Source organism: Rhipicephalus sanguineus, chromosome 1 (assembly GCF_013339695.2).
Source record: "Rhipicephalus sanguineus isolate Rsan-2018 chromosome 1, BIME_Rsan_1.4, whole genome shotgun sequence".
NCBI classification, from domain to species: Eukaryota; Metazoa; Arthropoda; class Arachnida; order Ixodida; family Ixodidae; genus Rhipicephalus; species Rhipicephalus sanguineus.
In genome coordinates this window covers 103,322,657-103,394,745 of record NC_051176.1, presented here as the reverse complement: position 1 = coordinate 103,394,745, position 72,089 = coordinate 103,322,657, and the positions used below count along the sequence as shown (strand labels likewise).

The 72,089-nt window shown below is 45.9% G+C and overlaps 1 protein-coding gene across 1 annotated transcript; it reads left to right on the top strand.

Moving 5' to 3' along the window:
* The first annotated feature begins 33,974 nt into the window (after positions 1-33,974).
* Positions 33,975-38,571, top strand: LOC119386413 (uncharacterized). The gene is made up of 8 exons (XM_037653724.2): positions 33,975-34,028; positions 34,109-34,159; positions 34,967-35,038; positions 35,155-35,208; positions 35,543-35,617; positions 37,011-37,220; positions 37,525-37,684; positions 38,397-38,571. Exons 2-6 carry the CDS (start codon positions 34,141-34,143, stop codon positions 37,208-37,210), a joined length of 420 nt encoding a protein of 139 aa, XP_037509652.2. The 5' UTR covers positions 33,975-34,028; positions 34,109-34,140; the 3' UTR covers positions 37,211-37,220; positions 37,525-37,684; positions 38,397-38,571.
* Positions 38,572-72,089: the final 33,518 nt, after the last annotated feature.

The window sequence follows — 72,089 nt, the reverse complement described above, 5'->3', positions numbered from 1 at the left end:
CTTTTTGCCTATGGGCATTCCAGTAAAAAGGCGGCGTTTGTCGTCTTCGGGGTACGTGAACATTCAACAAGGAAAACAGCAAACTATCGAACGTGCTGGGCCAGAGTTGTAAACAAGAAAAAACAAAAAAACATGTGCTGCGAACTACAAGTGAGGAGTGCCGTAGGGCCCCCTTCTCCGGACCTAGGTGCCACGATTCGATAAAAATGCAAAAGAACAAAATGACACGTGCGAACGATTTTTTCTGCTTTCATGGAAGCGCCGTAGAGAAAAACAAAAGGAAATAAACGGCGCTTCTACACTGCCAGCTCGTTGCAGCGAATGTCGTCTGCTAGGAAAGCGAGTTCCTCCCGGCGCACGCGCCCGCTCCTAGACTCCAGCCCGGCAGTCACGTGCTCCCCACGTCACTGCTCTCCCATTGGTTGACCTTGGGCAGACGCTCCGCCGCTAGCTAATTTTTCCAACTCCGGGGATCTCCATCGCTGCGATCGCTGCGACCAGCGGTCGCTCTAAAGCCTGTTTTAGGGGCGAAGCACCTTAGGGTCGAGGCTTGTCCGTTGTTCGTGCGCACGGCACAGTACCGTGTAAAATCGAAACATCAGGTATCAGGTTTAACAATACACTAATATCAATCATAATTGCGACGGAACAATATAAAATACTTAGGAGCGGAAACCCTTTACACTAGTCGGCGACTTCAATGTACACATTATGGACCTTAGGACCTGGCTTTGTCGTCGACTCTCACTGTCCGCTGTAAAGTATATCAAAAACCGTTGCTATAGTCGAAACATATATGTGTGTATGTGAATAAAAAAAGGTTTACAATAGACGAAGATCAATCACAATTGTGACGGAACAATATAAAACACCTACAAGCACAAACTCTCTATACTAGTAGGCGACTTCAACGTAGACATTAAGGACCTTAGGACCTAACTTTGTCGTCGACTCTCACTGTCGGCTGTCACGGTATATAGAAAACCATTGCTATAGTCGAAACATATACATGTGTATGTGAATAAAAGAAAGCTTTACAATAAACGAATATCAATCATAATTGTGACGGAACGATATAAAACACCTACAAGCCCGAACCCTTTATACTAGTCGGTGACTTCAAGGTAGACATTATATACCTTAGGACTTAGCTTTGTCGTCGACTTTTTATGTCACTTTATGTCACTCAATTTACATTATATGGGGCAACGCTCGGGTAACGCCACGTTACTCATCCATACGATACCCAAAGCTTCGCCCACTCGTCATGATTCACTTTGTGGAGATGCATGGATTTTTAGGTCTCCCGCGACGGCAGCCGCTCCGATCTTGGACCAAAATCGCTGTCATCCGAAACAGGCTTTAGTCGGATAGCTGCCAAGTGGCTCGGTGAGGAATCCACGGCAAGCGGTTCGGAGAAGCGCCCCAAGATTGTGGATTCCTCCGATACCATGGCATAGCCAGTCGAATGGCCACAGGCTTTCGCCGAACAGAGTTTGGAATTTTACAAAGTGTCATTCAATTTTTTCGTCACACCTAAAACAGAACATGTGCGTGCGTTCCGTACATGGACCACTGACAGAATTTTCTAGGGCGTTCAAGTTTTCGACCTAAAGCCAGTGAAACAAACCTGTACGCACCTACGTGGTTTGCATTCATCAGTATGACCTATCGCTCACGCAGTGATATTACCAGCAAAAAGCGTTACTTTTTGCTAATAATTTCTAACTGCAATTTCAGTGCTAAGGGAAAAAATTGGCCGCGTCTCTGCGTGCTTCGCTGCAAATGTCGTCGAAAGACGATAGAAGAGGCGTTGCGTGAGATATGGACGCCATCTGGCAATACGTCGGGAAACATGAGTGCTGTGTTGCGGGCTGGTAGTCCCGGCGCAGCAGCAGGCGAAGACCGGCTGTGACCAACGCGACCGGCGGGGACGCTAGCCAGCCCGAACACGCGGTTTGGCGCGAAGCGCCGAAGCAGAAGAAACGTCCGCACTCAACGAGTACTCTCCCTACACTCTTTTATTTACACGTCCCCTGGGTAAAACAGGAATGCCAGAGCGGCGCCCCATGGCATTCGTACAGTACAATACTGAACCGAAACCGAAACACAACAATGAGCTCGTGCAGAGGGCACGGAGGAGGGCAAGTTTCAGCGCAGTCGCATTTTCAGCGCAGCTTAAGAAACTAGGGTCTCTAGAATTACGTATCTATGTATTTTCTATTAAAGGAACACACCACCTAATACTTGCCTAGTGATGTTGCGCCTCAGATATGCGTAATGTTTGCTTTTGATCAACAATGTACACAAGTATGAACCTAGTCAGCCGTTCAAGATGGCTGGCCCTTGGGCAAGTGGTTCAACTTTGGCCGGGTGGCTGAATCGAGTGACGTGCCGACAAACAGAAAGACAGACCAAAATTTCTGCGTTTAAGTTCCCCAAGAAAGACTATCGTCTTTAAAAAAGGTAATGCCTGCGATATGCACGGAATTTAGCACTTGTGGAGCGAATATTACGAATCGTGCGAGTCAGCCCTTGATATTTCGTTGATTCACAATACAAAACTGTCGGAGCATGGCCTCCGAGATCGTGTGGTCGAATGTTGGACGTCTGCGTCGAGCTTGCGGCTCTCGATATCGCTTCTGTCGCATGTAACTAGTAGAACAGGGGGCTCTAAAATCTGATTTTGTTTATTCAGAGTTCAAAGACAAGGTGGGCGTCGACGGATGGAAACGCAAAGTGCGGATACGTCGAATGAGCAACGCAAAAATATGGGCAGCTAGGCAATAGTGGTTAGAAGACTGAAGAAACAGCGGTGGCCTTTCCCTCACTTTCCTTTCCCTTTTCTTGCTATACTGTACTGTACAAAACTATACTAAGCTTTGCATTCTCCGCTCACCCTCACTGCCCCTCCCAAGGGTTATTCCATGATAAACGACCCAGCCATTTTAGCGACCACCTCGAATGTATTCGAAAAAATCATGCTGATTTCTTGCATTGACAACAGCGAATTTCTAGAATATTTTGCAAATGGGAAGACAGCCGTCAATTGGGAACTTCAAAAACTATTTTTCTTTAGATTTAAGGTTACGTCATACAAGAGGTCACGTCTGTTGGCAGTACAACCCAGGTACGCAACAACATTTATTACCTTATGATTCGGGGCACTCCACGTTAGTAAAAAGAGGTATTGCGAAACTATTCCTGGAGTCGGCTCTGCTGAACTTTGCAGGCCAGCATTGCAGTGCAGTAAGAGAGGCTACAGGCAGCCGCTTACCCGTGTACGGTCCTTGGTTCAATCTCCCAAAACATTTTGAAGACGAGAGGCATGAAGCCGCAAAGCACCAGCGACGCACGAGTGAGGCGGGGACCTGAAGTTGTACCATACATTCACATATTAAATGCGAAGCATTTCTTAGCGAACCTCAGGCACTTTGGGCGTTTCTATCTATCTATCTATCTATCTATCTATCTATCTATCTATCTATCTATCTATCTATCTATCTATCTATCTATCTATCTAGCCGCCTACGTCTGGGCGCTCTCCTGGTCGTCTCCATAACTTATAATATACCAAAATTGGCATAGCAGGGGATCAGTGTACGACGAACACGATGCACTGGTCATGATATGAATAACGCAAAATACCTGTCGCGTACGTCATGAAACCCTTTCTCTCAGTGACGTGTGGCACATACCAGTATACCAGAGCTCATGTTATGCGGGTTATGTGCCACATGTGATACAGAGTCTCAACCAACACAGTAACCGCGAACGCACACTTTGACACGCAAGGAAAGTGATAATAATAATTAGTGCCGGGGTTCTATGTCCCAAAACCACGATATCATTATGAGAGACGCCGTACCGAAGGGCTCCGGCAATTTTGACCATCTGGTATTTTTTAAAGTGCACCGAGATCGCACAGTACACGTGCATCTAGCATTTTGCCTCCATCGAAATGCAACCACCGAGGCAGGGATCGAACCCGCGACCTTCGGGTCAGCAGCCGAGCACTGCAACCGCTACACCACCGCGGCGGACGCAAGGAAAGTGAGGAAGCTGAAGACAGAACACCGCTGGAAGACGCTCAACTACCATCCACTCGTCCAAGTGGTCCGCAACTTTGACCACGTGGATTACGCCAAAACCGCGGTTAATGCTTCTTACAATAAATCTGCTGCGAGAACCAGGCCTCTCATCATTACCGGTGTCTTCAACATTGATTTATCAAGACCCAACAACGCTTGGTCCTTATACTGCGTGAAAGACGGCTTGAATGCGGACAGGGCATCAAACGATATCTCTGCCACGTCCACGACATCATTTCATCGTAAGAGGCATCCAGGATTTCCACCAGCTGCACTATACCTAGCAATTCACTACATTTATACTCCTCATAGCCGCGATCACGAACGGATCTGATTAGCAAGTCCGGTCCAGCTGCTGGTGCTTACTGATCATGGTGATGATGACCTTGTTCAAGAACTGTCAAGAACACCTTCTACACATACACACGGATTCGTGAAGCGTGCGCGCGTTCTCCATCATAACGGACAAATATAAGCTTTCAAAGCAACGTCGAGCGGCGCCACAGCTCTTACCGCAACTGGGGGCATCCACGGCCGCAACACTGCCGCCCCCGCTTCCGCGCACGCGCAGAGCTCTCGGATTGCATCTGTGGTGCGTCACAATGTAACTGTCGCTGACTAAAAGTGTAGCATCGTTACGCAAATGTCAACAACTGGTTATATAATACATATGCGACTCTTCAACATATCAGTGTGCGTATGCCACTTCTACATTTCTCTAGCGTCATTCCGTAACGTTTCGCTCAATGTGAAATATTACGCCACAGTCCCCATCCCGCACATGCTTCGCATAACATCGATTCCCAGGGTACGTGGGATCTGCCGAATTTTTGTCCCACAAGTTGTGGGCCACAACTAAGAATGTTGCCGGAAAACACGGCGTGTCAGTCGTGCTCTCCGCCCCTCGAAAGTTGGAATGCCTGTGCGTACACGTATGCAAAGAAAAAGAAAGGCATGGGTGCCAAAATGAACATGCCAGGCCATACGTAAAGTGCCCCATCCGCGTTCTGTATGTCATACCACTATCCTGTAGGAAGACCAACATAGGTCAAACTGGGAGATGTATTAACGACCGTGCGCGGGAGCATGAGTTGTCCTTGAAAAATAAAAGTAATGCGCAGTTACCGGTCCATCGTACAGCGCGACTTCGCGAGATTAAGATCCTGGGTAGAAGTTCTGATACCTTGGGAAGAGCGTTGGTGGAAGCCTATCATGCTAGGAACAAGGACACGCAGTGTATTAGCGACACCTCTATACAAGTTGTTGAAGAGCGAGTATTGCTTTTTTTATTCGATGCCTGATCAGTGACGCAGCGGCGGTACGCATGCACTTAAGGGGTCTATACTTTCCGTGTTTTTTTTTTTTTTTCAAAATAAAGTTAGTTCATGTTACGCGCTCGGCCTGTGCACTGTGTTCTTCTCTTCTTTGAACTTTTGCGTTAAAACATGTATCTGTACATGGAGTTTTTTTCTTCTCTGTAATGGAAATGGCACATAAACGCTTCTATGGGGGCGATCGGAGATCTGTTCGTTCCGCTTGTTCGTTCTCCTGGGGAAGAACAAGCGCGCTGATTGGCTGAAGCGGGAGATGCCACTCAAGGCTGGGGGTTGTCGCCATTTCTTTTTTTTTTGCTTGATATTTTCTTTTTTGGTGACGTCATATCGCGTCATAACGAGTAGGGTGATCGGAGATCTCTGTTCTGCGCCGCTCGTTCTGCACCCATTCTGGCGGCGCACGCGATTAGCCGAAGCCGGAAAAAACCACGTCTCTGAGGGGCGTAGCCATTTTTCTTTTTGCTTGATCTTTTATTTTTTGGTGACGTTATACCGCGTCATAACGAGCATGTCGTCTGCTACAAACGAACGGATCGCGAGGCCGTTCGCACGCGTTCTCTCGAGCGAACAAACGGCTTCGCACGGCATGATGCGGCGGTTGCGGCTGCCGCAACAGCTGATTTTCAGAAAATGGCGCTTGCGACGTGTGCTTCTCTTGCAGTTGGAGGTGCGAGTTGCGTTTGAAGCCATGAGCGAGTGCGGCGTCGCTTTCGGTTCTCCAAACGAACAGTGCGAACGAAATGAACGGGCCTGCCACTGGGCTGTGGTCTTACGCGCAGGGACTTCTTAGTTGAAAAGCGCTACCAGCTCTTGCCACGTGTCGTCTCGGTCCTCACTCGTGAACGACGGCCCCAGCGGGCGCGACGGCGTAGCTATCTGTGGGTGCTGTTTTATAAAAGCCAGCAGAAGCTCCGTTTCACGAACCGACACCCGGGAGCCAAGCCAGACATTCCGGTGGGACGACATATTGAAAAACTGCGCCAACCGCTACCTTTCTTTTTTTTCTCGCGTGCGCGACTTAACATAGCAAGCACGTTAGACAAACTAACACCAATAAATATCAGCACTCAAAGCTATTGCTGTTTCAGAAACTGCTTGAGCTTGAAAAGAAAAACCATATCTTTTCGTATAACAACTGTATTTATTAGAAGGCGAGAAACACTTCGTTTTGAAATATTCGGTCCCTTTGCCGAGGACAAACGATGCGCGTCTACTTCCGGAAAGCTCGCCGCTCACCGCTTGACGATTGGCTGTCGTCTTCCTCTCGGCGGAAGAGAGCTGCGGACCGCCCACTTTTGTGACGTAACACCGCCAGAACGAACGCGGAACGAACAGAGATCTCCGATCCCCCCCTATGGCCTAGCAATTCCTATTGATAGTGAAGTCGGAGACCTTTCATGAAGTGACTAGGACCCCGAGTGTAACGCCATTTCAATTCAATCTATGTGTAGCATGTTTTGAGGGCGTATGCCGATATTTTCTTATAGGAGTTCGGTGCAGGGCTTAAAGTCGGGGGTGGCCGGGTGGCCCGGGGGGGGGGGGGGGGGGGGAGGGTCTGTTATCTAGCGGTTCCGTGGCAAACCTCGCGCCCACGTAGGTTGTATTTACCGCTGGGCGCATTCCTGCGAAGACAAAACACGAGCAAGTACAGCACCGGCAGAACACTACTTCGAAAATGTGTTTCTTGCTTAACACAAAAAGTAATTTGATAGAACTTTCTCACTCAGTAGACAACTAATGTTGCTAGTAAATGCGCCATTTAGCATAATTTTACTAGGAACACCTCAATGTTAAATTTACGACTAAACATGGGCAAAAATGAACTTTTTTGCAACTTTATCGCCAGCTGTACACACCATTTCACGCCATGTACGGGAGTTTCGAACAGACGCGTATCTTACGCAGACATCGTGACTGCCACGCCCGGGAAATATATGAAGCGTTCACGATGCATTCCATCGGGCCATCATGTGTAAGCGCACCGTCCATCGCACCAACCAACAAGGAGATTAATTACCTCCGTGATTGATCTTTGCTTTTTCATGCACTAGTCACGGCGCAGGCGTAGGGCTTCCCCTTTCCCTCATCCTTTCTTGTTTATCTATTTCCAAGGAAGCGTATATATGTGTTCGCACGAAATAAACGCTCATGTTGTTAGCCAGCGCAAAATCCTGTCTGTCTTTCTAGTCCCGTGTGCTCGCGCTGTTTCCGACGATGAATAAATGACAGGTCATGCATTGTGTACAGCACAATATACGTTTTATTGGCATGGTATATACCAGATTGTGCATGCATGCGTGCATGGCAAACATGCGATATATGATGCACTAGATGCCATGGCATGAATGATTTCATTTGGCTCAAAGACAAACAAGGCGATGTATGCAGCTTTTTGCTGGCTGCTTCGCATTACATCGATTCCCACAGTGCGTGGGATCTGCCGAATTTTTTTATTAGCTTTGTTACGATCTGTTGCCTACTTAAAATATTCAACCTGTTATGAAAAAGCACTACACGTTTCCCGGTTGCACGGTAATCTGCATGGCGAACTGCTGGAAGTGTGGAAACTACATGACCAGGATTTGGGGACATGTAGCGCCATCTCTCGTAGGTGACAGCGGTGGTCTGCCGTAAATGAATAAAAAATAGGCGAAAAATATAATATCTGACAAAAAAAGCTAGTTACCAAGAAGGACTCCTGTTTCTATACAGCAGAGGCTTGTTCGAACATTCTGGTAAAATGCACTGCTGCATTTCAATTGCGCTGTTCAGGATGTTTTTTGCTGACCTAACTTCTGTCCTTGTTTCCATCCGTGATGTAGGCCTATCAGGAAACAGTTGTCTGTTTCCTTTTTACCTCATCTCGGTGGCATATGCACAGATGTCTTTCCACACATGCCAAAATAAAGAGTATCATTATAAATTACAGTGTCACACTACAAACCGCGTGGCTTGCCAGTGTGTTTAACATTGTACAATGGGGCCCCTCGTGTTTCTAAGGGGCGATGTTCAATTTTCCTGAGAAGCCACACGCTTTGTAGTGCCGTACTGCAATTTTGATAAAATGTTCCAGTGGGTCTCTGCTGCATATAACCGGGAGTTCTTTTTTATAACTACCTTTTTACAGCGAAAGCTGTTATAAGATCATTTCACCGGCCGTTTTTGGCGCCGTAATTGTCCGCCGCCGCCGCCGCCGCCGCTGCCGCCGCCGGTGTCCGTAACCAGTATCGCTCGAAATAAGAAAAAAAAAAACGAAATAAGAAAAAAATTTCAGGATGGAACGAGGTTCGAACCCGGGCCCTCTGCGTGGGACCCCAGCATTCAACCTCTGAGCCATGTCTGCTTGAAACTGCTTCGCAAAAAGGTCCTATACAGGCTTCATGTCGGGAAGGAACCACATTAGCATATGCAATATAGCGTGGTAGAAGAGTAAAATAAGCACCAAGCGTCGCACAACGCGAATTCTGTAACCAGGCGTCACACAATTCGAATTGCGCAACGAGTAGGTTGTTGAATGCTTCCAACCCATTACAAAGGGCTCTGCCATAATTCTTCGTCGTCATCAGGCACAGCATCAACAAAGTGCGCATAATGCCTTACATGCGTTTAGCAGGTACCACGGCTCTCCGTAGAATGACGAAAAATGGCACAGTGCCTGCTGCCCTACTTCTAAAAAATTACAATGATGTAGAGCGTAGTGGGTTCCTCGCAAGTGCACTTGTATCGATTGCCAAGGAAGCCCATAAGCGCATGATCCATTTCCTCGGCGTCTCAGTGAAGTTCTTCGCCCCCCCCCCCCCACCCCGTCTCTCTCCCACGTCAACGTATGTTATACAGCATGGCGGGAGAGGGACATAGCGACCGGGCGTCACCTAATGCAAATTACATAACTGGTGGGCCGTTTAAAGCTTCCAACCCATTACAAAGGCTGAGCCATAATTCTTCATCGTCATCAGTCGTCGCGTCAACAAAGTGCACATAATGCCTTACAGACGTGTAGCTGATGCCTCGTTTCTCCGTAGAATGACGAATAATGGCTCAGTAGGTGCTTCCGGACTTCACAAAAATTGTGATTTATGGCGTAGTGGGTAGCTTTCTAGTGTACTTGTATTGTAGGCCCAAGAGAACTTACAACGTGCTATAGAAACGCCGCTCTTCCAGCTTTCGCTGTGATTGTGCTGCGATTTCAGCGCAGGTCTGGCGTTTTTTCGTCAGATATGATTTTTAGCCAATTCCCCGTTCAGTTATGGCAGGACACCGTTGCTGCCGCCGAGAGATTGCGCCACGTACAGATGTCCCCAAATCCTGGGAATGCCCTCGTTCAACAAGCAAGAGCGATTACTTTTGTGTGCGTGTGCGTGTGTGCACCCCACTACAAAATGAGCGCACACACAATGCTGCGCATCTTGTGAATTACATGTTTTTTCTGCTAATTCACCTTCAGTACAAGTTTAGCGCCCTGTCTTTAGTCCTCGCCTTGTCCGTTGTCCTTTTTTGCACTAATTATGTTTGAAGTCAATTCACACCAACTAGCTCAACTCGCATCTCTAATACTGCTATTAAAGGTAATGATTTATTGCCTGGCGAAAAAAAAAGGAATTTACGATTGACAACCAAGTCTTAGCCTCTACAACTGTGTAACAGCACACGCACGGAACAGACGGACTAAGACAAGCGAAGCGCTGCGGGTATGTTACCTAAGTCAACTACTTATGGGGTAGCCACGTGTGAAAAGGAACTCCGCCGAAGGCTACAGGTGGGCTGGAGCGCATAGAGCAGTCGTTATCAAATCATGATAGGCCAACTGCCGTGGTCTCTAAAGTGAGAAATGTACAATCATTGCATAATTCAAGTTTCAACAGATGGAGCTGTAACATAGAGGCTAACAAGGAAACTCTAGAAGACCACGCAGCGAGCTGTAGGACGGAAAATTGTAGGTGCAACATCAAGAGATCGGGAGACAGTAAAGTGTGTCAGGTTACAATCAGGTATAGCTTGTATTACGTGGTTGATATTAGGCAAATGAAGTGGACCTGCACCCGCCACGAAATGTGTAGGGCAGAACTACCGGTGGCCAGTTAGAGCAACGGGGTCGCATCAAGTTAGATGGAGCGATAAAACTAACAAGTTCGCAGGGTAAAATGGAACCAGCTAGGGCTAAATGGAGATCGCTGGGGAGGAGAGGACCATCGTGCGTGACGACGCCTCGAATGTAAAGCTTGGTGGCGATACACTGCCATCGGCCGCAGCGTACTAGACCCAGATTCTATGTGTTTAGAGCTTCAAGCAATTTCGTGGCGCTTTTCAGTGACTCTGAAAAACGCAGATGGGAGCCCGTGCTGAAGCAAAGGTGCCCAAGGAAAGCACAGCTTCCATCCGGACCAGTGAGGAACCCAAGCTGTCGCCCACAGTGGGCAAGATTGGCCGAAGGTGGGAAGAGTTGGCTTCGCTTCGAGCATATAAGAAAGCCCTCGCTATGCTCGACTCAACACGCTCCTGATAACAAATGCAGCACCAGGGATGTATAAATGAAACAGCCTGCACCTGAATGGTGCGCCTCAGGAAACTTCCCGTATCGTTTACTGTCGGCGTGGTGCATTTGTTTGTTCTGTTCAGCTATCTCTGGCAATCTCTCCTAGAGACGTTTAGAGCGATTTGTAGCAACTACCTGCAAAAAAACATAATGGTGCACAGAATTACACGTTCCATAAAGTGAACATAAGCTCGAAGTACTTGTCTGATACGGACCAGTAGCCGCGCTCAACAGCGCTGTTGCAGCACGCTGCATGAAGGTAAGACGCTTATTATTGTGCCAGTGTCATATACTGGACACTTTCGATAGCGATCGAGTACGACAACCGTTCATTACGTTCTGAAGTGTCCAGCATGGCTGAGATAATGCATAGCATACCCATTACATCAAGCGTACCAAGCCGGCTGGGTCGCGCGAACTGTTCTGGTGCTCTCATGAGCACATTATAGATGCAGAGGGGGGAACAGCGCAAAAACGGGACGAAGAAAAAAAAGTGACCACACAACACAAGCGCTGTGTGGTCACTTTTTCTTCGTCCCGTTTTTGCGCTGTTCCCCCGCTGCATCATGTACCAACTGGCCCCTCAGAACACCCTTCTGCACATTATAGATGCATTAGATGCACCTGACCATCAAGGTAATTCGTTTCCCATCCCAAGTCCATGTCAAAACCGATTATTCATGGACTTGGGTGCGACAATTGCCGTTGACGGCAAGATTGTTTCATGGCCCGCTCACGCTAGCGGCACGGCAGCTCGCTGTTTACCGTTCTGAAGCTGCCGTGCGCAAGCGATTTTCTTCGCGCACGTCAGCCGTTCTTTGCCGTTCGCAGAATAGGTCCGATACCCATTTTCGCGCCGTTCTCCGGCAGCCGGAGAGCGACGTGGCCAATCAGCGGCGGAAGAGCTACATCGAATACCACAGTGAAGTTTTTTTTTTCTCAAGCATGTATGGCCGCATGCTTGAGAAATTGCGAAGATATTTCTTCGCAGGACACGATCTCAGAGCAAAGTTCGTGACTGGAGCCTTGCAAAACGCTTACGACAAGACGGCGATATTGAGCGAATAGTTGCAAGCAAGTAGAAAACCTGCTGATCTCATTTCAACTCTTGATGGCGCATGGCTGGTGCCTATACCTACGAGACAGTGAATGAGGGTGACCTAACGGCGAGGTTTTTCTCACTGTCCGCAGAAGTGAAACAAGGGCTGGTCCTTAATGGTGCTATCTAGATGCCTGCTTACTGGACTAGATAGCGTGGACAATTTTCAATATAGCCGGTACTCCACAGGAGTGCCATAATAGTTGTGGCACTGTCATCGCCATCAGGGCTGCAGCTGAGAACGACGAACATTCCTGGCTCTGACAGCACTCTTTCTTCGCACTTCGTAGCACTATTTCCTCACATATGTACTGTTGTCAATGCGCAATGCGGCAGCAATGATGCATCCACATACAATGAGCTCTAAACACATTCGCTGTCTTTCTGGCGTTTTTGTTGCTAGCACCGCCTGCTCCGTGTACGATATCTGTTGTATAGAACATATTTGCCCACAAAGGAGATAATGAGAGCCATGTGCAGCGTCGCCAGCAGAGCACATGCCATGCACGTCCTCGTGTGACCAGCAAGACACGTAATAGTAGTTCTTTGATGCTTGGCTTTTTAACTATACGTAGGTAGTATACATATATGCAATTGAGTAGTTATGTATATAGTCAGCATTGCTATAAGAACGAAGGAACTAATGCAAATGTTCCGATACTCTTATGGGCATTCAGTGTTGGAGAGTATAACAGGCATCATGACGCGGCTGCGGCCACCTCGCCGTGTATTGAAATTTAGGCGACGCAAGTTGCAGCCCACGCTATGGGGATACAATTGGTTCCAAATAATAATTCTGCCGAGGGGCAATTACGAGGAAGTACAATCGCTTACTTACATAATGAGCCCGCTAGGTAGCATATATCAGCGGCGCGTGTTACAAGTGATCTACTACTTAGTTAATGAAACAGCAAGGAGCGTTGGGTGTTAGAAATAATGAGATAACCTGACGAGAACGCTGAAAGTTTTTGATCATGTGAAATACTTGTTTTTGTATTAGTATACTTGTTTTTGTATCGTGTGTCTTCTTCGCAGGTCCCCGAAGCAAGTATGGAGACACATAACGCTAAGTAAGGCAGACGTTTTCTTGCAATTGATGAACAGAAAAGTGACACATGCTAGTGATCGCACAAATGAACGGGTGTGCATGTTCAGTGCTGATATCACTAATCCTTAGTGCCCTTATAGAAACAAACACGTGCGTCTGAAAAGGTCATCGCCTTTTTAAGGTGAAAGTCCTATATATATCATCAGTCAAAAATTTTCTAGATATGGCAAGACGTGAGGATCCATTTCAAGACCTTGCCGGCGACGTCGGCGGCAACACGAATGATGGAGGAAAAATGAAGTAATAAATGTCGATACGGAATAGTAATACGTAAGTGGCGATAAGTAAAAAATATCGATAAATTACGTGATACTGAAGCAAATGTGTGTTAGTGCCGTCGGCACACCGAAACTCCCTTGATGTCAATGTAACATGACGTCTTCAATGACGTCATCTTGTGAAGTCGCTATGCCATCACTGCATATTCAGCAATTGGAAAGCACCGTCGCCGTCTACTATCAGCACTGTGGCGCACACCAAACAAAAAACTGGCCTTCGTGACAACAGAGTTCCTACGTCACTGACCAACAAAGTCAACGGTATCACATTTCAATTGCGTCTAAGCAACTGCGGCGTCATTGGTGACGATCAAGCCGATAACGCTGTCCAGTCAGCTCTTGGAGACAGTGCACACGAACTGATATACTGTTGTCAGGGTCAGATGGGGCAGGAATAGTTCGCGTGGTGGCACGAGGCATCACGTTGTTCTACGTGGGGAACACACCAAGAATGCATGAACGCAGCGCACCGCTGGGACTCTTCGCTCCGCCTTGGAATCCTGCAAGGATTCCACCGACGCGCTACAGTTCGGCGAAACGATTTAGGAGCACCTTACTGCGGAAATCGACTTCTTTGCTCAGAGACGCTCAGTGATACTCAGGTTAGCTGCCTTGTTCCCGAGCACTTATGACGAGTTAAATTCACCACCCACCCTTGCGAGCATTCGGTAGGTTGAGCAAGACGTTATTTTCTGCACAAAACCAAACTACCGCGATAGTTGCTGTCGTAGGTGAACGTAGTGCATTCCAAATAGCGCGCTGTCGTGAGGACTGCAAATTGAAGAAGTTTGGTGTGTTTTCATTAATAGCCTCTACGTTGAGAAAAAAATTTTTTTTTTCTGTGAAGAACTAACCTTTTGGGTATATCTTGAAGAGGGTGTCTGTATCTGAAAAACGGGTACCCACGCACTGCGGCGAAAGTAAAGAACGCTTACTCGCACATCTATGATATGATGTGAACTTCAGAGAAGTCCATTAAAGCTGCCGGAATGCGTATTTCACATGGTTACGGGTGTTTGAACTGTTTATGCCGAAAACACATTACCGCTTATTTCCGCTGTCACATTCCAGGTAACGACGTAACGAAGAAATAAAACCGCCCTATAATGTTTTTTTTTTCTTTCCACAAGTCAACGTGTGAAAATTTTCATTTGTGCATTTCGAGGGAAATGCGTCGAGAAAATTAGTGATGAAAATTAGGATTTAATTAAAAACCATAAATTGGCAGCTTTCTCTGCAAATAAGAATCACACAAGTGACGAACAGTTCTTAATTTATTTATTTCGAATAACTATATTGAAGTACAGAGATGTCTTAACCATATGCTTAGGCATCCAACTTCAAAATAATCGCTGAAGACATATGCAAAACAAATATGAAAACACGTCGATGGCGATCTGGGACGATGATGAAATATACATTAACCTGTGAAGCATATGACATAATAATGCTTAATTACCACTACAAATGGCAGAAGGATGATTCAAGGATCTAGAGCATGTCATTATGATTAGGAAAGGATACATGGAAGAAAATTATGGACATGAAACAAGAAGTAAATCACACTTATTACTTTTTGTCCCCATCTTCAAACTTCCTTGAAAGCCCATGCAGTGCTTAGTACTTGTTTCCAGTAGCAACTCCTTCCTATACGATGTGGAATTACGTTAATATGTTAATTTGATGCACACTAAAATATGCTGACCAAAATTACGGTTCACTTTGACGCAGAGCAAACCTTGCGAACAGTTGAAACGCTGTGAATCCTCTCTCAGTCTGGTGCAATACAGCGATGCTAATGATACGCTGAAAATATTTTTCGCGTATTTGATGGTTTTCACTTCTATGTTTTTCTCAAAGAGCTAGAATGTTTTAAAATGTATCGTAATAAGCCTGAGGTTCTCTTAAAAAATCAAAATAAAAAAAAAGAACCGAATACCGATGTCTGCATGGAAAGCGGTAGATTAAGATAACCGACACGAAAACCACAAGAATTAACATACGAATGGCGTATTTCCTTATGAAAACTGAAGAATTTTTTTTAAAATAATGTAATTTCCGAGTGAACTCCAAAAGGAAAGGAATTATAATGCATGACTAGGCGTATTGCAGCATGCACACATAATTAACCAGAGTTTAGGAATTATGGAAGAGATGACTCTGGTCCAATTTCGTTTTTGTGTTTCTTGTGCTCCAAAGCCTGCTAAAGGGAGTGATAACGGACTAGACGCGAGATAGTGGCAGGAAAAGCCTGCATACGCTCAAGCGGCTAAAGAGAACGGTTTTTGCGAATGGGCTCAGATTTATCTGCTACGCCAAGCGCTCTCATCGTTTCCGTTTGGTACCGCAGTAAAAAAAACACACAATAATAGATAAGATGTTACAGATAACAAATGATTACAGCACTCTAACAATAAAAGCAACTACGCGGGGCTTTCAGTGGTGTCACTGTCAGAGGTTGCCTCATATGGTTGGCCACTGGACTCTGCTTCGGTCTTGTTAAGGGCGGCGAAGTCTATTTCGAAAGGCCAACGCAGTTTTCCACGGTCTCCGAAGCCGGGACCCGCTCCTTCACCCCGTCGTCTCGCTGCACCGCGGGTCACCCTGGAACCGAATTGCGCTTGCTGGGAATCATCTCGCAAAGATACAGGCCACAACGACGACTCATCAAGCCTCGTAGGAACGGGATACCTCGATGCTTGCCTCGAAGGCGCGGCGAGATTTGGATCCTTCCTCATAGATGCCTGCTCGTCATTGTCGTTTAGTCCAACAAACGGATGCACAGCCTGCGGCTTGTAAGCTGCAGGGCCAGACGGGCCTGTCCAGCCACGAACTTCTTCGACGCGGTCGCCCCTCAGTGATTTGTAGACGGGCGTCGAAGGTCTGATCCAGCCGCGAGGGTTGTAATCTACGTTGCGGTCGCCAATGGACGTCAAACCGGCTGGCGGATTGACGTTGGAGACACCGGGGGTGTGATCGTTAAGGCCCAGTGATGGGAAGCCTGCGGGAGCGCCAGAGACGCCTGAACCGGGCACGTTGAAATAACTGGTAACGATGGCGCGCCCGATTGGGGGTGGTGGTACGTACGTCTGGGCTTGGGATGTCACCACATGGTGAGGGCGATAGTGATGGTGTGCGTGGAACAACTTGGTGGTAGTGAAAGGGTGCTTGAATGCTAGGCCCGTGAAAACGGGTGCCGGAACGTGAGTCTCGATGGTGGCTGGTTTAACGTACGCTGCGATGGGCGCTTGCCACCCGCCGTAAGCGAAAGGTCTTGCGATAGATTTGTGGACGGTGACGATGGCTGGTGCATGGTGGCCATAGTGGATCACCGGCGCGCCGTGGGTGATGATGCGCTGGTGCGCATAGTTGGGTCCCGAGGGCAGTACGTGGGTATGCGCGTAACTGCCGCCGTGAAGCCAGGCCGGTGCGGCGATGGGCTGTAGGCTCAGGACGGGTGCGTGGAAGATGGGCTGATGGCCGCTGCTGCCTTGAACAAGGAGCAAGGCCAGCAGCAGTGATTCCTGAAAGAGAGAGAGAGAAAGATGAACTCTGTTGCAAATTTGGGTGGAAACTTGAACTCGGATAAGATATTGTACAGCAATGTGGCCGTCTGGGCACGTTGGTAGTCCCCATTTTTAAGAACTGTAAAAAATACAAATCAGTTCTGCGGAATCCCGCAAGGGGTTAGGAAAGGGATAATTGGCTGGTTGGCTGGTTTACGTCTCAAAGTCACTCGGGCAATGAGAGACGCCGTAGCGAAGGGCTACGAACAGTTTCGGCCACACAGGTTTCTTCAAAGTGTACTGACGTCGCACAGTACACAAGCCTGTAGCATTTCGCCTCCATCGAACTGCCACCGCCACCGCCGCGATTGAAACCGCGTTTTTCGGGTCAGCAGCCGAGCACCGAGCACCCCGGCGGCCCAAGGAAGATTGGCACCCACCAGATTGTAGCAAAAAGCTACAAGGAAATAGAAGCGCCATCCAAGCTTCTTGGTTGCACAAAAATTCGTCCCAGTCCGGAGACTGAGCTCGGGGTTAATGCCTATCCGGGGTGGTCGATCGATCCATTGCGCTAACAATGGAGGAGCTAACTTTCTGGTAGCTCAATTGGTCGAACGATCAATTGTGAGCATTCCGTATGGATTTTCTTTTAGCTTTCTGCTACGCTCAGGTTTATGCCCATTTTCCCTTTCATATAAGAACGGTAAAAGCGCAAAGAGAACAGGACGAAAAAAAAAGTAAACATAGACACATTCACACAGAGGCCGCTTTCAACATTTATTTTTGCGATCCCGACGCTACTTTTATTTATTTATTTATTTATTTATTTATTTATTTATTTATTTATTTACGGAAAAATGCCTTACAGGCCCGAAGGCACTGAGTAAGGGGGGTTACAGTGAAATCAGATGTAAACTCATAATGAACAAAGCTACAGTGCAGGTTAATAATAAAAGCAACACAATACTTCGTAATAAAATTAACAATGCAATCAGTCATCGTAATTCAATAGTACACGAATAGCATTGCCCGAATAGTACATAATCCGAGCACATCTGTGCGCAAAAGTCCCAAGGCATTAGGCGCAAAAAATTGTATACAAACGAAAGTGGCAAACTCAGAAAAACGAATTTTTTTTCTCTTCCTTTCTTTTTCTTTTTTTTCGTCAGCGTGATAGACGGCAGCGCATTTCACCCATCATATCGAAGCAGAAGAAATCCAGAAGACATTTCCACGCGCTGCCACTTGCTATAGCCTTCTGGGTTAGTGGAATGGGTAGAGCGACCGCCGCGCAGCGCCGTTGGTCCCTGTTCGAATCCCGGACCAGGACAAATTTTCGCCCAACTAAAAAGCTATCTTTCATGAAAAATCCGTATGAATTTTCTCGTACTTTTGTGCTGCGGACTGGTGGGTGGCAATTGTTTCTTTAGACAACTGATCTGCGTGGCAAACTAGCACGCTAAGTCACTAGGTGATACAGCGTGATATGTGACTTTGTGTGCCTACGAAAAAATCCGTAAACAGGGTGTGCGTTCTCGAACCGACGTTTCGACAAGTGGGCTAGTCCTCTTCAAGGCTGGAACTGATTTCAGTTCCAGCCTTGAATAAGACAAGTCCACTTGTCGGAACGTCGGCTCGAGCACATACCTCCTGTTCGCGGATTTTTTCATCGCAAGCTTCGATCTTCCCTTTCCTGCCGTTTTTTCTGGATTTCTGTGCCCATGTGACGCTTACACTGCACGTTAATGTGTGGACGACTTGAAGTACTGCGTGGGAGTGTCGGCATATATAGCATTATGCTTTTTAATCATCCTTTCCTTGTTTCCCTTCATCTCTCTCATACCTCCTTACGGGTACAGGAAAGCCAACCAGGTATATCCTCTTCTAACCTGACCTCATCGACACTAATATTTCTCTCTGTCTCTCTTTGAGCACTACTATAACATTTTGCATCCTCGTTGGTAAATTCATCAAAAAAAAGAAAGCTAACAATGCTTTGCCCACTTAAGGCTGTCATTTTTAAATGGTAAAAAAACACGTGACCTTCGGACACAACATCGACTTGAATTGTACGAATGTTCATTAAATTTTTGCTATGCCCTCGAACTTGTTTAAGACATACGTATAGTAATATTTATGTAGGTATGCCTGATATAAATGTTGGTGTAGTGACATACCTTCAATGATATGCTTTATGGGAAGTGTTCGCAATGTCGTGTCCGTGCTGGCCATTCTAATGGGACACTAGAATGAGTTTCTTCCTTCCCTGCACGTGAGCGGTCTGTACTTGCTGTGATGCTTATGCAAAACAACTTTTGCGTCCACTCTGAGAGCATTCGTGTCATTCGGAGGTAAGACTGTTATGCTTTCAACATGTCATTTGTTGATTAACCAGTGCTTCCAATGGAACCACCAAAGCACCCCATGTCTTACCTCGAATACGGCTGCGTAATAAAGTTTCAGTTCTAAAGACCTCCTAACTTCTGAGAACACTTGTTATTTCTCTTTAGTTGTGCGCACACTTTGTTATGTTGTATTAAAATAGCAAGTTCAAACCAATGTCAAGATGGGAGCCGACAGATGGAAAGGTTGTACGAGCTGATAGGTTGATGCGGATAGGTTGTACGAGCTGGAGAAAGTGCCTCAGACAGGCTGGCCGACATTTCGATAGGAGGACCTATCTTTCTCAAACGAAGGTAGGTCCTCCTATCCATAGGCGTGCGCACGAGGGGGGGGGGGGGGGCGCACGGGGGCCGGCCGCCCCCCCTAATCACCTAAGAGGGGGGCCGCAAAGTCAGCCCCACACATTGACATAATAGGAAGGGGGGCGCTGCGACTCGAGGGGGGGCCGCAATGTCAGCGCAATACATTGACATAATTGGAAGGGGGGGAGCTGCGACGAACCTTCGCCCCCCCCCCCCCCCCCCCCCTGAAGGGGAACCCTGTGCACGCCTATGTTCCTATCGAAACGTCGGCCAGCCTGTCTGAGGCAATTCCTCCTGATCGTACAAGTTTAAACCAGCAATCCTGGGTCGTTTCGTTCCCTAGAATGAACAGTCCCGTTCTTCATCTATAGCAGCGCTTAAACCTAATTCATGGACTGTAACGCAATTCCGCCTTTGTGCTGTGACCTTGATTAGGTTGTTTATGACGCCGCAAGTCATTTTTCTTTATATACTAAAAGGCACACAAGTGAATGCTGGGAGACACAGCTTGTAAAGAAGAAGGAAATCACTGCTACGATAAGACAGTAAAACGGTGTATTATGAAGTAACACTGTGGTATTAAGAAAATTAATAACGCGGCATTACTTCAACGCCAAGAATGTAAGTAGTCCGTCACACTGAGTCGCTAAAAAGCGTTAAGATATCATCGCTATATATCGTAACGCATTTCAGCACCAAATGCTCAATATAGCTAACAATATCAACTGGAAAATTTGCCGAAAGATCGCAAAGAAAAAAAAAAACATTGACGACATCGAACACACGATGTCCAAGGTGCAAGACGTGCCGAGGGTGACATCTTGGGCGCACGATTCTTTTAGATGCTTCTGTACATTTGTGCATGAGGTGACGTTGTGCGCGGTGAATTGAGCCACCCGATTGCTGAGAACCCTTCCGAATTTAGGCAGGGTTTTCGGAACTCGCTAGGTTTCGCGAAAACATTCAATCAGGAGACATAGGAACCAATTTCGTGCACCGTTCTGAAGGAGTGCGAATGTGCGAATAGGCGAGCTCATGAATAGTTATAGTTGTCGGCTGTAACCCTGGGCGCAATGCAGTAGACTACATAAGTAAATGCGAGAGGTGACTTACGGAAAACAGCCGCATACCGGACTTGCGTATCCTGGAAGCTGTCGAAGATACGTCGACAGTGACGAGCTGTCAGCCGAATGTCTTTATATACCGAGTCACTATCCCCGGTACACGCTCACGCGCCAACGGCGTCGTTAGGACGTGCGTCCTAGATATCTCAGAATTTTTTGTCGCTTCCAACGCGGGCTCCTGGCTTTGCTCCGCTCTTTCTTAGACCGTTCGTTCTTTTTCCTTCACTGTTTATTGCTTGAAGACCGGAGAAGTCGATTTGTCGAAAATGCTCGCGCGTCGCATGCCACGGCTATAGCGAAGACACGTAATTCATTCGCGACACAGACCTCGTTTTTTTTTCCCTCTTTCTTTCTTCTGCCTTGCTGAAGTCGACGCGCGTCTCCACACAATGGCGAGAATTGAAGAGGCAGACTTTGAAGGTTAATGACGGCAATCTGCTCGGATGCTTGTATACGGAGTGTAATTGCTCATTTCCACGCAGCGGCATTTATACAGGCGGGGTATAAGAGAATTAGGGTGGCGCTTTTTTTTTTTTTTTTGTAGAGCTGTCTTTTTCTCAGCGAGAACGCCCATCACTGGGGGAAAAATCGCAATTTGTTCCACACGTTTCGACGACTAAAGGTTAATACTTTTCATGAGCATGCTTCAGCGTGCTTGGACAACTTGCGCTTCATATAGTTTTCTACCATTTTGCGACATTAGCTGTTTACAGATTTTTTTAGCACAATCCAGAATTCTCATGCCCTAGAAAAAGAATATGGCCGAATTTCAGGACACTTAGACATCGTGGGACGAAGCACTGTTTGAATCGTCGTAACTCGAGACGCCAACGGGTGTCTATAGCTGCAAGGTAGGGCCTTTGCGTCCGTGGCTAAATCGTTTTGGGTGTGGACAGCGGTCGTGTATGACTATCAATGTAAAAGTGAGCATGGCCTTTGTACACCTGGTGTTGCAAAAGTAAATACCGTTGCTACAGAGTTGGTGAATTCTGCTTTTGTTCGAGTCCTGGGTTGTTCCAACCACGGGTACAGCATACGTGAAATTTGGCGACAAAGTCCGCCAAGCGGCACATGTCTGACCACTGGGGCATAATAAGCAGACCGGGTAAGTCATTTGACATGACAGAAATAGGTACGTGTTCATTCTCCTGGCAGTGAAGCGTCACGTTGAGAAGGGTTACGGAACCTGTTATATGCTCTAAACGGTTCCGCATATATGTGAGGCGAGTCGTGACATAATAATTCATGAGAAACCTTGAATGATTTGGCTTGAGCACGTTCTCTTTGTATGTATACGTATGATGCGATTGCAATGTCCCTTGTGCAGATAACCCCTAAGTTTTTCTTAATTTCAAGAGAGAAAGAGGGAGAAAGGCAAAGTAAACGCAGGTTGGTTAACCAGATTTTGCGTGGTTTGCTACCCTACTCGGTGGGAGGATGAAAGGGAAGAAAATAATAGAGAAAGAAGAAGGAAACAGAACAACTTATACGCTCGCGCACACAGCAGTGTTCACCGCGCATACTCACAAGGTCACAATCTGGAAACTATTTCAGAGTCCAGTTCGTGTGCGATTCTCTTAAAGTATAAAACCATGATGTTAATCAAAGTTTGCAAGAACTAGATCCATGGTATCCATAGCTTGCAGTGCGCTTTGAACTGATGGGGTTGCCATTCTGTTGAGGAGTGTGTGCATCGTGCTATCACTGACCTCATCACATCAAGGGCGTGTAGGTCTTCGTCGCGGAGATCATCAGTGGAAATTGTAGCATTTTGCGGTAAATCTCGCACCGGCTCTCTATTAGCGCGCGATAGTGGGAATCACGGCCACGGGACATCCACCACCGCCGCTTTCATCGCCTCGATCACACCTTTTCGGGTCTCCGAATGTAACGCGTCGGCTGGTGGTGGTGACGGCAGTGGGGGTTGCTGTCGTCAAAGAGATGTCGCACGGTTCGTTGGAGTAGGAGATCGGCGTGATGCTCCAGATTGGGCAGCAGTATTCCAGACCCCGAAGACTGACCGACTATTTGAACCAATCTTGAGGTGATGGGGACTCCAGCAACAGCAGTGGTCGCGATCAATCACGACCGCTAGGATCAGTCACCACGATTCTAGGAGCTTTCTTTTCCCCCACCTTTGTTCTCGAGCCAGCGTCATCGCATTGTTGAAGTCGAAGGTATGCCCTGTTGTCCAGCAGTATTCGACGAGCTATGTCTTGGAACGCGTGGCATGTGTGGCTTTAGCGACGTCCCCTTTTGTGTTCTTTGAGCCTCGTTGATCGTTCCCTGCCTGTTTCGCCGATGTAAGTAGCGTCACAATCCCCGCATTGTACTTTGTAAATGACACCGCTTTGATCGTTCGCAGGTCTGCGGTCTTTGGGCTTAGTGAACACGTGTCCCAAGGTGTAATGAGGCTTAAAAACGGCTTTTATGCCCAGCGGACGCAAGGCTGCCCGAACGGATTCTGATGTACCGTGTACGTAAGGAATAGATATAATGGACGTCGTCTTTTCTCGTGGCGCACTCCTCGTTCTTTTTCGCATGCGCTTCTGGGTGTCATTAATAAACGTCCTGGTATAATGCCGTTGCTCCGGTACACCAACCACGTTTCCCACTTCATGCAGCCGCAACTGCTGATTAGAGCACACCGCATCACAACGTGACAAGAAAGTCCTCACGAAGGACCGTTTGTGTTCGGTCGGGTGATGAGAGTTAAAGGACAAAAAATTCCCGGTGTCACATTGCTTACGGTACACTGTCGTTTTCACCCTGCCATTATAAGCCCTACGTACAAGCACATCCAAAAAAGGCAAGACATTTTCTTTCCCTGTTTCGTACGTGAACTGAATGGCGTGGTGTACGCTGTTTAGCGCCTCGTGGAAAGCATCCAGATTTGCCCTTTTCAGGACAACAAAAGCGTCATTCACGTACCTACAGTACATTATCACCTGAATGGGTAGTGAATTCAGCACACGTGTTTCGATGTGCTCCATCACTAAATAAGTTTGCCACAGCAACGGAAACAGGCACCCTTCAATTTGATGGTAAATCGCGTTGGCGAAACTCGCGTTGGCAAAGCAACTTCAGTTTCGCAGTGGACTGGTCGACCTCCGCTCATCTGGTGCCAGTGTATATATACTGAGGATGCCACCCGCATAGGTGGCGAAACGTGTATGTAATTTTGTTATGTTTTTGTTGTGTTAAGTTGGGGTAAACTTGTAGAAACACTCAAGGTTAGAGGTATGTATCCACCAATTAACGTGCTACCTTTCAACCGTTCTACCTGTTCACCAAGGTACCCGCCCCGGTGGTCTAGTGGTTATGGTGCTCGACTGCTGACCTGCAGGTCGCGGGATCGAATCCCGGCCGCGGCGGCCGCATTTGCGATGGAGGCGAAAATGCTGGAGGCCCGTGTACTTAGATTTAGGTACACGTTGAAGAACCCCAGGTGGTCGAAATTTCTGGAGCCCTCCACTACGGCGTCTCTCATAATCATATCGTGCTTTGGGGACGTTAAACCCCAGATATTATTATTACGTTACACTCCAACAATTATTCTGTTCACCAAGGTAGCCTAAGCAACGACGCGATATTCTGTCTGGTTGATCCCAAAACATTTGAATATGAAAAGCAGATACCCTATAGAGCTACTTAACGTTGCGAGACATACCGATGAATCAGATGAGTCATCAACACAGCTATAATGCTAATGAGCCTGAGCACATTGATCAACCAAGACACTAATGAGCCTGAGCACACTGATTGACCAGGACACTAAATTAGTGGCGTACCAAAGACTGCTTCGCCCAATCCTAGAATATGCTTCCTCGTTTTGGAATCCGTATAAGCAGTGCGAAATTATTCTTATTGTATCGGTCCCGTGGAAAGTTATTCGCTTCATTTTCGGTCGTGTCGACCGAAACTTCTCACCGACAGCTGCTCTTTCGGAATTAAACCTGCAGCTTCTTTCAAGACGGCGGCACGTGGAGCCTCTGAAGATTTTTCACTCACATAAAAACTCCCTTTGTTACCTTTCTGATCGCTCCCATTCAATGCCTGCTTGCCTCACCTGAACTAGGGCTTATCATGCCTCAAGCATTAGACCATTCCATCCACGCACTATAACACTTTCAAATACAGTTTCTTCCTCCGCACGATTGAGCATTGGGATTTGTTACCTGCTGAAGTTCATTTGTTACCCATTTCTCACTTATATATATATATATATATATATATATATAGTTGAAAAAAATCAAGCACGTAGGAAAAATTGTTCAGTAAAGGACTGATGTTTCGGCCGCAGGCCGGTCCCGCGGCCGAAACGTCAGTCCTTTACTGAACATTTTTCCTACGTGCTTGATTTTTTTCAACTTTTACTTCCGGGTCCTTTGTTAGCACTTTATTGTTTATATATATATATATATATATATATATATATATATATATATATATATATATATATATATATATATATATATATATATATATATATATATTCCTAAATGTTCCTATCTCTGCATATCGCATATCTCTGTGTATTTACTTACATGTACGCCCTTTCCAGCCATAGCCCTAACGGGCTGCAGTATGTATAAATTTAAAATGATTGAGGAGCCATTCCACTCTCTGAACGTGAATAACCAGCGAAGCTGTTTAGCACACGGCACAGAGGTGACGTCACATGATGACGTCATCACATGGCATCGTCGCTTGGTCAAATGTGGGCCGATCACAGCGGCACCGCAAAAAACTTGGAGGGCGATTGAGCTTCGCTTCAAGAATAGAACACGATAGCGTAATCGGGCCCCATGCGCATCACATTCTCAATTGCTAGGCTGGCTTCGCTCCTCGGTGCATGCCTCTATCGTGCCGTAAGGAAACGGCCGTTTCAAACTACGCTATAATGCATACTGCAAGCACAGTTGCGCAGTGCCCACTACACCATAATTCTTCCTTTTGTGAAACAGCGAAGGGCCCAATAGGCGTCAGTAGGACAACACGCAGACCTACCAAGCTGCTCACTTTGTTCATGCTTTTTGCCGCTGATGATGATTCGATATGTTTGAGCGCTTTGTAATGAGTGGGCCTTTAGAACACCCACTCGGTGCGCAATTCACATGTTTTGACGCCTGGTGCGAGTCTACGCTTCTGCCACGTAATATTACATGCGTTAAGGAGACTGATCCCACTTACATGACATTCATATAGTGTTTTTTTTTTTTTTCGAAGCAGCTTCAAGCAACAGCGCCGCTCTGTGGTAGAACACTTGCCTGCCACGCAGAAGACCTGGGTTCGATTCTCACTCAAACCGAAGGTCTTTATTATTTATTTAATTTCATCTTTCTCGAGTTTTCGGTCACGGACAACGATGATTTTTCGCTCACAACAAACGACACGGACACCGACGCCGACATCGGAATGTCTGCGAAACGAGGTCTTTAACGCTATCGCGTTAAAACTATGTGAGGTGCAGAAAGCTTCCAATTCCTCCGATCTCGAAGGCAGTACAAAACCATGTTGGGTGCGGAAAGCTTTCGGGTGGGTTCAATACAATCGACTGAGAAGAAAAAGAAGACGGCTTTTGCTTTTTCCCGTCTTAGGGAAATGCATTAGGGACCTTGTGACTTACGCAATTGCCTAAGACGACTGGAAGGCGAAAGCCATCTTCTTGTATTTATTTTGTCCCGTTCGGCATTGGGCGACATCCGCATGGCGTGTTCTTCTTTCTAGCATTCATTTACTCTTGAGCTGCCCCTTAAAAGGCATATTGTGCGTCCACCGAAACGCATGTTTGGTACCAGAATTTTCCTGATATGTACACTTACATCCTGTCCTGCAGATGGCTTTAATTCCACCACCACGAAAGTCGGCGAAGCCCCCATAGAAAGTGTTCTCTTTTTACGTTTGTTTTGCACCGCGGGTAACACGCATGCTGATATCGTTCAGATATATTTGCTACCTGAGATCATGCTTGCGTCGCCCAGTGGTTAAGACGCTCGACTTTGGTGCGTGAGGGCCCGGGTTCAAATCCAGCCCCACCAAAGGAACTTGTTTTGTTTTATTCATTTATTTCTGAGGGCTTTTGCTGACGCACAGAAAAAAAAAATACACGGAAAACTAGCCATATACAGTTTCTAAAGTCTTCACACAGAAATCTTCCGCTGCATCGATATCCTTCCGGTTCTAAAAGAGAGCGAAACTTTTCAATAGAAAGCATTTATTCGATAACTACTACTACGCGTCGCGTGTAACATTATCACGTCATTGAAGCGAACTCTAACTAAATGCGGCGCATCTATCGGTGAGTGAGGCCCACATCATATCTTGCGCAGCCTTCTTCAGTCGCTTAGATTTTTGGTGACACGCAGCTACTTCACGGTCCCCCGCTTTACTCCACGTGCAAAAAGTTCCTGAGGCTGTCAGGGTTATGCTGCGTGCTTGATGGAGGCTCACGGTTAGGTCATACGTGAGTGAAGCGCGGCAATGAAGAAAACATAGCCTGACAGAGCCTTCTGAAACGTCTATCAGACCGTTTTTAACAGCTCACGCTAACACAACAAGGAAAATTTCTTTGAAATTTGGTACATCGAGTTTGGGTTTATATATGCACCGCTGCAACGCAAAGCACTTGTGCGATCGATTTAATACATCACATTTGTCGCTTACTGCGACTTGCTATTTATCCCAAGTTTTGATAGTCAGCAATATATTTGTTGCTGTTTTCAATGTCACAATAAATAAATTCGGGAATGCAGGCAATATGATAGGGAGTCAAACAGTGTAAGCGAACTTCAAGTAAATTCAAATAATACTGTCTCAGAAATGAAACACCAGACAGCGAGTTTCGGAAATATGGGGAGAAACGATCGTGTATCACTTTAACATGATTCATATCGCTTTAACACGCATCAACGCAAGAAGAAAGCGCTTGCTGGAATTGCTAGAATGTTTCGTACTATGTGACGGCGATCGCAAAAGCGTTGTGATCGTCAGTGGGAAGCGTGGGCATTGTCTCATCTTGCAATGTTGTGCCGCAAATGCCGAAGCAGAAAATGCGCTTACCCGTTCCTACGTTCTTGAGACCCTGACCGCAAAAATTGTACGGAGCGAGAGATCCGCCACAATTAAAGGAAGGGAAAGAAAAGCCACATCAACTTTTGTCGCAGCCAACGCATCCGCCCTAGAAACGAAAGATGATAGCCCTGGCATTGCAGGCTCATTTGCCAAGACGCGAGAAGTTGTAATTTTTCGAAAACTTCCTCTCCACGCATCAACAACCTCTATGCCTGTGTTTGCATAACGATCGCGGGGGAAAAATTACACCGCGCCTGGTGTGACGAAGAAAAGTCGCGAAGGACGTTTCAAATGGGATCTTTTTGAGTTAGGCGCCTCGGTACTACACATTTTAAACGCAGAAATGTGGCTGCTGTGGCGCCATCTCTAGAGGCAGCAATTAAGTATGCTAGCGCCGTTTGCTGGTGTCTTCCCGCAGACGGCGCTGCATTCCATATGCGATACATCCAAGCTTCCCGACGCCGCACCTATACGCGATGTCGCCTACTTTTCATATTATTAAGGCATCTCGGAAATTAGTAACTGACGATCATGACAGCGCTCCAAACAAAACATCCCGTTTTCACGTGGGCTGAGCATTGTCTCGAGCGCGACAAGCTCATAACGAAACTAAAGGACTATGTAAATGGAATCGAGCGAAATGAATGTACGCCAAGTAACATCTAATATCATGCCTCCATCTATATATACACATAAACCCACGTAAATAGATAAAGTGAACACCGGCAAAGCACCGGTAAAAGAAATCCATTTCTGAGGCTTCGCAACTACGGTCACAGTAATATTTTGTTGTGAATCAGGGACCACCGGAATGCGAAGTCATCTGGTTTAACTTACTCGGTGCATTAGTACTTGCTATCTTAAAAAAAAAAAATAAGCAGAAAAACAAGCAAACATATGTGTGGGAATATTCGAATCTATCGAATATCGAATCGAATGTGGTCCTATTCGATCAAGCCTTTGGATAGAATAGCTGCTATTCCTAAAGACGGATACTTTTCCAATAGTTTACGAGCATTTCAAAATGGGATCTGCATCTCAATAAACACTAAGTTGCTGCGTAAGTAAGATAAAATTGATCCTAGTGAGCTTAGCATAGGCATATATCCTTGGGGACCCAGATTTTACCGGCTATATACAACGATCATTCGCTCCATCTGAAGAGTTTTGGGTCATCCGAAGAATCTGGTTATTTAGTATTGATGCGGTATCTATGCTTTTACTGCTAAAATTATAAATATTAGGATGTGAGCATTATTTTGCATTATCGTGAAAACAGCTATTCGTTATTCGAAAAGTATTCGATATTCGGTTCGATTCGCTTCTTGCACTATACGTATGATTCGTATTCAATACAACTCACTCAAAAATCCCTATTCGCACACCCCTATACAGAGAGCGAAATGTCCGCGATATATCATTAAGCGAAAAAGAAAACAAAAGCAAGAAGCAAAACACCGGGAGGTGTAGCAGCGTTGTTATGCCACTTATATCTTCACGCTGCATGAGCGCCTACGAAATTTAGTTGACACGGAACAACGATATAGCATGCACGAAAGCATATGCTGAACTTTTGAGTCGATGCGGGCGGTGTATAGTATAGCGCAAGAGAAGTCCTTCAGCGCGACCAAATCCCAAAACACCAACTAAAATCGCAGCCACCCAGACACCAATCTTTGACAAAACGAAAGCTGTTTACAACCTCGCAAAGTTTCCAAAGCAAGATGTTGATGATGCAATAATAATATGGGGCGTTTTAAGTGCCAAACCCCAATATAATTATGAGGCACGCCGTATTGGAGGGCTCCTGAAATTTCGACCATCTGGTGTTCCTTAACGTGCACTAACGTCCCACAGGGCTCCAGAGCATTTAGCCTCCATCGCAATGCGAGCGCGCGGTCGGGATCGAACCCGCGACTTTCGGGTCAGCAGCCGAGTATCGAGACCAATGTACCACCGAGGCGGACAGGGTCATGATGTCTTCGCAGGCACATTTTCATTTTTTTTTATTGACATAGAACGTGCTGCTACAACAGGCGCGAATAATGGTGAACTCTTTGTTAATGGGCGTGAAATTTCGAACAATTTGTTACAAGCCGCTGCATATTTCGCTTCAAGAAGGTTATCGTGAATTCCTTTGTACATATTCCAGTTGCTGTAATAATCCCAGAGTAATTAAATGTCACTTTATAATGCAGTCGATGATATTGCATTTTTCTATAAAAACAATTCAACCATCAATTCGAAGTACATGCACAAGTTAAGTGACTACAAGCATTACCATAAAAATGTTTTAAAGTATATATTACCATTGCTGACGTTAGCGGTATATGGAACATCGTGTCACACGTAATAGCGTCTCTAGCAAAGTGATCGTACATATAGAGTACGGAGGGGGTATATAATTAAGATCACAATGTCCATTGCTTTTTCGTTGCCGTAACTGGTTACTACTAAACTCGTAAGCAAGTGTGCACATGACGCATAAAGAGAGTTTGTGGCTCGTGGCGCATATTCACGCTGTCGCCGCTGGTATACCGGCACCATTTTTCTGTAGCAATATGGACGCGTGTACGCGCAGTGCGTTTGGCTGCAAAAGCGACCAAGCCCCATGTGGACGCCCCCTCACGGTCCGCTGCATTGCTCTACCAGGGCCAGGGCCTTCCCCAGACAACACGAAAAGTCCTAAGGATGCTCCAAACAAGTACCTAAGTCCCACATCCAAAAAAGGAAGTCATATGGGTGTCCCGTAGACTTCAGCGAACGGATGCCCATTAAACATCCCAGAAGAGGACATGAATGGGTGGATGCTTGCATGCCTCATATCAACCACGCGTTTTTAATCTACTTACTCATATTAGCACACATATATGCATGTTGTCTTCATGAATTAGTAACGTACATTTCCAGCGATCATTCTTTAAAATCGCACCAATACATATATGGAACTTGCGCAACCCTTCACAAATAATTAACATGTATTAATTAAACAGGCGAGAACACACAACGCTATTGTTTGTTGAAGTTTTGCATACTAATTATTCTTTCGTGGAGGCCTTAATTAATTAAAGCACGTCCGCCTTGAGCAATGACATATATTGCGTGATGGGCTGGTGTGTTGCTCGTTTATTCGGAACCACATTTATGCATGCGATCAACCTTGCTCACTAAACTGTTTTAAGGCACTTTGCTCAGATGGTACACGAAAAATTCCAATATAGTTAAACATTAATGGGGATTGAAACCGTCCCATGTAAAACTAACCTTCCCGTGTGCTCCGTTCGAGAAGCGGCGATAAGTTTCGGTTTCAGTTCTTTGAGTGTATCGTTTTACATGTACACTGCTCTTAAGTGGGCAGGCGAAAAATTATGAAAACAAAATATTTGTAATTCGTATTTGAAGTGCGCTGTAGTTTCTTAACTTTTTCTTTTATTTTATGCTCATTATATGTACGACAGCATTACGACAACGCGGCTGTGGCTGCAGTCTGTTTCTATAGTTCCGCATTTGAAGCGTGTTCTCTGCGTGCGCTGCGTGCGGTTAGAGCATGGGTTAGAGTGACCTAGAATAAGGGGAGTGTCCAAAGCGCCGGCTCCCGCGTGGGCCTTTTTCCGTGAACTCCCGCGCCGCGCCGCTGCTGCGCCGGACCCGTGGGCTTTCCGCGCTCGGGAAGCGCGCGGAAAGCGAGGGGCGTATGCTACGCGCTGTAGTTTTTTGCGCCGCGTTTCCACACAAGGCACTTGAAGTCTACTTAAATTTTACACTGCGGTGCGAAATGGAGCTGATCCATCTTTAAGCGTTGTGTTAGTGCTGGGACAACAACAGAATAAAAAAAATCGTGTGTCAAGCGGCATCAGCGTGGCCTAGTTCCGGTCACAGAGTTCGAGAACGTTGGTGCGTGCGTAAAAACGCGCAAAACGGGCACGCAGAAGCAAAGAACGAAAAAAAAAAAAACCTTATTCGCACGACTAATCGGGCAATAGCATCACGCATGATCGAATTAAGAGTAATAAAAAAAAGCAAATTGCACGCGCAGTCAGCTGAAATACTTGCGCGCAGTGACCGCTTCACACTACTAGCTTTTTACTCGTAGTCGCTACTGGTTTTCTAGCTATATGCACACCGCTTTAATCGATAATTCATTAGCCTCCACTAGCTCTTTATTATGAACGGAGCACACCAGGAAGACGCAAGGGAAAAAAAAAAGAGTAGAGACGGCCATACGACCGCAATGCTGTTGGCTTATTTTTGCTTCTCAGGTAGCGTACAACAAGGCTCACCGTGCGCAAACATTTGAAAGAAAAGCAATGCCAGGTAAACTAACCATATTCCACAAGTTTTTGCATAAAAGGCGTAATACAGAAAATGCTTTACAAATATCCAGATATCATGAAACAAAGTTACAAATGCCCCCATTCTTGCTGTACAAGCTGCCTGAACGAAAATACAGTAAGAAATTGACAAATAGAAGTGTAATATCTCAATCACTTCAGAAAATTGTTCAAATACAGAGATCCCTTATGTAGTATGTACCTAGCCTGAAAAAATGCAACATGCGCCTCTTTTGTCCCACAGACGCGCGCAATCAGCTGCTCTGAACTGACAGTCACGTTTGTTTTCGGGCGATCGCTCGTAACATGAAGTGAGACATACACGATGGTGCACTGTTATCGTTTCATTTGCTTTGATTTGTCTTGTTTTTTTTTTTTAAGGTAGAGCCTTAGATGCCTCATCAAACAAGAAAATTGACCGTCGGCGTCCCGCGTAGCCAACACGAGTGATGCACAAAATCATCATGCGATGACGTCAACAAAATTTGTGACGTCGCTATGACGTCATTCAACGTGACGCCATATGATGGCGCCATCACATGACATGGTCGCTTTGCATTGCCTCCGTGATCGGGGGCCAATCACGGAGGCAACGTAAAAGCAGGTGAGGTGCAGAAAGCTTGCAATGCCTTCGATCCTGTCGGCAGTCCGAAACCACGTTATGTGCAGAAGGCTTTCGGAGAGGGGCGAGGGAGGATCAATGCATCGACTGACGAAAAAGATGGCTTTCGTTTTCGAGTCATCTCAGGCGAATGCATAAGAGACCGTTTTTTTTTTTCATGTAATTTTTTTCGCATACATTTTACCTATGCGGTTAGTTCTTCAATATGTATGGGTAAGTCTAACATGTTAATTTACATCGATATTGGTGACCACCACGTTTTTTATAACCTTACGGAAAGAAATCGTCAGACCACACATCGTCAGAATTATTTGTGGCTACAGAAAGCGGGTTTGCGCACCACACACCGTAATATTATTGTTAGTCGTTACGCAAATTGCAAGCATGTCAAGTTAGTGATGCCATGACCTATCGGTCGTGTTGGGCATACATACATTCGTGCCCCTCCGTGCCAATTTTCCTGTATACCACGTGAACGAGACGCGAGTAATTTTTTACTTTTGGTAGCGCGGCCACGCCGACTGACACATTCGGCTTCGCATGAAATGCCTTGAAACAGCAGAGCACCGGAGGCAGCCTTGTAAAACACATCGAATGCAAGAAGTAAAAGATAGGATGTGAAGGGTGCAAACGCGTTAGCATGCACGAGCTAGTTACTACGTGCCTTATGTGCTACGTTCTCCTGGTTATCTCCAGTTTATTCTCTCCTGCAGCAAGTTTAGGTTCGTCATTCCACACGAAAGTAACTTAAGCGCCTTTTCTCACGATGAAGTGCGCGCAGGATGCGTTCCTCAAACAGCCGCGGAAGTGTGGACCAATGCGGTGACAAACCAGCTGAAAGGATATATACAAAATCTCCATTTCGCAACACGCAAACTAACAAACGCGTTATCTGTGTGATGAGTCGCTGCAGTATTATGTTGCAGTGACGCAGTATTAAATATTGCCCAAATTTCCGGAAGTTTAGCTAATAGCGGCCAAAATATGACGCGCGTAGCAGACGCTCGCCGCTTTGACGCGGCCTTCGCCGCGGAGAAAGCCCACGGGTCCGGCACGGCAGCGCCGCGGCGCGGAAGTTCACCGCAAAAGGCCCTCGCTCCTCCCATGTATTCGCGCGGCGCTTTGGACACTCCCCCTATTCTAGGTCACTCTAGTGCGGTTACAACAGTTACAATTCGTGCGCACTCTGAAATTTGGGTTCGCGGAGCTGGTTGTAATCGAAGGTAAGTGTTGTTTTCCTACTGTTTTTTGATCTGTCAAGCGTGAAGATACACGTGTGTTGGCCTTGTTTTTTTATCTTTAGAGCTTGCATACGCTTGGCGGGAAGCACGCGCCATGGAAAGCGAATACGAGAGTAAGTTATCGTTGCATTTATCATTATTCCACGTTTGTTGTGTTCATCTGCCTTTTGGAATGTGCAGTGCGATGCTATACTTTAGACGTCAACCGCTTAAACAGCACGACACAAGTGAGTTTACCGGTTACCACGTGGTTTACCAAGTGGTTTAGTACGCTTATAGTCGCCTAAACATGGCTTCCATGTCGAGATCGACTGCTGATCAGTCACGCCGTGCAGGCCGATGTGCGCGCAATATTTGTAGCTGCTGGCGAATGTACTAACGCGGAGGAGAATCTTTCACGTGTCGCTTTTACCTCCAATCAGCCAGAAGTTCCCGAACCACCTCTGAACCGTTCGCTCGGCCAAGTTGCGCGTGCCGGCATTTATGGCGGCATGCTGGAATCTTGCGACTAGGAGCACCATACTGGTGACAACATGCACAGCGTTCCCGTGGAACCCGATAACGTGCCCGACGGGTGCCACAGATACCTTACACAGCAGGACACTGCAACGGATTCTAACTCAAGTATATTGAAAGAACTGGATATCGCATCGTTGAGAGAAGACCTGTGACAATGGAGCTTAGAGTCAAGTGTGACTCACGATGCCGTCACAAATCTGTTAAAGGTTCTTCGCTCGTATTCTTGCATGTGTGAGCTACCAAGTAGCGCCAGGGCGCTTTTGTCCACACCAAGAGTGGCAAATGTCACACTACTGCTGGATTCTGGACATTATTGTCATTTTGGTTTGCGTGAAGGGCTTCAGTCTGCTCTCAGACATGTTTACCATGTGCCCAATGCCTGTGGTCTGTTTTATGTTCAGGCTCATCGCACATACCAGTATCCACAACTCTTGCTGCGGCTGCAAGGCCAAACATGGAACCACGCATGCTTGGTATGTCATTCTGCAGTTTCACATAGCAATGTTTTATCTTGCTGCGGTTGGGTGTTTGCTTTTGCTTTTGCATTGTGCGGTAAGGTGGAGTGCAAACTATGGTTTCTATGTTTTAGGTGCTTTGCACATGTTGGAAGCTGCCAACTCTTTTACGGAACTGCAATTCCATGGTATGTCATTTATGCGGTATACATCATTATGTTGATGTCATGCAATGTTTCCAGTTTTTATACCTTGTTTTGTTGTATAGTCATTGTGCTATGGCCAAATGCCTGTGGCTCTTGCTGCGGCTGCATGGCCACACATGGAACCGAGCATGCTTGGTATGTCATTCTGATGTCTTATAGCATGTTGCTGTAGTTTATTTACATTTACTCGTTAAATTGAGAATTCTTTGCCCACTTCAGGTGTTTTGAGCCTGCCTGTCTGTCTCTTATCTATTTTATCTCTGTCTGCCTGTCTGTGTAACTCTAGATGTTAACTTGTGGTGTCAATTATGTTCAGATTCACCACCATACAGTCCAGGACCCGCATATGTGACCGGGGCTACAAGGTCACAAACAGACCCACAAGTGCTCGGTATGTCATTCACCTTCTTTATTCTTTAATGGTTACAGTCCATACTGTTCAGTGTCCTTGGGTCCTATTAATACTAAGGGAAAAATTGCAGTCTTGTTTATGTGTTTTCTTGCTTCATGTTTACTTGAGGCAAATGTTTCCTTTGTACTGTAGATGTACTATTCACATATGTGATAATGCATGCCCAGAAGAGTGAAATTAATTCCACGAGTATTGTTCTTTATTGTAACGTGTTGGAAACGGAAGGTGATATTCTTAGCACTAAATCAGCTTAGTTTTTTAGTTGGGTTGCTGGCTTCATGATGGAAAAAATTATGGCAGAACCCATCTTACAAGGACTGTCACCAGTAATACGATTTGTGTTCAGGCAGTGTAACAGCCTGCTGTATTGCTCCACCTTCATCTCTCGAGCTCGTGTATCTGGGCAGTGTCCTATTTTCTTCATATATGCTATGTATCAGCATAAATAGAAACACAAACTGCATAGCTTCTGCACAGTGTGCCTCACCTTGCTGTGGTTTTATGGTAATAGTATTAGTGTGAGCATTCATTACGCTCCCCTACTACGCAGCCACGTAGCACAAATGAAAAAAAAATTGTATGTTGCTGCTGGCATAACATACTTTCCCATTGTCGTTGTGACACAGTGGCACACTACCATGAGTCATGTTGAAGAGACAGGGCGTGCAAATATGAACACAAGAGGGAACTCAAGACACCACAAACGCCTTGACATCTTGGCTTCTCTCTTGTGTCCGTGTTCTCACGCCCTGTCTCTTTAATATGAGTACCTACAAACTAGCTCAGCTTTCTGTCATTCTAACCATAAGTCAGAGGCGCAGTTTATCCCTTCGTTCTTCTTTAGGGGGGGGGGGGGACATGCTTCATCATTTGAGCAACGATGGTTGCTAGTGTGCAAGCGGTGACTTATAAAACATTTGTGCTCGTGGTGCTGCTGCAGCATCGATCAAATCGTAGATCCTCACTTACACTGTTATCACCAAGCCAGTGTCGCAAAAACTGCAAAGAAGGCTGTACGTAGATTTCAGTGCATGTTAAAGAACTCCAGGTAGTCAAAATTTTTGGCTACGATAATCATGTCGTGGTTTGGAACGTAAAACCCTAACAATTCCTATTGCAAAGAAGACTCATGCTTTGCTGTTAGCGCTCCTACGAGTAACTCTCAGCAATGGTCATGACCGTTTTTTTTTCCATGTGTTGCCATATAATTCACTGAAAAGTTTTAAAGCTATAGGTTGACCTATAGCTACCTCGAAAAGCAAAGCACTTTGAACATTACATACCCATTCGAATCATTGCGGTAGTTTTTCATCTTAGACATAGTGCTGAACTGAAAACTTTCATAACACTGATGCCATCACTTCTTTTTCAGCCTTCATGGAAAGGATACTACAAGTTTTAAATAGCATGAAGCACACCCAGCAAGCCCATTTGCAATATTTCAACGAGCTGCTAAGTAATGCCGACAGTGCAGCTCCGCACCCTCATGGCCTCCCAGTCCTGCCTTTCTCGAATGTGGCGGATGTTCTCGCGTATGAGGAGAACCTCGAGACAGACAGACAGCCAAGCTGATGATCAAATGGTAATTTCTCTGTTTCATTGCCTAAGCTCAGTATAATGTTGCCTGTCTTGTAACTACAGCATGTTGGAGTGACTAGGCATTTATAAATGCATGTGAATATTAGTTATGACAGTCTGATTAATGGCGTACTGTTGAATTTTTACATAGCTAGATGCATATGACAGTTCTAAAGAATTTAAGTAAAGCTAGAAGCAAGCGTGTATTTCTTTATCACCACAAGATTACTTATGTTGCAAAACATTCAAATTAAACTGGATCCCAATGTATCTTTCTGGCTGTATATCTTCTTGTTTCTTTTTAACAGAAAAAGTACATGGCTGTACAAGAGGGAGATTCGACGAAACAGAGAAGAACACGTGTACTGCAGTCCCTCCTCAGCTGGAATGCTGCAGTGGGCTTCAGTTGGTTTGGCACAAAGGGAAAAAAAAGAATCTGTGAACTGCTCCTCTGCAAGCTGATGTGCGGTGAGTCAGGTGTAGCAAGCTTGATATAACTTGGTTTTTTGTGAAATCTTATGTCAAGCAGTATACTCAATATAGCTAGGTTGTCTATTTATACTTTGGTGCAATTAGTCCTGGTATTTACTTTCAGTTTTTAAGTGTGTAGTACTTTCGGGGCCCGGGCTGCCGTATGCTGTCATCGCTTAGCATACTGCAGGCAAAACCACGTATAACATAGCCATCTGTAGCGTAATGAGCGCGTGCTCGCACCAAGGAGGTCTTCTTCTTGTTCTTTGAGCGACTTGATGATGATATTAAGTGTGGAGCACATTAGGGGCCCGGGCTATCAAATGCTGCCATTGCTTGGCATTACGCAGGCAGAACCATGTAAAAAAATAGAAAAAAGAGGAAGCAAGTGAGAAATAGAGAGAAAGAACAGGAAAAGGTAGAAAGAAGATTAGAAATAGAAAGAAATAGATAAAGAGAGAGGAAGGAATAAATGAAAATAAAAAGAGAAGAAAAGACAGCAAGACGGAAAAGGAGGGAAAAAAAAGAGAGGCGGAAACAAAGAGAAAACCAAAGAGAAACAAATAAGGCTGCCCAGCTCCGCACTTCCTACAGGCTTGGCACCACACATGCGAAACTGCCTTAATTTCTAGAAGAGTGCCATACTGGCCCAAGTTTTGTGTGGTGTGCAAAACTTACAGGAACGATAATTTTGCTTCTATGCATGCAGGCGTGTTGACTAATGACATCCAAAACCCGAATGCGAGCCTGAAGGATGTGGAGAAGGCTGCGATGACCTGGTTCCGTCATACTGCTGAGCGGCTTGCCGCGCAACAAAAATAGTTTCTTTCTTTGTTTGTTCAACTAATAAGATAATCCTGAAGGTCAGTTATTTGCTGCAAATTCTCTGCATTGCATGTATTAAAATTTGTGTTTTTCTTCACCACTGTTTCATTCCTTCTTTGTTGTTTCTTGTTTATGTACGCCATATTCAGTGCCATCATTTTCTGGTGCATTGTTTCTTGTGCTGAACTGAACTTTTTGTTTGCTAAAACTTAATTTTCTTACTTGCACGCTGCTTGTAGATTTAAGAGCAAAGAGTAATTAACTGCACCAATAGTCTAATGCTAAAATCAGGTCCACTACATAGTACATTGTTCAAAAAGTGCCCTTGCAGTAATCGCAAAAGCATCCGAACAAGCAAATACAACCCTGAATTCTGCACTAGTAGATGATAATTAAGCAAGTTGAGTGTGCTAGTAAAGATATTGTGTTTCAGGAAATCAAAATTTCACTTAGGCTAAGGGAACAACAGAGAAAGAAAATGATTACTTTAAGCTTTGTATTAACAGTTCCAGTGAGGAGAATGTTTCCTTATTATATATATGCGTGCCCTTTATGCATGGCAAATGTGCAGTAAAATAAAGAATTCAAACTTCTATTTCCATGAACTATATATTGTCTAAGTTACAGTGTCACATTAAACTAGTGTCATACATTTACAACAGATCCAGAAATACTACGAGTATTTTAAAAATTCATTTTTCTGTCTGAACACGCCTAACTTTAGCCATCTTCAGAAAAGTATGAGATGTGTTGCACTTGTCCTACCGTTTTTTCTGTAGTCATCTCTGTTCTAGAACTGTTACAGGATCATGGAATTCGGAGCTTTTATCATTGGCTCCTTTACCTGTGCTTGAAAGCGTCTTCAAGCTGTTCTTTAATTCAGGCTTGAAATTGAAACTCATAGGGCAAGATTCGTTGTTCTTCTATTTTACATTGGGAACTTCTACATGCTAAGTGCTCTGTAGGCAGATGTGTGGGGTTCTGTCCTTGCAGTAGTGTTTGCAGTGTTTTCAAGATTTGGAAAATAAGCAAAGAAGAAAGCAACAGAACCACTCAACATATTATAGGCCTACAGTCACATGAAAAAGCAGGAGTGAATTGCATTGCTGCAAGAGTACGTGCAGAGGTTTTAAGGGGGGACGTGGCTTTCGGTACCAACTTTCTTATTTCTTCATGGATTTTGATGAAAATTGGCACACTTATTTGAAATGTTGTTTTAATGCTACTGTAGAAATTTCATGAATATATCTTTACAACTTTTTGATTTACAATATATTTCACCTTCTGCTCTTGTTCCGAGTCTGACTCGCTTAAAAAATGCGATAGGAAACTCGTTCAAAGTGCTATGCATTCTAAGATGTCTGATTGCGGGCGTGACATTCTTAGATTTTTTTATTTGCAACAAATTTTTTTTAGTTTTCCTTTTTCATGAGGTAACTGCGCAACAGGCATCGAGGCTTTGTGCAACTCGTCAAATAGCTAATTATCAAAACGCCATACTGAAAAAGCAAGAATGTCACGCCCTGAACTGTGCTTCAAGGAATATAGAACAAAAAACGGAACTGAAATAGACCCAGCGGTCAGTGAGAAATCAGCGGAACAAGCGAAGCAGGAAGCAAGAAAAGTCGTTTTGAGAAAACGGCTTTTAAAGTTGTACCAACGATATTACTTCATCAAAAGGCACTGGGGTTGTAATCTTTTGAGTCCTTCGTAATGTGCACTTTCTTGAGTGCCCTGTCTTTAGTTTGAGGTGCCTTGCTTCTCTAAAACACAAGAAGATTGTGATCTTTAAGGTGTTTTATAAGGTTGGACCTCCTGCATATGTGGCATTTCATCGGTTGTGCCTTTGTTTTCTTTCTTTTTTCTTAAAATCCTTTTCTGATATACAAAGAACATGTAGCATGAATTTTAAATGAAGTTATGAAATGAAGTGGCGTAATAGACATGACAAAAAACAAGATATTGTGATTCAAGTAGGTCATGTACTATGATGATTTGCCAGCTTTCTTGTATTCATGCTCTCATTAACATAATTAAGTCTTGATTGCTATTGATCATTGAATCATTTTTATAGGATACTAAAAGCGGCTCTCATCATGGCAACCTATCACTTCCTCCTAAATAACAGGCAGTTATGGCCAAGACATTGGTGGAATAGGAATTCCTTAGCAGTTTATTCAAGACGCGAACTGGGCAGATATGAATTCATCTCCCTGTTTCACTCGTCAAGCTAATTTGTAAACCTCGCCTGCGATGCGTTTCATCATTCACCCGGTCGCGGACACGGTTTTCTGCGAGGCTTTTATTTTTTCAGATGATTCATGAGCGCTTACGGCGATACCACGCACGGCTCCAAGCGCGCCTAAATTGCATCAACAGTGCTTTATTTCACTTCTAAGTGCTCGGCCGCATAGTCCGGGAAGTCAGCACGCGATGTGCTGGGTGGCGGCATTCGGTGACGATGCGCAATATGCCTAGGTGCGGCGACGAAAAATAGGCGCGCAACGTGTTTGGCCTCGCATTGCGGGACGCCGACGCGCGCCCGCTGCGCGACGAGCTTGGCCGTGGGGTCCGCTGCCGATGCGTAAGATGACCATCCGCTGTACCGAGAAGCCGGCGGGGGAAGCGCTTCGTTCCTTGCGAAGAAGCACACTGCCGCGAGTCCGCTAACGCGTTGCTCTTGCCCGCAAAGTTCGAGGTTCGTCTCGCGTGCCGACGCCGTGAGCGGAGTTAGGCCTAGTGACGACTCCGAGCAGTAGACGCGCCGGCCGCGGTGCCCGATGTTTCAAAGTTCGTAAGGCGTGGTCGCGAGTACAAAGAGTCGTCCTGCGATCATCTTCGTCACGACGTCCGAAGTGCGCATAAGCAGAACCTCCAACCACGGATCCGACGAGTCAACGCTAGAAAGTCGGTCCGAGACGCGCGTTTGCGATGTTCGCTACGAGTGCGGCGCGCCATCGTAATCCCACCGAGCTTCCGCTAGTAGCTCCAAACTAAAACGTAGTTCTTGTTCAAAGTTATCGTCGAGCCGTGAACACAGAGCGCTTGCGAACACGCAACGAAGTAGCGCGACTTTCGACAGCCGTGAGCTCGAGACGCACGAGCTGCAGACGACGATCTCCCGGAGCGAGCATCGGACCAATGGCGAGGCGCGCTGGGCCAACATGGCGGACGCGGCCAATCGGAGGGCTCGAAACGACCTTCGAACATTTGCTTTTTGTGCGCTTGTTTGCGAAGGGAGGAGCCAGCTGTGGCGGGGAATTTGAAGACGGAGAAATGCGCTTTCCGATGAGCCCAAGATATCGGCGCCCGGTGGCGTCGTTGCGGAGCTACGATTTTTTGAAAATCAGTGTTTTTTTGCGATTTCCCCAATAATTTTCGCCACCCCGGTAGGCGCAACAATTTTTTTATAGCACTTCTACGCGGTTTTCGGTGAAGATATTTTGGAATCGGATATAAAAAGGGCTACAGAAACTGAAAATGTGATTTTCAAAAAATCGACTTTTTTGCCATTTTTCGCGATACGAAAGCCGCGTCCCCCCTTAAAAACATTGAAAGAAATGTAAGGCTTAAAAAAAAAACAGTTTTTTCTATTAACTAGCATGTGCCCTTTAAATGCTGCATGTACTGATAATGGAATGTGCAACATCCAAAACTAATCCCAATATAATCCCGAGATGTCCTATGGGGAGGAAGTCCTATGGATCCCGTTTTTTGTCTCATTTTGGAGGCTTCCGGGAGGTTTCCGGCAATTATTTGGGACATCCTTAGAACTTCCCACACATCCTACGCAGCGCATCCTAGGTGTATCCAAAGGACGCCACTGCGTTGTCTGGGTTCGTTCTGGCCTTCACTGCTAACGTGAGCGTTGTGGGCACACAGGTCCGCTGTGTGCCCACAACGCTCACGTTAGAGCTGTGTGGCGCGTTTCCATATACTAAAGAGCGCAGTAGCGGAACATTCGGACGCCGTCACGTGCGGGACGCCGTCACGTGACCTGAAAGAAATGTCCCGTGTGACGTCATTGGTGGAGCAGCACGTCGCTTTCCACTCTGGTTCTGACGGCAGTGATGCTGGAAACATGGTCGGGGCCGTGAACTCACGGGCCAACCACTGACACTAGCAAAAAAAGCGAGCTTACAGTATGCGACGCCAGGCAGAATCTGTCCCTTTCATTCAAATTTTGGCGGTGTATGACGTCCCATGTGACGTTTCTGCTCAGGTCACGTGACTCTCCAGCATCTGACGGCGACCGGAAGTTCCTCAACTGCGCTCTTTAAAGTGTGGAAACACGCAGCTGTGTGCTATGTGCGCACGCTGTTATAAGCTGAAGGAACAGTAAACTTCAAGCTAAATCTATGTAATCCTTTCAACTGGGCGCGAAGAAACACCGACGGTTTTCCTTCCGTGTAAACCCTGCGCCATCAATATGCGATGGGTTTAATGCCATTTATGGTGCTCTTTATAACGCCAGTGTTCTGTGACCCCTTCAACACAACGGCAGGCCTTCATACCTACTTGCTGCCACGCCAGCATTCCAATTCATGGCAGCTAGTGCATGGTTTTGAAATGCGAGTTATATGAGCAAAGTCTGAGGGTTTCTCTGAATTCCGTAGAGATATCTTTTTTTTGTGTGTGTGTGCACATGAACAATGATCCCCACGAAGAAATCAGCGCTTCGGCTTCTGCAACGGCAGGATATATCGTTGTAGAATTTATTGCTTCACGTCAACGTCGTCCGTGGGAGATTACCGGGAAAGGGTGTCTATACTTAAATGGCGCGCCACTTCCAGATGGGGGCAGCTAGAGACTCCCGTTTTTTACATGCAGAAAAAGCTATAGGTGATTCATCGATGGTTTGATTTATCTATTCATCGATTGGATTTAAACCCATGGACTATGCAGATCTTGTGTACTGGCGGGCTCCTCGCACACAAACTGGGACTCTCTATTAGAGCACTGCACGGGCCGGATTTTACGCCCCGGGCCCGGCCCGGGCCCGCATTATGAAGCCCGAGCCCAGCCCGGGCCCGGGCGTACATGACCGAACTCAGCCCGAGCCCGGCCCGGGCCCGACGTTCCAAGCCCGGGCTCGGCCCGGGCCCGGGCGTTCATTAATAAACTATCCAGGGCGCACGTGTTCATGACCAGGCCCGGCCCAGGCCCGCTAGAGGATATTAGTTGTTGATGATTATTAATGATGCCTTGCGCTTTGTAGCGGGCGAACGGACGGAAAATCCGGTGTGTACATGCATCTAAATGTTGCTTTGCCCGCGGTGGTAACTCAGCGGTTAAGCTGTTTAGCTGTTAAGTCCTAGGACGCGGGTGCGATTCCCGCGGCCACGGCGGCCGCAATTTGATGGGGGCGAAATGCAAGAACACCTGTCTATATACTTATCTTTAGGTGCACGTTAGAGAACTCAAGGTGGTCGAAATTAATCCGGTGCCACTACGGCGTGCCTCGTAATCATATCGTGGTTTTGGCACGTAATACCAAGGGATATAAATGCAGGTTACCGTATGTGTCAACTTCAAATAAAAGACCGAACTCTTTATTCCTCCCATGGGAACAACCCCATTGTTAGTGCTATATATATATATATATATATATATATATATATATATATATATATATATATATATATAGGAGAACTAACAGACAATAATGCCAAGGAAAGTATAGGGGATGTCTTTAGTAATAAATGTAAGGTAATTGTGAAGAAAGAAAAGCGGACGAAAAGATAGCTTGCCGCGGGCAGGGACCGAACCTGCGACCTTCGAATAACGCGTCCGATGCTCTACCAACTGAGCTACCGCGGCGGCCATCCCCCCGTCCACTTTATAGGGTATATGTGTGCATTTAAACGTGGGAGCGTCAGTCAGCGCCGCCAGTAGCCATGACGGCGAGTGTGGATCACTCTTTTTCTGCCTTGTTGGCGTCACGTAGCACGTGAACTTATTACGAGCTGGCAGCTGACCAATGATCCCTCGCATACTACCTGAAAGCATCAAGTCTGCCAGAACGAGACCCTCGCTATGAATGAAGGAAAGAAGTGTTAATTTCAACGGCTCGTTTTCTTTGTTATACACAATATTAATGAGAACTAACAGGCAATAATGCCAAGGAAAGTATGGGGGATGTCTTTAGTAATAAATGTAAGGTAATTGTGAAGAAAGAAAAGTGGACGAAAAGATAGCTTGCCGCGGGCAGGGACCGAACCTGCGACCTTCGAATAACGCGTCCGATGCTCTACCAACTGAGCTACCGCGGCGGCCATCCCCCCGTCCACTTTATAGGGTATATGTGTGCATTTAAACGTGGGAGCGTCAGTTGGTAGAGCATCGGACGCGTTATTCGAAGGTCGCAGGTTCGGTCCCTGCCCGCGGCAAGCTATCTTTTCGTCCACTTTTCTTTCTTCACAATTACCTTACATTTATTACTAAAGACATCCCCTATACTTTCCTTGGCATTATTGTCTGTTAGTTCTCATTAATATTGTGTATAACAAAGAAAACGAGCCCTTGAAATTAACACTTCTTTCCTTCATTCATAGCGAGGATCTCGTTCTGGCAGACTTGATGCTTTCAGGCAGTATGCGAGGGATTATTGGTCAGCTGCCAGCTCGTAATAAGTTCACGTGCTACGTGACGCCAACAAGGCAGAAAAAGAGTGATCCACACTCGCCGTCATGGCTACTGGCGGCGCTGACTGACGCTCCCACGTTTAAATGCACACATATACCCTATAAAGTGGACGGGGGGATGGCCGCCGCGGTAGCTCAGTTGGTAGAGCATCGGACGCGTTATTCGAACGTCGCAGGTTCGGTCCCTGCCCGCGGCAAGCTATCTTTTCGTCCACTTTTCTTTCCTCACAATTACCTTACATTTATTACTAAAGACATCCCCTATACTTTCCTTGGCATTATTGCCTGTTAGTTCTCATTAATATTGTGTATAACAAAGAAGACGAGCCCTTGAAATTAACACTTCTTTCCTTCATTCATAGCGAGGATCTCGTTCTGGCAGACTTGATGCTTTCAGGCAGTATGCGAGGGATTATTGGTCAGCTGCCAGCTCGTAATAAGTTCACGTGCTACGTGACGCCAACAAGGCAGAAAAAGAGTGATCCACACTCGCCGTCATGGCTACTGGCGGCGCTGACTGACGCTCCCACGTTTAAATGCACACATATACCCTATAAAGTGGACGGGGGGATGGCCGCCGCGGTAGCTCAGTTGGTAGAGCATCGGACGCGTTAAGCCTGTTTCACATGCAGCGATTTTGCTCCAAGAGCGGAGCGTCTGCCGTCGCGGAAGCCCAAAAACAGGTTTTTTAGAGCGACCAGTGGACGCGCGATCGAGATCGCCGGAGTTGGAAAAATTCGCTAGCGGCAGAGCGGCTGCCCAAGGTCACCCAATGGGAGAGCAGTGACGTGGGGAGCACGTGATTGCAGGGGCGGAGTCGAGGAGCGGGCGCGTGCGCCAGGAGGAACTCGGTTTCCTAGCAGACGACATTCGCTGTAACGAACTGGCAGTGTAGAAACGCCTTTCTTTTCGTTTTGTTGTTCTCTACTGCGCTTCCATCAAAGCAGACAAATCGTTTGCACGTGTCATTTTGTTCTTTTGTATCTTTATAGAATCGTGGCACCAACACAGGTCCGTACAGGGGGACCCTACGGCACTGCGCACTTGTTGGTCGCATGTTTCAGTGTTTTTTTTTTTTTTTTTGCTACTCTGGCCGAGCACGTTCGAATAGTTTACTGTTTTCTTTTTCTTTTTTTCAATGGTCACGTACCCCGAAGACGACAAATACGAGCCCCCCAGACGACGACATTGTGGGTTTGCAATGGTTGCCGGCCCAGACGGCGCACCAACGCCTTGCGGCATTCGAGAGCAAAAGCCACCGAAAGCACTCTGAAAGCTTAAAACCACAAAAACCAATTCTTTTTTTTTTTTTTTTTGCTTTTCCATGACCAAGTGTATGAGCGTGCGAGAAGACTTGCGTGGTAAAAAAAGAAAGCTGTAACAGAAATAAACGTGACTACTGAAGTTGTTTACTTGCACTCTGATACACTGCACATTTTCGTCATTCAAGGTTTAGGCGCGTGAAAATCGAGCACCGAAGTAGAAGGCTGGTGAAACTTGCAACCCAAGTGCACCAAAAGAAGCGAACTCGGAGAAAGGAAACCCGCGGGTAACGGGCGCTTTCCACAACCATCACTGCGCATCGCAGAGGCGCGCGCCGCGCAAAAGCGGTGCATGTGAAACGAAGCCGCGTGCGAGCGTCCTGTCGCCGCTCAATCGTCGCGGGCCCCGCCGCTCAGTTTGGACGTGTCACTGCAGCTTGGCACAGTATACCTTAGACCATGCAATGCATAACGTTCGCGTGTGCTCGAAGGCCCGACTTACGCCTTTTAATGAGCGGGGTCGGGCCGGGTCCGGCCCGCAGCCTCAAGCCCGGGCCCCGCCCAGGCCCGCGGCTTCAAGCCCGAGTCCAGCCCGGGCCCGCCGGAAAACGCTTCGGACCAGGCCGAAAGCCCGAGCCGGGCCCGGGCTTTCGGGTCGGCCTGGGCCCGTGCAGTGCTCCACTCTCTATGCACACTCACAGCTCTGCTCTGGTGCGTTTCCTCTATTCCATCCGCATGCCAATATGAGGTTGCATCGGCTGAAATGCGTGAACCTCGTACACAGCTGTAGAATGTTCCATAACAACGGCGATATCGGGGCAGATGTCGATATAATTAAGTTATTTCACGCGATATACTAAGAATTGGAGAGCGATTAAGAAAGCGCAGAGGTATCATTGTGTTGATAATGGTGATTAGGTCGCCTTTCTTCTCTGTTTTCAACTACGTGCCGGTTTTCTAAACTATACGGATGTGTCGCTGCAGCCCTTGACAGCTAATGGAGCTTCTTAGTTGGATCACCTCTTTTTATCAGGCATCGTTCGACTGAATTAAATGGATACACTAAACTGAACAAAGGAAAAAAAATTAAACACGAATTCATTCGTTGGTTAACTAACAATGTTACTTTGTAAAATGCGATACATACTTTCATGCTTAGACTTCGTTCGATCTCCCGTATAGTACAAAAACAAAAGCTACATAACAAGCGAACACCTCATTTCTGATATATGCAGCACATTACATTCTTTGCAAGATCAAACATTTGTTGTTGCGTGCCGTCAGGTCGGGGTCGTGATCGTGCGTCCCCGATCCCGGCCACGTGTGCCGACCATCGGGCGGCATATGTGGAACACCCTATTAAGCCGCACTAATAGGATCTTTCGCATCCGTTACTATGATCAGGAGCGAGGTTATGTAGACACACGTTCCTCAGGGATATAGGTTGCATATACATACGCACAAATCATGGATCGATGCATTGAGGAGGAGCACCACCGTCGTAGCCCACTTGGTGGAGTCCCGCACGCGATGTATGGAGGTTGTAGGTTCCGTGACTCCGCCGGCGGCGTGTTGTCCTAATGTTCTAATTTTCTGCACTTTTATATGACAATGATCTGAACAATCACAGACAGTCGACGACAGGCTAGCACAAGCACTGCACTACCCGCACCTACCTGCACTTGTTACCGGTATATAGTTACAATCAGGGCGTAGCCAGGCATTTTTTTTTTTTTGTAGGGGAGGGGGGAATTAAATTACCCTTTGTGCTTGTGTTTGTATGAGTGCGCGTATATGGGCACATGCACAATTGAAGAAAAAGGGGAGGAGGGGTGTTGATCCCCCTACCACCCCATTGGCTAAGCCAATGATAGCTGTGCACCTGGCTTGACAAGTTGTTTTACGTTCATTATAAAAAGCGTAATAAACAAAATGCCCGAAAATTTTCTGATATTACGGTCCCATGCACAATAAGCTATTGCCCATGCGTGAACGTAATTGAAAATGTGAAGGGCTGTGTAATTAAGGGAATACTGGCCCAAAATTTTCAAGGCGAATTAACTTGTGACATAGATTTGGAAGGACACACAGATCATCCATAAAAGATCAGCGGCTATATACTTGAGATGAACTTTCTCTTGGCCTAGTTGGTAGTGCTTGCCGTATGACCTGTAACATAATTGGAATCTTTGCCCCAAACGTATTCAGTACCAAATGAACTGCGTCTGCTAGGCTTATCTATTTTTAATAAGGTAACCACCGTTTCGGAATTGTTTACGCGAAATGGATCAATGATAGACGCTCCAAGTTAATTTCTGGATATCGCGAAACTACTTTTTTGCTGTGTCTCTTTCAGATACTATTACCCCCAAGGGCGTATCGGGCTTATGGGTTTTGATACAAACGTATTTGCAGTTCAGCAAGTGTTGAAGACTTAACAGTGGAAGCTAAACGTTGAAAACTCACTTTAAGGAGCAGGGAACGGGCCCTTGCTCTCACTTCCGAACTTTTTTCTTTAACAGGCACAAAGGTGTTGCTGCTAGCCTTTTAGAAAAAGCCTTTTTGGAGAAATTGCCTTCGTCTATAGCCACGAATAAAACCTTCTTTGTCGTTCAATAACATTTGCTGGCAGGCTAGTTGGTGATGCATAGTTCATAGGTGCCGACTTCAACTAACCTGTTAGCGCACTGTCCCGTGTCTTCCTTGTGTTTCGTTTCGTTTGTGTTGTTTTTACCTATGAACTTCTTTGTTGGCTACAAACAACTGAAAATTGTTACGAGACACAAAATTCTGACCGCAACTCGTCCTCTACACTCAGTCTTAGCAGTAGCGTCCATGCATTTAGAGATGAACCTCATTCTTTCGTCATCCACCACTTGCCTTGAGATAGACCGAGCTGACGCCAGCTTCTCCGCGCGCGCTTGAGCGGGGTCTCGAAACTAAACTTGAGGAATACAGTGCAGCAGAATGGTTAACTGAGGTAGTCGGTTGACTTGCATCGTGTCGCCGTTATCTAGAATATAATGTTTCCTACAATTTCTTTTTTTTGTGTGTGTCTTGGACACCTCCTTACGTGTATCTCTTCATAATCACAACGTAACTATGTTTGGTGTATAATCTAAGAAAAGATTAAGCGAAAATCACCTCTGATTTCGTGAGTTGTTAATTAAATTTTGGGGTTTTACGTGTCAGACGGACAATCTGATCGGGAGGCACGCCGTAGTGAGGGACTACGGATTAATTTTGACTGCCTGCGGTTCCTTGACGTGCGCCTTAATCTAAGTATACTGGGGTGATTTCTTTTCCACTTTCGCCCCCAATGAAATGCCACCACCAGGAACTGGAATTGAATCCGCGTCCAAGAGAGGGAAATAGATTAGTCAAATGAGAAAGGTCGGAAGAGCTTGGAATAAACCAGGGAATAGGTTAGAGCAAGCGTAGGTGTACATATTTTATACCATATTTCACTCTTTATGCATTGTTATAGCGATAGCTTGTCAAAAAACTCATCGACAGCTTGCGACGCAACATTTTTAAGTAGGCTACCCTACCTCGTTTCTCACAACAAAAAAGGATGACCTATCGATGCCCTTGCACGTAATTGCAGCACAACTTTACACGTGAAGCAGGTTTTGTCTCGTCTATAAACAGATTACGCAGATTAAACGCAGGAATGTCACCATCGCGGGGGCGGTGGCTCTCTCATCAGTACTAACGAGAACGTTACAGCAGATATTAGCACACATTCGGATCGATCAAGAAGTCTAAGTGGTAGACACTTCATTTCTATGTTTCTCGCTTTCGTGGTTTAGAGAGGGTCGAATAAAAAACAAGATAAGTAACCGCAAGAAATATTATCGCCGGTTCTTTATCCATAGCAGCAGAGAATTGATGGTGGGGTGGGTGGCCAGTTGTGGGCGTGAAATAAGGGTGAAGATAAGCACTGGATAGGAAGAAGTGCCGTTATGGGTAGTTTGCTTGTCAGCCCTGTATATTTGGCGCTGACCGGCGCTGAAGTGAAAGCTCGTGCTCAGTCCGGCCCACGGTGATGGGTCACAGGTCACTAAATTGTCTGGACGGGCCATACCCAAGCACCATCCTATACGGCGACGGGCAGACTTCATAAAAATACTCGTTTCAGACGGGCACTGAGTGATACGTAGGTGTTTCGAGCGCACGGAGGGAACGTTTCTTGCAAATAACGCTGCAAAAGACACTCGAACAGGTCTACATTGCTTCCAAGAGAACGTTCTCAACGCTTTAAAATGCAAATAGGCTTTATGCCTTCAGACGACACGGGGGGGGGGGTCTCACCGGTACTTGAAAGCTTCACCTCTATGACAACTGAGAGTTTAAGGCATCACCGTCGCTGTTTTATGAGAGTGATCAAATACTAGACTGCATCACCGAATCGAGGCAGCAAACTAGTACAGAGACTACCTGAAAGCAAGATTTTTTTCTGAAGTGACATATCTGTGAGTAGCTGTTATCTGCCCCGTATACCTTCGCTCAGTTTCCCGCATCTTTCCATTCTCAGAATGAAGTTGTCATTTAGCGCCTGTCCCGTAACAATATGCCATACAGAAAACACCAAATCGCCTAGTACTACATACTTCTGCGCGCAGTTTAGAGTGCAAAATGAACGGCACTGTTTGTCTGCGACAAAGTGATTCGCGATGACCCTCACACGCGTCAACCATCTCCACTGAGATTACATTAATGTGACAACAACTGAGATTTGGTGATTTACACAGGGAATTTTCAAAGCGAATACGAATTCAAGCGTCAAGGCTATTCCATTCGTATTCGATTTTCTTTTTAATGTTTGCGCAACCTTCAGAACTCAACAAGGCCGCCGAATCGCAGTTGGACCGGGACACCGAACGTGCAGTGCTAAGAGGGTGAAGTAAGCGCAGATTGCAGAATGTCAGTGAGAGCACCCGGAACGCGCTTCTGCGTTAAAAACACAAAGCTAAAACGTCCAAAAAAAAAGAACAGGTCGAAACAACAGATTTACGAGTATAGTCAAAATAAACGTTAATAATATAATAATTGTTGGAGGTTAACGTCCCAAAACTGCGACATGATAATGAGAGACGCTGTAGTGGAGGGCTCCGGAAATTTCGAACGTGCACGGAAATCTAAGTACACGGGCCTCAAGAATTTTCGCCTTCATCGAAAATGCGGTCGCCGCTGCCGGGATCCAATCCCGCGACCTGCGCTACGGCAGTCGAACACCATAGCAACTAGTTTAGAGAAAAACGCTAAATGGCCAACGTAGTAAATAGAAAAATACAATTTCAGCTATAGGAAAGGCTGCTATGTTTGGCCGACAAAAGTGTTCGCATTATTTCTTATAATTTCCTCACTGATTCAAGAAGCGCGTCAGTATTCAAAGATATTGAGGAGTCAACAGATGGATGTAACAATAAAATGAACCTAAATTACAATTTTAAAAAACAAACAAAAAAACGTGTAGTCTATGAAACCGTGATGAAATCACACAAGCTGGTAAGTATCTGTGTCGTGGGCCACAACTATAGTATATGTGCGTATAAAAGCCTCCCCAAGTAGCAGAATCCTGTTTTGACCCGGTTGGTCGTTCATGTCGAAGGGTAAGAGGTGACGCGAAGCGACGAAGGAAGGCATAAAGAGCAATAACACGAGATGTTCCTTCCTCTCACCTTCCCACGCCTCTGCAAGAAACCAGCAGTTCTACCATAACAGAGAGCTTATCTCAGAGCTTACGGCAATAGCGAAGCGAGGAGAAATTTTTTGTATGGATATAAAAAGAGAAACTCCCCAAAAAGAAAGAAAGAAGAAGAATGGCGTTGTGACACAGACAGCACTCACCGTGGCTTTGTTCGTATTCTCAGGGTGTTTCTCCCTTGGCTGTATTTGTTACGATTCATTTGACTTTCCATTATTCTTTCCTTACCATCCATCACGCCGAGTGGCCGATCCCGGCGATAAGGATTGAGCGCGGCGGTGTCGGAGTCACTGACACCTAAGGACGAAAAAGAAGAACGAGAATGATCTGAACTGTTACAAAACAATGCCCCAGAACCCCCTCATTCAGCATGTGTGCTCGTATGTAAGCTGATACAAAGAAGGAGTAATAATAGAATGTCCATTATAATGTTTCATAAGCAACCAACCACTTCATGGGAGTTACTCTTGCGAGTGGCAGTCTCCCAGGAGGATTGTGAGGGTGAAGGAATAGGGCGGCAGCCCGGTGGTTGTGGACATTCCCAGGTGCAGTGATACACCGTGGGCTTCGCTCCACAATAGGGGCAGTATGAGGGATATTGTGTGGGGTGGAAGAGATGAAGGATGTAAAGGCATGGGAATGAATTATTCTAAGCTGCCGCCAGGCAACAGCGTCTTCTCGGTTGAGTGATTTGTGTGGTGGTGGGAAGTACATGCGGCTTTGTCGGTAGTGTTGTAGCGTTTCAGTGTAGTTGAGTGGTTCTGTTGGTGCATCGTCTGGGTTGGACAGCTCTTCCGATGGCACGTGGTGTGGTGCGAGCCAATGGGGCCCTGAACTAAGGGCTCCACGCAACGAGGATAATCCTTGAGGCCTCCACAAATAAAAGTTTTCTCTCTCTCTCTCTTGCGAGTGGCATAAATACAGTACTACTCTTTTTGTTTTATATTATTTATTATTTATTTATTTATTTATTTATTTATTTATTTATTTATTTATTTATTTATTTATTTATTCATTCATACTGTAAATCCCAATAGGGATTATAACAAGAGGACGAAGTGATACAGAGATTTAGTAGACAAATTTAGTACACAGATCTGGACAAACTGCTGTTGTAGCTTGTCTGCCCACGAGCTGAAAATACTCACCTTCAGCATGGGAGCATTGGCGACACATATATGTTTCCTTAGAACATCTTTTTTTTTAGACGCTTTATTATCTGCGACTCCAGTTACATCAAATGGTGAAATGTTTCATGCTTCACCGCGTTCGACATTTGCTACCGCCTCAAGCTCTGACGTGTATTGCATGAAAGTTTCCAAGGCTGTGCCGTGCACTGCCCCGTAATTGATCACAAACTTCGCTCTATGTGCTTCAGTAATATGCTAGTTGAACTCTCTCCTCTACAATAAAGTCTTCGTTTCCTTTGACATAAACTGAACAGAGCACTTGTGTCGAATGATATATTGTTTGAACTGAATACCTAATGCCCGTTTCTTTCTTTCTTTCTTTCTTTCTTTCTTTCTTTCTTTCTTTCTTTCTTTCTTTCTTTCTTTCTTTCTTTCTTTCTTTCTTTCTTTCTTTCTTTCTTTCTTTCTTTCTTTCTTTCTTTCTTTCTTTCTTTCTTTCTTTCTTTCTTTTATGGAGTACGACATGATACCCTCGAGCTGTAACGACTGACGGTTCCCCTGAGAAGTATTTCGTACTGGATAGGTATATCTGCTGGCACGGCGAGATGACCCTCTCAGACTTCGGCCTCTGGCCATGCGATAATTAGGGAGTGTTACAATATATATTTTCTGCTGTAGTATCACTGACGTTTGAAAGCACTTCAGCACAAATTTATTATAGTATGCCAAATGCTTCGGCACATTCGAAAGGTTATAATCGCGTTCGCACTCTTATATATACTAGTAATACCGTATCCTATACCCTGTTACTACAAAGCTGTCCCACATCAACATACCAAATACCCTCTTGAAGTTGTTGGAAGCTTATCTTTTACAAAGAAACCAACGCGTGATACTTGGTGGTGTCTGCTCGTCTGAAGTTTCTGTATTATCAGGTGTGCCACAGGGGTCCGTCTTAAGGCCCCTGATTTTTCTTATATTCATCTACGACCTAACCGAACACTTGTCTTGGCGCGTTTGGTTATATGGAGATGATCCCTGTATCTACCGCCAAATTTCCTGTGAATCAGACAGTGAACAGCTACAAATCCTGAACAAAGTTATGTCTTGGTGTTCGACTTGGAACATGACCTGAATCTGTCTAAGTGCAATCTGTTAAGATTCACGAACAAAAAACAGCCCCCGATGGCAAGCTATGTCATAAACACAACACAGTAGTTCCTTATGAAAGAATATGAGTACCTAGGAGTTATTTTTTCCAGCAACTTAACATGTAATGCACACATAGAATCAGGCCCCTAGCCAGGGGGAGGGGGGGCAAGGGCCTAGCCCCCACCCCCCTCTCCCCCCCAAAAAATTCCTGGCTACGGGTCTGCATAGAATACATTGCATCAAAGGCTAGCAACACATTAAACTTTTTGAGACGTAATTTTAAGCAAGCACCGGCCAGCCTGAAAGAAACCCTGTTTATGTCGAATGTACACCCACTTATGGAGTACGCGTGTAGCACTTGGGACCCTTTTACTAAAGTAAACATCGATGCTCTAGAACGTGTGCAGTTGAGAGCGGCCTGTTTCGTCACAGGGAATTATGACTTTTCAAGAAGGTCTTTCGAAGTCAAAAATACTTTAGGATGGCCTCTTCTTGAAGACAGGCGCAATATTTTTTTACGTTTGTCTCTATTCCATAAAATATTTCATGGTTTAACGGGTATTCGTAAATAAAACTACATAATGGCGCCTACGCATATATGTGCCCGTACTGATCACGCATTAAAAGCACGCAAGTTTGCTACCAGAATTGACCTTTTTAAATATTCATTTTTTCCGCGAACAATTCATCAATGGAACAAACTACCTCAAGAAATTGTCTCCGTGCCCCGTGAAACATTTACACTTGGGCTTCAAAGTTATATTTTAACGCAACCTGGGCACGCTTGAAAGTTGTTGTTTATGCTCTCTTCGTTCCCTCCTTCTAGCGATCTGCATGCGTTTGAATTGTCTTGTTCTTTTTTTTTTCGCAAGCTTGCTATTCGTGCTTGCATTTTTTGTTTTCGTTTTGCTGCTGTTGTTGTTGAATGTTAAAACACGTCAATGTTAATGCCGTGTCACCCTTTGGCGCTTTATTATGTATTTGTATTTTCTGTATGTACACGTGAGTGTTAATCACGTGTCACCATTCTGCATTTTCTCATGCATTTGTATTTGTATTTTAATGTTAATGCTCCCCCTACACTAATGCTCCACGTGGCGTTGTAGGTATTGTGAATAATAAATAAATAATTTATTATTAATAATAACATCTGGGGTTTAACGTCCCAAAACCACGATATTATTATGAGAGACGCCGTAGTGGAGGGCTCCGGAAATTTCGACCACCTGGTGTTCTTTAACGTGCACCTAAATACAAGTACACGGGCCTCAAACATTTTCGCCTCCATCGAAAATGCAGCCGCCGCGGCCGGGATTCGATCCCGCAATAAAAAATTTGGCAGATCCCACGCACTGTGGGAATCGATGTAATGCGAAGCAGCCAGCAAAGAGCTGCATACGTCGCGTTGTTTGTCTTTGAGCCAAATGAAATCATTCATGCCATGGCATCTAGTCCACCATATATCGCATGTTTGCCATGCACGCATGCATGCACAATCTAGTATACAACATGCCATGAAACGCATATTCTGGTATATACAATGCATGACCTGCCGCTTATGTTCATCACGCACACGAGTCGTGCCATACCAATTTCGGTATATATCCAGTTAACAAAACGGCCGCAAGCACACCATGACAGTGGCATGTAAATCATACCGTACACGACATGCATAACATGATTCGCATGTTAAGACCTCTCATTTATGTTCGTCATACAGTCACATCGCGCAATATCAATTTTGGTGTATATCAAGCGAGCGAAATGGCCGCGAGTGCACCACGAGTATAGCATGTAAATCATGCCATACATGACATGCATGTCATGATTTTCCTGTTAACACCTTTCATTTACGTTCGTCATGCAGTCGCTTCGCGCAATACCAATTTTGGTGTATATCAATCTACTGAAACGGCCGCTAGCGCACCATGAGCGTGGCAAGTAAATCAGGTTGTACATGACTTGCATGTCATGATTTTCATGTTACCACCTCTCACTTACGTTTGTCATACGGTCGTGTCGCGCAATACCAATTCTGGTGCATATTATGCCAGCGAAACGGCCGCAAGTCCACCATGAGCGAGGCATGTAAATCATGACATACATGTCATATATGTCATGGTTTTCATGCCATCACCTGTTATTCATGTTGTTCACACAGTCACATAGCACAACACCAATTTTGGTGGATATCAAGCAAGCGAAACGGCCACGAGTGCGCCATGAGCATGACATGTAAATCATGTCGTACATGTCATGCATGTCATGATTTTCATGTTGCCACGTCTCATTTACGTTCGTCATACAGTCGCTGCACGCAATACCAATTTTGGTGTACATCAAGCTAGCGAAGCGGCCACGAATGCATCATGAGCGTGGCATGTAAATCATGACATACATGACATGCATGCCATGGTTTTCATCTTACCAACTGTTATTCATGTTCTTCATACAGTCACATCGCACAATATCAATTTTGGTGTATATCAACCTAGCAAAACAGCCGCGAGTGCGTCATGAGCGTGGCATGTAAATCAGGTTGTACATGACTTGCACGTCATGATTTTCATGTTACCACCTCTCACTTACGTTCGTCATACGGCCGTGTCGCGCAGTACCAATTTTGGTGTATATCATGCAAGCGAAACGACCGCAAATGCACCATGAGCGTGGCATGTAAATCATGACATACATGTCATGGATGTCATGGTTTTCATGCCATGACCTGTTATGCGTGTTCTTAATACAGTCACATAGCACAATACCAATTTTGGTGTATATCAATCTAGCGAAACGACCGCGAGTGCGCCATGAGCGTGGCATGTAAATCATGTCATACATGACATGCATGTCATGATTTTCGTGTTACCACATTTCAGTAATGTTCGTCATACAGAAATGTATCAGCATACCAGTTTTCGTATGTATCCCTTCATTTAAACGGCCGCGAGCGCCCAGAGACCATGTCATGTAAATCATGCTGCACATGACATGCGCGTCATGATTTGCATGTTAGGACCAGTCATTATGTTCGTCATGAATTCTTGTCACGTCGTACCAATTTTGGTGTATATGAAATTAACGGAACGGCCGCAAGAGCCTAAGGTCGTGGAATATAAATCATGCTGTTCATGACATGCGTGTCATGATTTTCATGATATGACCTGTCGTTAATGTTCGTAATAAGGCCATGTTATGACACACCAATTTTGGTATACATCCGATTAACGAAACGGCCAGGAGAGCACAAAGTCGTAGGCGGCTAATAGATAGATAGATAGATAGATAGATAGATAGATAGATAGATAGATATAGATAGATAGATAGATAGATAGAAGATAGATAGATAGATAGATAGATAGATAGATAGATAGATAGATAGATAGATAGATAGATAGATACGCTCAAAGTCGCAGAAGTTCGCTAAGAAATGCTTCGCATTTAAAAATAAATGAGTAACCCTTTTCTGTTTATTTCATCATATGGCGAAGTTATCACGCCGCATAATGCGGGAATGGAAACATGGTGTAGGTAATCAAGGGCGCAAGCATGTATCGTACCATTACGGCAACAGTGCTTATGAAACTCACTGTCGGTTAGCCAAAGCGAATAGTCATCACGTCTGTGAGTTTGTTGTTAGCTTCAAATTACTGAGGTAATCTTCAAACTACTGTAGGTAATCAAGGGCGTAAGCATGTATCGTACCGTTACGGCAACAGTGCTTATGAAACTCACTGTCAGTTAGCCAAAGCGAATAGTCATCACGTCGATGAGTTCGTTCTTAGCTTCAAATTACTGAGTGCATACCAGCGAACTGTCTTTTAACCCAGTGCCAATAGGAAAATAGAGGATGGACATGCCCCGCAGACAAATAACAGAACCTTCCGGTGATTTTCACGTGCGCAGCGCTCTTAGAACGATTCGCGTTAATGTTGTTTTTACCGTGCACTTTATCATTCCCTATTTTCAAACAGCATCTTCGTGCGACTAGCTTGACTGTCGTATGCCGCTGATCACGGAATAAATTGCGGCTGGTACTGTCATCAGTCGTTTCATGCAGTTTCTTCTCTTTTCCGTTTCTTTCTTTCGCATCTTGCCGCTGAACGCAGGGCGCAAGGAAAGGCGCTGAACGCAGCATCACTTCCCCGTAAAACGCAGAGAGCCGCGTGGAGCAGACGCGGTTTGCTCCAGGAGGAGGGGCGCCCCGTAGTCGCTCGGGCCCGCGCGTCTATCTGGGCGCATCTCCCTTGCGCGCGTCTATCTAATATATACGCGGCACGGAGAGCGCGCAGGGCAGCGGCGTGCTCTGCGGCTGCGGCCGCCGTACGAGGCCAAGGCCCCGCGACCTTTCGGGGGCGGGCAGCCGCCCCGTGGGGGATGCTGACCTAGAAGAAGGGCTACTTCCTCCTCCCAGAAGCGCGCAACGCTGCGGGCGCGGGGCTTCTCGCATCCAGAGGAACGCCATCCATTCCCACAGCCATAGCGACCGAGTTCGGTGCACTGCGCACAACAACCACACGACAACTATTCGGATTAACCAAGCTGTAATCCAGACTGCGTCATTTGAATGGGAGGAACTGCGCGCACAAAGAGAGCATGCTGGAGCACAGAAATTTGGGCGCGTCAGTCCTGATAAAGGATAATACGCGAAAGTTCAAGGGCAACTGCCTTGGCGACGGAACGTTTTTGTGTGTTTGTGTGTGTGCACCGTGCCAGCCAAAAGGCCGCACTTTAAAGGAGGAACACTTGATGGTGGCATCTATAGCTGCGTGCTCAGATCTGCGCCTTACATCGGCACAGAGACGGTGGTAGCCGTTTGAAAGAGAAAAAAAAAACATGGACGATAACCCTCATTCTTTATCTAACTTCACGAAACCGACAGTTAATTGAAACCGGTAACGCGTCTTTTTTTTTCTGATAGAAGGTGTGGAATGTGGGATGTCGCTTAATGCATTTGAGACCGAGGGCTCTATTGTAATAAAAAGTCGTCAGGGGACTCGCTCAGGGGACTCGCTCAGGGGACAATTTTCGTTCTTCTAATGACGCCATCGAACAATTTAAAACACCAGTTCAGTTTTTTTTTTCAGAACAACAATATTAACGAAAACAAGAAATCAATAGACAATCAAAACAAAGAGACAATGTGTGAAGAATGGCTCATATATACAGAGTGATGACCACTGCCTACCATCAATCCTTTCCGCATAAAAGAAGAAGAAAATAAAATCAAGCACAGTGTCCTACAGTATTTCTTTAACATCGAGCGCGTACGTCTCTGAGAAGATACAGGGGGAGCGGCCAGCTAGTAGACGACAGTACAATGTCGTCCACGACGCGAATAAGAGGAAATGTTTATTTTCCCGAAGTTCGTAGCCGGGAGAGAAGGCTGCACTGATCCTGACGAGTACTACACGGACGCCTGCCCCTCCGGCACCACTCCAAGTGGGTTCCGAACGTATACGGCAGTGGCAAGTAATAGAGAACAACTGGTGGCAGCAGCGACGATACGCACATCTTCCGTGGCAACAGCGGAGGCCGCTGCAATCGCCCCGGCCATCACAGATGCGGACAAGCGAGGTACAAATTTCACCATCCTCACGGATTCACAAACAGCATGTCGCCATTACATGCATGGCACACTACCATGAAGTGTTCTCAGAATCCTAGGCTTGCACATCGCATCTGAGCACGGCATCATTTGGTGCCCGGCACATACGGGTGTTCCCGTGAATGAACGGGCCGACCGACTCACTCGCGCGAGTACATACCGATCGACGGACGCACCTGTCGACGAAACCATAGCCCCTGACGACGACGAGCGACCAAGCGGTCGAGCCGACATCCTCAAAGCTCAACGGCTTGAGCGACGCACTATGGCACCACCTCATCCGAAATTGAACAGAGAGAAATCTAGAGGCTGGCGCCGACTGCAGACGAACAGTATCCCAACCTACACACACTTTCTAACATAGACCCCTCCGAAAATCGTGATGAGTGCCCCTGGTGCGGAGAGATACCAACACTGACACACAGTACATACAGCTGTCCCTCGCGTCCTGTTGCGGCAAACTCAGCACTCATGAAAACACACATATTACCACACTGGTCGTGGGAGGCACGACTCTCGGATAAGGCCTTGGGAAGCCAATTGGCGACCCTGGACCAGGCCCGGCGAGCCGCTATAGCCAGTTGAGCACTGGACGAAGGGCCCCACCCACTTTAGTTGCTAAAAGGAATTGCTAATAAACGTTTACTCTCCTCTCTTCCAACATCTTCAGCTATAACCCGGTTGACTCCATAACAACGGCTCAGCCGTCTTTTGAGGGTTCCTTCCTAAGGATTAATACAGGTGGTTCGTGATATATAAGGTAACTACGAACGATAGTCTAGGAAGCACTGGAGCAATAAAAAAGGAATTGCGCTTGGCGTGTGGATTCACTGAAGCTCTTATTCGAGAGCTACGAGACCACCGGGACAATGCACTGACAGCTGGCACATGCAAGCAAGTGTTCTTACGTGCACCTTTTCTACACCTCACAGGAGCCATGCCTTCACATTATCGTCAAATTCGGCATACCGGCCTCACTATAGTTACACTCAGGCCCGTAGCCAGGAATTTTTTTTTTTTTTGGGGGGGGGGGGGGCACTTGCTGAAAGGCTTGAGTATTTGAGAAAAACGCCTATTTTCACTCTTTATTTTTGGTAAAACACCATGTATTATAACCCCCCCCCCTGGCTACGGGCCTGGTTACACTTACAGTAGCTTCGATGCCACTGCATTAAGTTTCGCTGAACCAGGAAGCCAATTACAACAAAGCGCTGTACTATTCCCTCTTCTTCTGTAGATTAACCTCGCATAGCCAGGATTTTCTGGGATCTTGAATGGCTCGTACGTGACGCGAAGAGGGATTTGCGGATCTCAGGCATGGTTGTGAAAGGGGTCTGGAGGAGCCGTAGTTACGTTGCACAGCTGGAACGTACCACAGCTGCATAGCGCGGCAGTTTCGCGGTTACCAATTACGTTCCAGAGGGCGCATAGTATGTTACCAAGCGCTCATTTGCTCACTCGAGTGACCGTCAGCGCCAGCGGTGCGAAAAAACTGCCCACACCACCTGGTCCGTCCCACTGGACAAAACTCCCTTGGTCCGTGTACTTCCCAAAGAGATGAGTTTCCTGACAGTATACGGAAACCCACACAAATGAGTTTTCGCAGATGCGAATGTACAAGAGAGCATTAAGACGCCAGTGAAATAAAAATAATAAAGAAATAAACGAGGCAAGAAAAGCGGTTGAGAAACGCGAGGTAGACGAGCAAATGCAAGCAAAAGCGAAAACGGAATGAAGGGAGAGGACGAGGGGAGACGGAGGAACGCGGAGGAGACGACGTATGCGCGTCACGCTGTGTGCATAGCGCGGCGAGCACGGTCGCGCGGCCGCATCGGCGGCGAAGACTTTCCTTCTCGTACGAGCGCGTAACCCCGACCGCTCGCGCGCACTTGACCGCGAGTGAGCGATGTGCGCGCTTGGGAGCGCCTACAGAGAGAAAGTGGCCCCGTGAGACGTCGCATCGTCTCGGGCACGTTTGATGCGGATCGCGCGTCCAGCCGACCGTGTAAAGAGCCCCAGAACGGGGTCTCTCAATCTTCGCTTGCGTGTGCGCGCGTATGTGCTTGACTGTTTGTTTCCTCTTCGCGGTTCACCGAGAGGCATGCTTCTTTCCACCCCTCCTCTCTATACACACTTCCTCCAATGTCGGCAGAGACGCGAACGTCTCTGTGTTTGAGAAGATGCGGCGCCGTTTGTCTCAAAGCAACCCACGAGGCTGCGATGTATCAGGATCGTGGGAGCGACAGCAAAAAAGGCTTCTCACTTTTACTGCCAAAAGCGCTGTGCAGAAAACTTGTCGCCCATGGTGGTGTATAGCATTTGGAACAGGGCCACCTTCACGCATAAGAAAGTACAGCACACTTCACGCCTTGTCAGGGCAGGAAAAAAAGATTGTGGTTTCAGCTGGTAGGGGGCTTAACGAAGTCGCTTCGTGACGAGATTGTTTTATTTCGAGATTGCTGCGACGTCTTGTGATATAGACTCGCTTTCGCAGTGTACCTCACATTTAATGTAAATACCGTGTCCGCGTCAAGACGCTTTCTTCAACGTATATTTCGCTTGACTTACACGGTTCCGCGTTGTCAAAAAAAAGAAGAAGAAAAAGCAGATGCTGCACGTGCCATTAGAACATTCCAAAATGCGGGTTTTAAATCATAGTTGTTATTACTGGCGAACAGCGTATACTCGATCGAAATAAATAAATTATTGCAAGGACTTAGAGTCCTGAAATACGCAGCTTTTGTATAATGAAGCAGTGAGAACTAAGCGGTATATTGACAGGCAATAATGGAATTTCACGTCCAAAAGAAATGAAAGCGCTTGAATGTCCTTCGCCATTATCGGTTTTGTACTTAATTAGCGTTTAATTACGCGAACTGTAACATATATTTTTCCTTTACGTCTTAGTGCTTCCTGCAGTAACTCTTGCTGCACTTCTTCTAGCACTTTGGATAACGCGAGTCTTCACGTTTGCCAACAGTGCGAAGATAAGAAAAAAAAATAATAACTTTTTCTAGAAATGAGGATTTCAACGATTAGCGATTCCTAGGTCTAATTAAGCTACGCAAAGCATAGTTTCGGTCACAGCAAATCTACCCGTGCTAAAATTGAATTAAGAAATTTATTTGTAATAGGAGTCAAAATGTACAAAATGTCACGGCCCTGTCTAGAATAGGTCTCGTCAAAAAAAAAAAAAGTCTACCTGAAATCGCGTTGTAACCAGGCAACATATTTAAGCATAAAAAAAAAGCGCGTCTGTGAAAATGTTGCTTTGGGCCGTAACGTTTTTAAAAAGCCCCAGTTAGAAGGTTTGGGAACCAATTTGTGCTCTAGGGCTCCAGTGCGCGTTTTAATGACCTGGAATGGTGTCATGATCATCTAGTGCATTTCCGCCTTTGCTACTTACTCAAGCAGTTCTATAAAAAGTTTATGACCACGTGACAATATTAGTCCTGTATTCCTTTCAACTATTCAAGAATACAGTACGAATTATTAACGATTTCCACCAGAGTTCGTTTTTTTTTTCGTCAGTTGTCTTAATAAAAATAATCAGAATAGTGTATCACGTGCCAAAACGCCGGTATGATAATGAGGCACGCCGTTGTGGGGGACTTCAGATTAATTTCGACCATCCGGGGTTCTTTAACGTGTACCTAAATCTAAATACACGGATCTTCTAACAATTCGCCCCCGATCGAAATGCGGCCGGCGTGGCCGGGAATCGAAGACGTGTTCTCGAGGCCAGCAGTGCGACATGCGCCCCATCTGTCTAAACAAACATAGAAAACATTTTTTTGAAGACACCAATATTTGTGATGTTTACTGAGCGGACTAAACTGAAAGACTGCACCGCGACGGCATGTGTGCTCTGTTGAAATGAGAGCTTTTGAACTTGTAGGACTGTACACACACACACACACACACACACACACACACACACACACACACACACACACCACACACACACACACACACACACACACACACACACACACACACACATATATAAATATATATATATATATATATATATATATATATATATATATATATATATATATATATATATATATATATATATATATATATATATATATATATATATATATATATATATATAATATTTTTTTCTTATTTTTTTATCCTAACAACCATGTGGAAAAGGGTAGCCGTCACAAAGCAATGGTGACGACAACTCCTTCATTTATTTTCTATTTCAATAAAAAATGAGATGTATATCGGGCGCTCAGACAGGATCATTCTTATACTGAAGCAAAACTGCAATTCGGCATATAGTTGGAACAAATTCATCCTTCACTTACTCGCGCAAACACACAGGGACAAGAAGAGACTTACGAGGACAGGCGCGATCTAACAACTGATTTATTTTTCGATATACACACATGTTTAACAGTCCAGTGTTCTGCTTGTACTTAGACCAGTCTGGTAGGTGTATTAACACTAGACTAAGAGAACACATGTCCAGCCTGAGAGGTCGCCCTAGCACACATTTAGCGCTGCACTGTAGCGAGTGTGCATGCGCAGCTTGTTTCGAAAGCACCACTATTGAATACAGGCATCGAAATAAAACTTGTAGGGAGATGGCGGGGGCCTATCACATCGAAAAGCACAAAGATAAGTGTGTTAGCCACCCTTCGGTTGCTCTGCTTGCAAAAGAATTGTTGCTGATATCAGAACGTTAAGGCGTGTGATCATATGTGATGCTGTGTGCGCTTGTCATATATATTAAATGCGAAGCATTTCTTAGCGAACCTCAGGCACTTTAGGCGTTTCTATCTATCTATCTATCTATCTATCTATCTATCTATCTATCTATCTATCTATCTATCTATCTAGCCGCCTACGCTGGGCGCTCTCCTAGTCGTCTCCATAACTTCTAATGTACCAAAATTGACATAGCAGGGGATCAGTTTACGACGAACACGATTCACTGGTCATGGCATGAATAACGGAAAATACCTGTCGCGTACGTCATAAAACCCTTTCTCTCAGTCACGTGTGGCACATACCCGCATACCGGAGTTTATGTTATGCGGGTATGTGCCACAGGTGATACAAAGTGTCAACCAACACAGTAAACGCGAACACACACAATGACACGCAAGGAAAGTGATAATAATAACAATTGTTGGGGTTTTATGTCCCAAAACCACGATATGATTATGAGAGACGTCGTTGCGAAGGGCTCTGGAATTTTGACCGTCTGGTATTCCTTAACGTGCACCGAGATCGCGCAGTACACAGGCATCTAGCATTTTGCATCTATCGAAATGCGAACGCTGCGGCCGGCATCGAACCCGCAACCTTTGAGTCAGCAGCCGAGAGCCGTAACCGCTACACCACCGCGGCGGACACAAGGAAAGTGAGGAAGCTGAAGACAGAACACCCCTGGAAGACGCTCAACTACCATGCACTCATTCACGTGGTCCGCAACGTGGACCACGTCGATTACGCAAAAACCGGGGTCAATGCTTCCTACAATAAATCTTCCGAGCGAACGAGGCCTCTCATCATTACCGGTGACTTCAACATTGATTTATCAAAACCCAACAACGCCTGGTCCTTACACTGCGTGAAAGACGGCTTGAATGTAGACCGGGCATCAAAAGACCTCGCTGCCACGTGCAGGACAGGAGGCGTCATATATCATTTCATCGTATGAGGCATCCAGGACTTCCACCAGCTCTGCTATACCTCGCACTTCATTACACTTAGACCCCTCGTAGCCGCGATCACGAACGTATCCGATTAACAAGTCCGGCTTAGCTGCTGGTGTTCACTGATCACGGTGATGATGACCTGGTTCAAGAACTGTCGAGGACCCCTTCTATACACAGACACACGGCTTCGTGAAACGCGCGTGCATTCTCCGTCATAACGGACAAGTATAAGCAACTGTAATGCAACTGTCATAACTGCATCTGTGACTGTGACGTACGTGCAGTGCGCCTACGCGTGCCACTCGGCTGTGTGTATATCCAGAGGAACTTTCCTGAATGAAGCTTAGTTGCGACTGACGCCTGTCCTGTGCATTTGTGTTTCTTCTTTGTGCTGTTCGGATTCGCGCTATCCAGTATTGAAGAATATAAGCACTACGTATCAGCTTACCGAGTCTGGTGTTGGTGACGCCCATATTGCTGTTGGCATCGTTACGCAACTGTAAACAACTGGTTTTATAATACATATGGGACTCTTCAGCATATATGGGTGTGTTTATACCACTTTCACATTTCTCTAGCGTCATTCCGTAAACTTTCGCTCAACATGAAAAATTATGCCACAGTCACCATTCCGCGCATGCTTCGCATACCATCGGTTCCCATGGTACGTGGGATCTGCCGAACTTTTTTTTAACCTGATCGAGCAGAACAGTGGGCTGGTAAATATGTGTGTATTCCGAAAAATAAATCAGTTGTTAGATTGCGACTGTCCTCGTAAGTCTCTTCTTGTCCAGTGTGTGTTTGCGCGAGTAAGTGAAGGAGGATCACTCTTATTAGCTGGTAATATTGCACCTATAAGCTTACTGCGAGTAACTATTTGTCCTGTAAGTATATAAGATGGAACGGGGAAACTATAAATTTCTAAGTGCGCTTTTTGTTTTGCAGCGTAGTAGTGGTTCCAAGTTTCGCGGCCGGCGAGAATCTAACTTAGCGCTGCGTTGAGAGATAACGCAAATGACATGAAGTTTGCGACGCCTCGCTTTTAAAAAAAATTAACTATACATATTCATGCTCTCAAGTGAATCTTGCCTCGGCGTCACCTTTCGCTCCAAACACACAATCACTCGACCAGCCTTCCTTGTTCTCGGTTAGGGAAGTGCAGATGTCGTGTCGTCATTAAGGTTGTAGCCGTCCGGCTGATCATCTTTAAGCTATTTGGTTTTTTTAAAGTCCAGCACTGGGATGTACGTAAAGACCACCTTTGCAGATAATTTATGTGTCCAGGGGAACACAAAAATGAGATGATAATTATCGCTGTCAGCCGCCGAATTAATTAAGATCGAAAATGATATTTTTGGTGACTGCAGGAAGTGGGTATGTTTGTACTGAAAACTTGGAGGCAGTCGTGTTTCTACGCAGTTACACTTGGAAGAATTCAACGAGCATGTCCGTGCTCCCAGATACACCCGCTGTAAAGTTCAATTGCGGTTCGCATGATTAGCAGTGCTCTGATTACGCAGTGATCATGATTACGCAGTGATCGGCGCAGTGCTCCTCCTTGATGTTACGAGCAGTCATTCCTTGCTATCGCCAGCCAGTAGTAAAAGGGTAACCGTTATCATCTTTGCCCATGCATTCGACCCGTTATCAGATAAAACGCCGCACGCAACTGCCGCAGCACATCAGGGAGGAACATTGCGACAGTCCTCACTGTCTTTCATACGTAATCATCCGAACCACGCTTAAATTTTGCAGCCGGATTTCTCGGCGCACGGACATCCCATAGAGGCAGAGTCGCTGTAAGGCAGACACTTCGTCGTCGTCCGTTAGTTAACCCAATGTGCTTTCTAAACAAGAAAGAGCCCCGTAAAACGTTTTCATGTATGCTTTTTTGTTGTTGTTGTTGAAGAAGCATATCTGCAGGAGCGAGAACTACACATATATAGATACAAATGAGCCGTGTGGTCATTTATAGGCACAATAAAGTCATTCGTAAACAGCGTTAATCCATAATTTTTTTCTCATTCCCCTGAACGGTGGAGCCGCCTTGAGCGGGAACAAACAAGCAATTTCCTGTGATCCAATTTAGTATGAGCGAAGGGGACAATTCAATGGCAAAATACACTTAAGAACGAAAAGCTTTATGAATTCGGCCACTAAAGCTACACTTGAAAGTGAAAGTGAATAAACACTTCAAGTTCAAATGCTCCCACTTCAAGCGCAAATACTTTATAGTTTTATATAATTTATATAGGTGCCGATGTTGAAAATAAGGATTTATAGGCTCTAACACCACAATAGTAATTATAAGCCCTATAAAAATAGTTTTAGACTTCTAACTAGCACTTAAGAGGCTCGCTATTGAAGCAATTGCAACATAGGCATTTACCAAAAATCCGCTTTCTAATAACGACCCTGTAGTCCAAGGAAAAGAGACATTCACTGGAGTCTTTTTCACCATTCGGCGTAGCACAGGAAGCTAGATTCACCAAAGAATTGTCGACTTCCGTCCTTTCGCTAACGGATCCTGCTCGTCCGGAAATCGATTTTTTTTAAGGAAAAAGTAAACGATGGACCGTTTCGTACGGGACGAGGAGAAAAAGTTGCAAAAGAAACTGCGAGGGAAGAAGCGGTAAACGAAAGACGACGGAAAAAAGGCCCTTTCACCTAACGCTGATGCAGGCGTCAGAAAATAGAAAACGTAATTCGGAAACAACAACTTAGCCTTAGACACATGATGTGATTATCGGGGCGGGCGACCTTGCAGCCTTCAAGGCAGCGGGCAAAGACGGTTTCCGAATGTTTGCCGCACTTAGGTCTCAAGGTCGTCGATCCTAGGACCTTTGTTACGACACACTGTTTCAATTCCTTGTGGCACGGAAGTTCACACTTTTTTATAGCTGTCATTTTATCCCACGATGCTGCCATGTTTCACAATGACACGCCACATGTATCCATGAATAATAGTTTTATTTTTTTAGCACTAAAATGGTATGCAACAGCTAAAGCAATGCCGGAGAATATAGGTATCGATTTTTTCGGAGTATCGGGGTGCTTCAATGTCTGCTGCTTCGATGTTCGCTTTACCAAGAACACGACCAGGCCTGTGCAAACCGCACAGCACGGTCACAGTGTAAGCTGTAGGAGCGGCCTCCTGAGAGCGCTTCTTAAAAAATTTAAGGTGATGCTTAGTTTTTCCCAGCAGGAACCACACTATCCGCCAGGCGTCAGCGACGAGCTGCGAACTGTTTGCAGGGTGGTCTGTTAAGTCTGACGTTGCCTGTCCGCAGCTGCGCGCCTAGCTCTGCGCTTCCTTATAGCAGTGGCACGCACCTTGCGTGGAGGAGCCATAGCGTGAAGTGATATCGAGGCTATCACGGCGGGCGCACTGGTGCATCTCGTATCGCGTGCCGCGGGGCGCGGTACGACGTACCTTGTCTGTCGTGGCAGCTTAGCGGCTATGTTGCGCTGCTAAACATGAGGGCGCAGGTTCGACTCCGGGCCATGGTGCCGGTATTTCTATGGACCCGAAATGCAAAAAAGAAAAAAAAGGCAAAAGAAGAAGAAGAAAAGAGAGCAAGAAAATTGGGGCAGCTACGCACTCGTAGTGTGAAGACTAAGGAAGCGGCGGAGCTGGTGGCGTTGCCCTCCTCTCTTCCCTCCTCCTCATCCTCACTTCCCTTTCCCACCCCTTGCTGTACTATACTATACAAGACAGCTCCACTAACGTGAAACCTGGGTTGGTGCGAAGCACCGGTGTTTCCCATAGGGACACGCGAATGGCAATGAGAGGACAGCGTCCTCTCGTTGACACAGACAGCTTCCATCGCAGAAACAGGGCTTTTCCTGATCCAACGTGCCATGTTATTTGCCACTCGGAGAAGCGCACGTGGCGTTGTCTCTCGCAGGCGAGCGCGCGTTCTCGCGAGCTTTTTCTGAGCGAACGCGCCGTATTATTTGCCACTTGATTTACCGTGAGTGGCGACGACAGGAAACACTGTTACGGGCTACGACAACAGGAGACGCTGACAGACCGAGCGCCAAAGGTGCTTCGCACGTAAAAGAGCACCTGCGTACTTGGATTTTAGAGGCCATTAAAGAACCGCAGTTGGTGAAAATTAATCCGGTTTCCCCCACTATGGCGTCACCAAAACAAATTTTGCTTATGGCACGTAAAACTCCAGAATTTGATACTTAAGACGACGCGAAACCTATACCGCACCACGCGGGGCTATTGAGGCTATGTATACGCCCGCGATAGCCAGACCACGTAAGCCACATGGCGTGACTTTTGGTGCGATACTGCGACACTGCTACGTGTCGTAGTATCGCTACGATGCTACGATACTCCTACTTGACTACGCGTACGATAGAACGCCTGTACGGGATCTCGTTTCGGAGTAGCTTCCTTATCCAACGACATTCCAAGGTGGCCATTCAACTGGAGTACAAACACTAGCTCCACTATTCGTTCCAGCCTTGCAGCACTAGTGCAACTGGCTCCTGATTTTTAAAAGTATTTTTTTCCAATCATAGAGGTAACTAGACAATCATGGAGGACAGATGGAGCATCGCAATCGCATGTTGTGCGAATTTCAGCAATATTTCTTTCTCTAATCTTGAATAACGTTAGCTGGAACATTCTATAGCTATTTTTGCACCTTACTATATTGGTCGTGGGAACACACAAAGTAGCTGAACTGACACGACTTCGGGGACGGTTCTAGCCTAACGATGTTTTTGCGAACGAGGGCATCGGTTATCATATCATCGAAAACACACATACACAGCGACTCGAACAGGAGCTCCACACGCTGGACTCTGAGCGAACGTTTCCGTTGGCAAAAATAGGCCCATGGCCGTCTAGGATAAACCGCAAAACAATGAAAGTGCTCCAACGTTTTTTCCAAGACACCAATATTTGTGATGGTTACTGAGCGGACCATATTGCAAGACTGCACCACGACGGTATGTGTGCTCTGTTTAAACGAGAGTTTATGAACTCTTTTCTATCCCAAAAACTTTTTCTATCCTAATAACTATGTGGAAAGGGGTAGCCGTCACCAAGCAGTGGTGATAACAACACCTTCATTTCTTTTCTATTTCATAAAAAAAAAGAACAGCAAGCATGATAGTCAGTGTCAGTTCGTATGAACAGCTTCAAGCCAAGGGCATGACAGGTCGTGGAATTCCACTGATGCTTTAATTAACGTTGAATCTTTATTTCTCACTCTTTCCCACCTTCTAGAACGCTGCGTATAACACATACATTCGATCATTCTTGCAACTCGCTGCACTGCAGGTTCCCACGGTTGTCTGAGGTAGCGCAACTCTTCTGCCTGAATGCGCTTAAGGGATTTGATGCCCAACAAAATGGCCAGGAACGTGTCCAGTTACACTGAACTTACGCGTTGATCCGTACGCGGTGGAAGACATACTTTGCTGTTGTTCGCTTGCTGGCGATGGAGAAAGAAGGTTATCCACTACGCACGCTGTATGGTCCGAACAGCGACCTCTTTCACAGCTTTATCGAATGAGTCAGCAGTGGTGCGGAGGGGGCTAACACCGACTAGCCCGAATCGCGGGCCATTCGTAGGTAATACGATACCCAGAAGCGTGCTGCTTATGGATCACGACGTAAATCGTAAGCACAATTACGGAGCGACGCGTTTCAGTAACCTTGGATCAAAATGGTCCAGGATCGTACGCTACTTTGGGCTCTTTTACCGTACCTCCCGAAGCGTGTAAGTGCCTTCGTGGGTGCACAGCGCAACTGTAACAACAAGGAGAAAAAAAAAGCAGGTGAGACACGGACGAGCGCTGTTAATTATGGCTGCTGAGATGTACTTCTAGTATTTCAGGCAACTGTTCCTTTGTGTCTCTCCATCAGCGCTCGTCTGTTTCTCCTTTTTTTGTCCCTGCTGCCGTTGCGCTGTGCACCCTCGAAAATGTTTCACAAACTAGCCCAAGCAACTGGTTTGCTCAGTGTAACTGTCGCGGAAAGAGCCTTCACTTGCCAACGGCTCATTAAAGATTTCACGGCGTGCGTGTTTAGTGAAATAGGCAAAAAAACTGAGAAAAGATAAGTGTGGTTCAGTATCGTGAGTAGGATTATATTTGCGATCAGAAACAGTCGACAGGTTCAACGGCCCGCTTTGGTATATATACTTGTAAGCACTGCTGCTCGTCGACGTTGGGATGTATCAGCTTTTACTATCTTGTCCTTTCTCTTGTCATCTTTGAATCGCTTGTTTTGAAAAGTTTGAATAGCTCTATTATCACTATGCACGCATTGCCGTTGCTATCCGTGGACAGAACATGGCGACTGACGCACAGTGTGGTGTTCTTCGAAAGACATGCACTCGCAAGTATGTACTATACGCATTCACG

Bases quoted from the DNA above. Each gene is read 5' to 3' on its own strand.
- LOC119386413 (XM_037653724.2), top strand. The intron at 35,039-35,154 runs GTATGTCATTCT...TCTATGTTTTAG, and splicing joins CATGGAACCACGCATGCTTG to GTGCTTTGCACATGTTGGAA. The intron at 35,209-35,542 runs GTATGTCATTTA...AATTATGTTCAG, and splicing joins TACGGAACTGCAATTCCATG to ATTCACCACCATACAGTCCA.